We start from the raw sequence: 61,424 nt of genomic DNA, 5'->3' as shown, positions 1-61,424 counted from the left end.
TCTGCTTTAACTTCTACCAAAAAAAGTGACCTGAAGTACCCTGATGTTAACCAATCAATTTATTTCTAGGGCCCTGTTTACTGATTCGCATTTAACAAAACCCACTGTTTTGTACTTGTATTGCCGAGTAGAAGTTATCACTGTATCTACAGAGGGAGAGCTGCCCCAACTCATAAAGCACAAAAAAAACCCGATTACGTCTATAATGAAATTGGTTGTAATTTTGTCTTGTCAAACATGTTCACAGCAAGCAATAGCCAGTGGAGTCTCTCAGAATAAGCTTTCCATCTCAAGATACTCAACTTCATCACCGTTGAACAGTGTTTTTGCTAAGAAAAGTAAATGTATGTTTTCCAAGAGTTAGGATGTGGATTATTTTTATTTATTTTATTTTTTGCGACAGAGTTTCACTGATGTTGCCCTGGCTGGAGTGCAGTGGGGTGATCTCGGCTCACTGCAACTTCCACCTCCCAGGTACAAATGATTCTCCTTCCTCAGCCTCCCAAGTAGCTGGGATTACAGGTGCCCGCCACCATGCCCAGCTAACTTTTGCATTTTTAGTAGAAACAGGGTTTCACCATGTTGATCAGGCTGGTCTCAAACTCCAGAACTCGTGATTTGCCCGTCTCGACCTCCCAAAGTGCTGGGATCATAGGCGTGAGCCACCGCACCCAGCCCAGATGTGGACATATTTAAGAAGTCATTATTCTGCCTCATACAGGTCACTTTCATAAACATTACCCACAACAAAAATATGTTTTGCCTTCCTACCATGTCTCACTTTTCTGTCTGCACAAACCACAGTGAAACATACTAGCTCTGCTCTAAAGGGGCTGGATGACCGTAGGCCACTCCTTTGACCTCCCTCAGCCTCTTTCCTTATCTGCCGTGTAAGGCTGACTCTTACTGCATCAGAAAATGACAGTGGAAGAATAAATTAACATGTGTAAGACATTAGTCACAGAGTCTGGTGCCTGAGGAGCCCTGGGTAAACATTCCTTTCAGTCCTTTCCTTTCACCATCCCATTTTTCTTGCCCTCAACCATCTTCTCCTTCAACTCCTTTCTCTTCAGTAACTTACTCAGTCTAACCTGCCAATTAAAGAAGCCACACTACCCATTCTCTCATGATTCTGATGGTGTGTTCTTGTGATAGTCTGCTATCTACTCAAGGCAATGGGTATTATTTATATGAAGAGGTCTCTTTGCAACAAGAAATCCTTCTTTTGTTCACACAAAACTTATACATGTTTTCTCTTAACTTATACACACCAGTTTCAATTCTCCCCTGTTATTTCATATATTCACTTCATTATTTTATTCTTCAGTCTTTCTCCTTACACCTTAAAAATTAGGATAGCACAAAAACAAAAATAATGGCCTGGGCCAGAAGAGGGTATTTCTTTAGCAAGATGAATGCTTTAATTTTTCAAGATGAATGCTATCTGCAAGCCAGCTCTTGTCTGGGTTTGGCTTACATCAAAGCCATTCCACTCTAGGACACATTCTTAGATTCCCAGGAGATAATGATTGTCACGGAAACCACACCCACTCTGAGCATTCCTACTGTTGGGTAAAGGAATGTTTACAGAATGTTGTGCATGAGTTACTCCACCTAAATTCTTCTACTCCCGGGAGTTAAGTTTCCCCACTAACCAGCTTCATGTACAGCTGGCCTGACTAGACCATGACTGGAAAGTACCTCCCCACTCTGGATGGCCAGGGTGGCAGCTTTATCTATTGCCATGTTTATAATAGCTCACACAATGATGCAGCACTCACTATGCAACAGGCACATCCTAAGTGCTTTTCATGTAGCTACAGTCATGACAAAAAATCCTAAGTGTCACCATCCCCACTCTTACAGATTAAGAAAAAAAAACTGTGGCAGAGAAGTATGTGCCCACTGTCACCTAACTCCATAATTTAACCTCATCCTCCACTTCATCTGGTAAGAGGACATGCTAAGATTTACAAGGTCTCCTGAATGACATGCACCTTCAAAAATGATTTTTGTCCCATTTCCTTTCAGGATTTCACAGCCAGCATTTTGTTTTCTGTCTCTTCCCTCACTTATGCACTTGTTCCCTAACACTACACTCACAACTGCACAGCCCTGCATAAAAGTTGGCTTTAAGAAACCTCAATCTTTTTTGGAAAAAAGAAAGGCCAGGTTCCAAGTCTCACAAAAGATCATTTTTTATTCTATTGTCAACTATTTGCATGGCCATTCTCTGGACATAAGCAAGTGCACTAGAAACAGAAAGTGTAACGAGAAGAAAGTAGGAGGAGGGTGAGTTTCCAGATAGACACACAGGGAAAAGATTCCAAATCCAGAAAAATTCATAAAATGTACCCAGGGAGTGTGGCTTTGAGCAATGACAGCCCCACCTGCCACGTTCCACAGCTGTTGGCCTCTTACTTCCTTCTCAACCGGCCCTTCCTGGTTTTGCTTTCTTAGACCAGTACAAACAACCTGGGAGCTGGGGTCAGATCAGAGACACAGCACTGAGTGGTATGGTTGGGAAAGGCAGAAAAGGAAGGAGAGTGTTTGACTTATGAAGACACGACTCACCGAGGTACACATCACCTAGGCAGGCAATACAGTACTGAAGGGTTTTGCAGGACTCATGGTTGTTTTCCAGAATGAAAGACTGAGGCAAGATTCTTGACCAATTGAGTTTTATTGAGCAAGAACTTGACGGTGCAACCTGGGAAAACATGAGTTTCAAAAAACCCCTGTGGCTTGTGTTCTCTCTGAAGAGGTTTCTGGAGACTTAGTATTTATACATTTAATTAAAAGAGAGAAGGCAGGTAGGAAGAGATGGGGTAGGCAGAACAATTGATCTAATCTTGTCTTTCTTCTGTACCTCAGAAAATAAATATTATCAGAATGAGAGTAAAAATACTTCAGTTTTAGGAGCTAGATTTTGATTGCTCACCTAAAGTTACAATTGACATGTATTTCTTTTACAAAGAAATATACATCTTGAGAGTTTGAAGCCAAGAAAAAACAATTTATTCAGGCAATCATCCGGAGATGCCTGAGATCTTTGGCTTTCCTGTTTACCCCATTCTTTTTCTCTTCTTTCTTTTTTTTTTTTTAAGAGACACAATCTTGCTCTGTCACACAGACTAGAGTATACTCACTTAAGCCTTCAACTCCTGGGCTGAAGTGGTCCTCCCACCTTAGCCTTCCCAGTGTCTGAGACTACAGACATGCACCACTGCACCTGGCTAATTTGATATATTTTGTTTAGTAAGGACGTAGTCTCCCTTTGTTGCTTAGGCTGGTCTTAAACTCCTGGTTTCAAGTGATCCGTCTGCCTTGGACTCTCAAAGTGCTGGGATTGCAGGTCTGTGCCAGCACACCTGGCCCCACAATTCTTCAAAAGCTCTCAGAGAAAGCATTGTAGAAGACCCCTGTGGCTGTATGTTTCATCTGATCCTACATGACTAGGAAGGCTCATTCTTAAGAAGTCATGTCCCATGGAAAATGGGATGAGGACAAATCAGAAAAGGGCAAAGGGAAGTCACAGCAACAAAGGGACAGTATAATCCTGGAACCTTATTAAAGTCACAAAAATTCTGCTTCAATTAGAGCAATTTGTTTGGCAAACATCGATCTAACACTTTCAGTTGTATGTTGGCTCACTTGTAATGTCTGGAGCAGTCTATAGACTAGGTATTCTAGAGTTTCTGAAGCATCATCCAATTGCAATGTCAATCTGACACAAGTCTCTGAATTGCAGTCTGAATCCAGTGTTCATGTGTACCTTTTGTGTAGTCTACTCATCAGCAGACACAAAGGGTGTTTATATATAAGTTGCTATGATTTCTCCAGAAGTTTACATAACTCATCTAGTTTCAGCTTGCAAGGTTTAATCTGCCCATCTGACAAAAGGCTAATATCCAGATTCTACAAGAAACTTAAACACATTTACAAGAAAAAAAAAACCATCAAAAAGTAGGTGAAGCACATGAACAGACACCTCTCAAAACAAGACATTTATGTGACCAACAAACATGAAAAAAAGCTCATTATCACTGGTCATTAGGGACATGCAAATCAAAACCACAATAAGATACCATCTCACACCAGTTAGAATGGTGATCATTAAAAGGTCAGCAAACAACAGACGCTGCAGAGAATGTGGAGAAATAGCAATGCTTTTACACTGTTGACAGGAGTGTAAATTAGTTCAACCATTGTGGAAGACAGTGTGGCGATTCCTCAAGAATCTAGAATAAGAAATAATATTTGACCCAGTAATCCCATTACTGGGTATATACCCAAAGGATTATAGATCATTCTACTATAAAGACACATGCACAGATATGTTTATTGTGGCACTATTCACAATAGCAAAGACTTGGAACCAACCCAAATGCCTATCAATGACAGACTAGATAAAGAAAATGTGGTACATCTACACCATGGAATTCGATGCAGCCATAATAAAGGATGAGCTCATGTCCTTTTCAGGGACATGGATGAAGCTGGAAACCACCATTCTCAGCAAACTAACACAGGAACAGAAAACCAAACACTGCATGTTCTCACTCATAAGTGGGAGTTGGACAATGAGAACACATGGACAGAGGGAGGGGAACATTGTACACTGGAGCCTGTAGGGGGGTGGGGACTAGGGGAGGGATAGCATTAGGAGAAACACCTAAAGTACATGATGGGTTAATGGGTGCAACAAAACACCATGGCACGTGTACACCTATGTAACAAACCTGCAGGTTCTGCGTATGCATCCCAGAACTTAAAAGTGTAATTTTAAAAAATGATACAAAATTGAAAAGCACAGCTTAAATTTATAATATGCCAAAATGGAGGAAAAATGGAAGAAAATTCTGAGAACATTAGTTTTGAAACTTCTGGCCAGGAAAAAATGTACGATTCAGTCCAAATTGTAGGTAAATAACAAAATTTTTTTTAAAAATGAACACATCTAAAATTTAATAACTGTTGTTCTGTTGTTTTCCTCTGAAAATAATTTTCCCCATCCTGTTCCCCATTTTATGAAATAGAAATCATTTGGGACCAATGTAATTCCAAACTAAGTTTTAGTTTTATACCTGGATTGTTTACATAAAGTGCAGCAAGAATGTAGATTCAAGGCCTCTATGGATACATTTTATATATATATACACATATATCTATATATATATTCTACCATGTAGAATGGCACTAAAGTATATTAATGGCCACAAATCTGTACAAGCCTGCAGCAGCCTCAATTCTTGTTTCTTCAGAAGAAAGAATTCAACTACAGGTCATAAGACAGAAGAAGAGACTGAGGCAAGTTTTACAGCAAGATTGAAAGTTTATTTAATGGCTTTAGAGCAGAAATTAAAGAAAGTAAAGTACACTGAAAACACGGCAAAACAGGCGACGAGATTTCAAGTGTGTGGTTTGACCTTTGACTTAGGCTTTTGTATGTTGGATAATTCTGGGGTCTGCATCTCTTCTCCCCTGATTCTTCCCTTAAAGTGGGCTGTCTGCATGTGCAGTGGACCACCAGCACTTAAGAAGGGAGACTGCATAGTGTGTTTCCTAGAGTACAGTTGGAAAATGCAGACCGGAATAAAAGTTATGTATGTAAATAAAATTGGTCTAGTTATAAAATCCTGTTACAAATTTCTATCATTTTTGTGTTACCTTGGCATCTATTTTTAATCTTCCCTGAACACACCCAAATTCCTTTTCTTTCTCTCTCTCTCTCTCTCTGCTTTGAGATATAAATTTACTACCTACTTTCTCTAAAACTCAGCAAGTCCTTCCTCAGATTAATGCTAACTTTTTCTATTTACAAAAGCACCATTTAAATCCAACTGTTTTTTTTTCAATAGTGAGTTTTATGGGTTCCATGCAGAAAGTTCTAAAATTAAAAATCTAAAGTATTTCTGTCTCCCTCTATCTTTATGTGCACATGTATATGTTCTATGTGGTATCACATATATGTATAAGTCAGTACCTATGTTTCTATATTGTTTATACATGGTATCAAATTAATATAAAAATAAATGAGTACTCATCAATTAAGAAAATAATCTCAAATGCTTTCCAACACATGTGATATTAGTAATCTTCAATAACAGAAGAACGCCTCAAATGAGCATGCATACCTATCTGCAGCCTCCTTAAAAATATTATCAGCCAAGAATTTTATATTCAGCAAAACTAAAGTTCATAAATAAAGGAATGATAACAGTCTTTTTCAGACAAACAAATGCTGAGAGAATTTGCCACTACCAAGCCAGCATTACAATAACTGCTAAAACGAGCTCCAAACATTGAAACAAATCCTGGAAATACATCAACACAGAACCTCTTTAATCACGAATCTCACAGGACCTATAAAACAAAAATACAATCAATAAATGAATGAAACCAAGGTATTCAGGCAGCAAATACCAGGATGAATGGAACAGGACCTCACGTTTCAATACTAACATTGAATGTAAGTGGTCTAAATGCACCACTTAAAAGATACAGAACTGCAGAATTGATAATAATGCACCAAGCAAGTATCTGCTGCCCTCAAGAGACTCCTGTAACCATAAAGGGTCATATAAACTTAAGGTAAAAGGGTAGAAGAAGATATCCCATGCAAATGGCCACAGAAGAGAGCAGGAGTAACTATTCTCCTAACAGAAAAAAACTAACTTTAAAGCAACAGCAGTTAAAAAAGACAAAGAGAGACATTATATAACAATAAAAGGACTTTTCCAACAGAAAAATATCACAATCCTAAATACATATGCACCTAACACTGGAGCTCCCAAATTTATATAACTATTACTACTAGACCTAAGAAATGAGATAGACAGTAACACAATAATAGTGAGGGACTTCAGTACTCCACTGACAGCACTAGACAGGTCGTCAAGACAGAAACAATGGATTTAAACTATGCCCTAGAGCAAATCGACTTAAGAAATATTTACAGAATGTTCAACCTGACAACCCAGAATGTACATTCTATTCATCAGCACATGGAACTTTCTTCAAGATAGACCATATGATAGGCCACAAAACAAGTCTCAATAAATTTAAGAAAATTGAAATTATATGAAGTATTCTCTCAGACAACAGTAGAATAAAACTGGAAATCAACTCCAAAAGGAACCTTAAAAACCATGAAAACACACAGAAATTAAATAACTTGCTCCTGAATGATCATTGGGTCAAATAAGAAATCAAGAAGGAAATTTAAAAATTCTTTGAACTGAATAATGATGCATTCTATCAAAACATCTGGAATTATGCAAAGACTGTGCGAAAAGTTCATAGCCTTAAATGCCTACATCAAAATGACTGAAAGAGCACAAATAGACAATCTAAGGTTACATTTCTAGAAATTCAAGAAACAAGAACACACCAAACCCAAACCCAACAGAAGAACGAAATTAATGAAGATCAGAGCAGAATAAAATGAAGTTGAAACAAAATAGTACCAAATATAAATTAAATGTAAAGCAGGCTTTTTGGAAAAATAAATAAAATTGATAGACCATTGGCAATATTAACCAAGAAAAGAAGAGAGAAGAGCCAAATAACCTCATATAGAAATGAAATGGGAGCTATTACCACCAACGCCACAGAAATACAAAAGATCATTCAAAGGTACTACAAACACATTTATGTGCATAAACTAGAAAACCTAGAGGGGATGAATAAATTCCTGGAAATATAAAACCCTCCTAGATTAAATTAGAGAGAGTTAGAAACCCTGAACAGGCCAACAAAAAGCAGCAAGATTGAAAGGATAATTTAAAAATTAACAACAAAACAAAACAAATTCCAGGACTATTCCACATGCTAGAGAAAGATGGAATTCTCCCTAAATCATTCTATGAAGCCAGTATCACTGTAATACCAAACCCAGAAAAGGATACAACAAAGAAAACTACAGATCAATATCCCTGATGCACACAGATGCAGAAATTCTTAACAAAATACTAGCTAACTGAATCCAACAGCACATCAAAAACATAATCCACCATGATCAAGTAGGTTTCATAATAGGGATGCAAGAATGGTTCTACATACACAAGTCAATAAATCTGGTACACCACATAAACAGAATTTTAAAATCACATGATCCTCTCAATAGACACTGAAAAGGTACTTGACAACATCCAGCATCGTTTATTATTAAAACTCTCAGAAAAATTGACACAAAAACCCACAGCCAACATAACACTGAATGAGAAAAAGTTGAAAGCATCACTCTCAGCAGGGGAACAAGACAAGGATGGTCGCTCTCAACACTTTTATTCAACAGAGTACTGAAAGTCCTAGCCAAATCAAACAAGGGAAGTAAATAAAGGGCATCCAAATTGGTAAAGAGGAAGTAAAACAGTCGCTGTTTGCTGATAATATAATTGTATACCTAGAAGACCCTAAAGACCCCTCCAAATGACCAAGCAGAGAATCAAATCAAGAATTGAACAACTTTTATAACAGCAGTTATGAAGAAATAATAACTAGGAATATATCTAAACAAGGAGGTGAAAGACCTCAAGAAAAACTACAAAACACTGCTGAAAGAAATGATACATGATGCAAAATATGAAAATGCACCCCTTGCTCATCGATGAATAGAATCATTGTTGTGAAAATGACCACACTGACAAAAGCAATCTACAAATTCAATGCAATACCCATTAAAATGCCACCATCATTCTTCACAGAACTAGAGAAAACAATTCAAAAATTCTTATGGAACCAAACAAGACCCAGCATACCCAAAGTAAGACTAAGCAAAAGAACAAATCTGGTGGTGTCATCACCTGACTTCAAACAATACTCTAAGTCCATAGTCACCAAAACAGCATGGTGCTGGTATAAAAATAGGCACATAGACCAATAGAACAGAATACAGATCCCAGAAAAAAACCTAAATACTTACAGCCAACTTATCTTTGACAAAGCAAACAAAAATATAAATTGGGTAAAGAACACCTTATTCAACAAATGGTGCTGAAATAATTGGCAAGGCGAATGTAGGAGAATCAAACTAGATCCCCATTTTTCACCTTACACAAAAATCAACTCAAGATGAATCAAGGACTTAAATCTAAGACCTGAAACTATAAAAATTCTAGAAAATGACATTGGAAAAATCCTTCTGGACTTTGGCTTAGGCAAAATGTTCATGACCAAGAGCCCAAAAGCAAATGCAACAAAAGCAAAAATAAATAAGTGAGACTAATTAAACTAAAAAGCTTCTGAACAACAAAGCAACAGTCAGCAGACTAAACATATAACCCACAGAGTGAAAGGAAATCTTCATAATCTATACATGTGAAAGATAACCAACATACAGAAACTACAAGAAACTCAAAACAAATGGACAAACAACGGCCCCGATAAAAAGTGGGCTAAGTACATGAATAAACAATTCTCAAAACAAGATAAACAAATGGCTAACAAACATATGAAAAAACGCTCAGTTTCACTAATGATCAGAGAAATGCAAATCAAAACCACAATGTGATACCATCTTACTCCTGCAAGAATGTTCATAATCAAAAAATGAAAAAATAATACTTGTTGGCCAGGCATGATGGCTTACACTTGTAATCCCAACACTTTGGGAGGCCAAGATTGGCGGATCACTTAAGGTCAGGGGTGTGAAACCAGCGTGTAAAACATGGTGAAATTCTGTCTCTACTACAAATACAAAAAAATTACCCAGGTGAGGTGGCATATGCCTGTAATCCCAGCTACTCCAGAGGCTGAGGCAGAAGAATGGCTGGAACCTGGGAGGCAGAAGTTACAGTAAGCCAAGATCATGCCACTGCACTCCAACCTGGGTGAAAGAGCAAGACTCCATCCATCTCAAAAATAAATAAATAAAAATAATAGATGTTGATATGGAAGCAGTGAAAAGGAAAAACGTCTACCCTGCTGGTGGGAATGTAAACTATAAATGAGTGGATAAAGATATTGTGGTATATATATATGATTGAATACTACTCAGCCATAAAAGGAAGAAATTAATGGCATTCGCAGCAACCTGGAAGAAACTGGAGACTATTATTCTAAGTGAAGTAACCCAGGAATGAAAACCAAACACTGGATGTTCTCATTCATCAGTGGGAGCTAAGCTATGAGGATGCAAAGGCATAACAATGATACAATAGACTTAGGGAAAAGGGTGGGAAAGGGGTGAAGGATAAAAGACTACAAATTGAGTTCAGTGTATACGGCTCGGGTGATGGGTGCACCAAAATCTCACAAATCACCGCAGGAGAACTTATGTAATTAAATATCAAATCCCCAAAAACCTATGGAAATAAAAGATTTAAAAATAAAATCAAATAAAATGATAAAACTTTAAAAACATAGTTCCTGAAAAATTCTTCTAAAATGTAAAAAAAAATTAAAAAACAAAAGGTCCTGAACGTCATATACCAGAAACTCTACTATGTTGCCTCTTAATGCATATATTTGAACCCACTGGCTCAACTTCTGAGAACTTATCGGGAAGCTGCTGATCACCTGTTTCAGGTGTTTTCTATCTATTGTGAGACTATATCTCTCTGGCACTACCTGCAACCAATTATTTCTTTAGAGAGATGTTAACAACCACCTGACTCGACCATCACCTGGTGATGACCACTAGACATTTCTAGTGTGGGGAGGTGTAAGGATCTCTCCTGCCCGCCTCATATCTGACCAGCTACCTACTGTAACACTTTCAGGTTTCTTTTTTTTTTTTTTTTTAGACGGAGTCTCACTCTATCACCTAGGCTGGAGTGTAGTGGCGCGATCTCAGCTCACTGCAACATCCGCCTCCCGAGTTCACACCATTTTCCTGCCTCAGCTTCCAGAGTAGCTGGGACTACAGGCGCCTGCCACCACGCCTGGCTGATTTTTTGTATTTTTAGTAGAGACGGGGTTTCACCGTGTTAGCCAGGATGGTCTAGATCTCGTGATCCAGCCCGCCTCGGCCTCCCAAAGTGCTGGGATTACAGGCGTGAGCCACTGTGCCCGGCCTCAGATTTCTTATTGTCAGATTTTAGGTAGGACAAACAGCTGATTTTTCTGGCCTTTGATTTTTTTTTTTTTTAACCAAAAGTATCCTCCCAAATGAAACTATTAAGCATTAACCACAATTATGGCTTAGCTAAGCATGTATGAGACATCTCCAAAGAGGTGAAGGAGCAACTCAAAAACTCAAAAATCACACAAATATCAAAACAAATAAGGCTGCTTCCCTCATCCGAAATAAAATCGAGGATGCAGCAGTAAAAGCATAAAATTTTTAACTATTCAATGACAAGGTAAAGTGGCTTTTATTCTTATTTTCTCAGAGGATCTAAGGCAAGCAGTTTGAGCTTACAAAAAAAGTTTAACTTTGTTTTAGATCAGATTGTTGTAATTTAGTCAAAAGAGATTTTAAGGCTAGCCATAACACTATTAGGTGTCTTTCCTTGACATTCAATCCTCTGATCAACCGTTTGGAATAAGAGAGCTCTAAAATATTTTTTAACTTAGAAGTCTCAATTTAAAGACTCCATCTTCTGGCCAAGGACTATTAGAATTTCCAGTGGTGTATTGATTCTAAGTGACTCAATCCAACAGCCTCTTCAGTGAAAAACCAATCCCAGTGATCTTTTCCTCCACCCCAACAAAATAAAATATGTACTCTCAGGAATAGGCTTAGGAAAGCAAAAGACTCTTGTTGCCACAGCCCTATTCAAGCAACAAGACTTGGGATGACAGAAGTACATGATGGATGGGACTTCTTATGACAAGCCCTCCTGGGAGCTTCTAACTTGGTAACAAATCAAGCCCTCAAGGATATGTGACAAGGTGAGATAAAACTTTATCCAGTACCTCCCTTTATGAACAACACTGAAGGAAAGAGGTAAAGGAAAAGACTATTTCTGGGAGGAAATGGATTAAGCAATCAAAATATTCATACCCCAGCATCACTTAAAAGTACACCAGAATTACTACACCAAGACTAGACCAACACATATCTTCTCCCATTAATCAAAATTTGGTGGAGGAAACAGTGATTTTTACCATCCAATTGGAAAGAATGCACAGAGAGAAGCCAGGAAACTTGAGACTAATACATTTTTATCCTTTAGCTGGCTGATTATTTTTCTGCATTTCTGTATGTCCAAAATGATGTTATGGCAGCAAAACAGGTTTTAGTGGTAATACAGGTCATGGGAGAAAGAAAGGAAGTTCAGTTAGCAAAGCTGGTCTTGTGTCAGTGAAACCTTGCAGGTAGCAGCCCTCAGAGAAAATCAATGCTAAATTTTTTTACCTTTAAGGTATCAGATTCAGTCCATTTCTCCCAGATCCAGATAAGGGAAGACATGCCTGCATTAATAATGATTCTCTATTATGTAGATCTTTTTCCACAAAAGGCAACTGTGCAGGGCCATTTCTATTTGCTGGCCCTCTGGGAGACACAACAAAATTTGTCAAAGAAATATGTCGTGGGTTAAAAATATTTTTATTTTCTTCAACTAACAGGTGTTTCTAGAGGTGGAATTGGATGTTCTCCAGTTACAGAACTTTAGCCAATTTAAAGGCCTGTTTCACCAAAATGTAGAGCTCCTGATAGATTTGGATTTGACCAAGTGAAAGGGTTTTGGACATTAGACAGGGTGAAGAGTTGGTCAAATCCAAAGGAAGAATGATAAAAACCAAAACCACAAATAGCGATTGCACTATTTACATACTGTTAAACACTGTAAGCATAAGGAGAGGTTAGAATGAAGTAGTAAAAAGCCTTATCCTGCAGCTAGCAAATTCTAAAACAAAACCCTAAACCAGCTCCTCAGTTGAGCAGGGAGCTAGCTGTAGTCTGATCTCCATTGTCACAGGAGCAGGAAACTCATGTTCCTTTTAGGAAGTGAGCAAGGCTCCATGAGGAGAGGAGTTCCATGAAAAAACAAAACTCAGATCTCAAACAAAAAAAATCTAAGACAGCAGGGACCTCAAGAGAAAGTAGGATCCAATTCCCTGAAAGTCACACGATTGGTCAGAAGTAAAGCTCTATAGTTGGTACTGAGCATGAACAATAGAAGAAGCACTGCAGGTCAAAGGTTCTAAACTCCATTAAGAGGACCCCTTCATGGTTGGCAAAATGTAAACTAAATTGAGTGCCCAATTCAAGTTTCTGAATCAATTGAAGTTTATTGGACCAGTGCTTGAGGGCATACCCTGGAAAAACACAAATTGTAGAAACCCTCTGTGGCTTGTTATGTCTTTGAGAAGGTTTTCAGGAGGCCTGGCATTTATACATGTTCTTAAAGCAGGGAAGACAGGTAGGAAGAGACAAGTAGGGGGAAGAATATTTGGTCTCATCTTGTCTTTATTCTGTACGTAGAAAGAAAAAGCATTATCAGTGTAAAATCTAACAGACTTTAGTTTTAGGAGCGAGACAGATTGCACACCTAAAGTTACAAAAGCTGGGACCTTGTTTTATGGAGAATATACATCTTAAGATGAAGATGAAAATGAAGAGGAAAAAACCTGCTATGCACCGGGAACCTTTATGTTTGCACTTCATATAATGCTCACAATGACCCTTTAATCAGTTACTATTATCCCTCTATCCCAAAACATCAATGAACTTGTCCCTTATCTCAGAGCCCATTAAAGGTGGAACCAGGACTCAGACTCACATATTTCTGAATCTAAAACTCATGCTTCCAGCAAAAGAAACAATCAACAGAGTGAATAGACAAGCTAAAAAATGAGAGAGCATATTTAGAAACTATGTATTTCACAAAGGTCTGATATCCAGCATCTATACGAAACTTAAATAAATTTACAAGAAAAAAACGGTAAAAAGTGGGCAAAGGACATGGAGAGACACTTTTTAAAACAAGTTATACATGTGGCCAAGGGCACATAAAAAAGCTCAGTATCACTGATCATTAGAGAAACATAAATCAAAACCACAATAAGACACTATCTCACACCAATCAGAATGACTAGTATCAAAAAATAAAAGATAACATGCTGGCAAAGCTGCAGAGAAAAAGGAATGCTTATACACTGTTTGTGGCAGTGTCAATTCGTTCAACCATTGTGAAAAGCAGTGTGACAATTCCTCAGAGCTAAAAACAGAACTACCATTTGACCCAGCAATCTCATTATTGGTTATATACCCAGAGGAATATAAACCATTCTACCCTAAAGACACATGCACACAAATTTTCATTGCAGCATTATTTGCTATAGAAAAGACATGGAATCAACTTAAATGCCAATCAATGGAACCTGAATTTTTTTAATGTGGTACATACACGCCATGGAACACTATGCGTCCATAAAAAAAAGAATGAGATCTTGTCTATTACAGGAACATAAATGAAGCTAGAGGATAACTTCCTTAGCAAACTAATGCAGACCAGAAAATGAAATATTGCATGTATAAGTGGGCACTAAATAATGAGAACACATGGACACGATGGGAGCAACACACACCAGGGCCTACTTCAGGGTGGAGGGTGGGAGGCAAAACAACAGAAGAAAAAAATAATTATTGAGTGTTAGGCTTAGTACCTAATTGATGATATAATCTGTACATCAAACCCCCGTGACACGGGTTTACCTACATAACAGACCTACACCTGTACCCTGAAACTAAAATAAGCATTTTTTAAAGCCACAATGAATTTCAAACATCAACAGTTTAATCTCTAATCCTTCTCCAATCAAGATTTTAAGATTTGTTTTGAAAAGAAAACTTTTAATGAGCAGAATGAATTAGTTTCTTTTTTCTAAAAGAATAATAAACTAAAACTCATATTTCACTCTACACAATTGTACCTACCAGAATTCAAAGAAAGGAAAGTTGGCTGCCTCTAACAGAAATAACCATGCAGACATCAATGAAGAGACAGGGTCTGAAATGGGCCTTAGGACAAAAACAATTAAGGAGCTTGATTGTCTGAGTCCCATCGGCAGACCCTGACCCAGTGACGGAAAAACAAATATACTCAGACACAAATATCCAGTGAAAGAGCGGGCTGGGCTGCCAAGCCACTCACCAATACCAAGAAAGTTCAGGAAAATAGTTAGCAGCACTGGCCCCAATCAGCCAGCTAAGTTTGCTTTTATTTAGTACAGATTAAATGACAAACATCTTGAGTAAACACCGCTAGAGGGTAATTGATATTACCGACCTCCCGAGTAGAGAGCAATCATGCACCTGCAGATAATCAAAGGTTGTTTTTAAGACCACCTGAGTAAACTCCTCTACAATCCTATGTAGCTACACCTTTGAAGAGAATTCACCTGCCTTCAGCCAAATATTTTACTGAAGCTATGCAAACCCCTCGCCTTCCAAGAAGGTTTGTGACTATTTCCTATAACTATCTTTATAATTTTTCCTCTAAAATCTTTCCCACCACCCTGACTGAACTCCCACATCGCCCCCTTTTCTGTTTTTTGTATCAGGCTTTGTTCATTGAAGAGCGCAGGTGTGTGCAGCAATAGGTTTGTCAGTTGAGATGGTCATTGCTCTTATTCTGGCTTTGCATCCTAGAATTAGCAAATCACATGAGACAAACATAATTAGCAACATACTTTTCCAATCAAGGAGTGACCTGTAGTGTTACTTGGCACCTCAGTTCACTGTATGCCATTACTGAGAAACCCCCTTGGGGGTAAGCTTATCCTTTCTAGCCAAACAGTGCCATCCTTTGAGGCTGCGAAGGGAGTGTCTGCCCAGGTGACAGGGCGAAAGAAAGGCGGATCTAAGATATGAGCCCAATAGAGTGTAGCAGGTACAGGTTGCAGACAAAGCAAGAGCATAAAAACGATCAATACCCTACACTAGTTGCAATGTACAACAGAGAGCATAGCCAGGAACAAATAATCTGGAGTAAACGGTGTCTGTGTCCAGAGCAGGATTCATTCAGCCTCCTGAGTTGTCTTCTTCAGCATCCCCCAAGTAATGTCTGGGGCTTGTGTCCTCTGTGGACGCCATATCTTCCTGGGCTGCGGGTCCTGTAGGGTCTCTCCTAGGCTGGCTCAAGCTTTTCATCCTTTGATGAGGACGTAGTCTCCAGGCTGATGCTGGTGTACTGGAAATTCTAGGCGTGGTGCCTGTGCTAAGAGATCCTTTATAATCTTTGTTAAAGAGCAGGTTAGTGCTTGAAGAAAAACCTGTTGTGCTTTATTTTAATGTCCAGTTTACAGAAAAACTGGAGGATACTTCTTTAGCCAATATGTTTACACACAGAATTTCTTTTACAATTAATGTTTTAAAACTCATTTACACCTTCAAAATAAAAATTATACATTTCTTGCATAAATTCCTTTTTATAATATTTTTCATGGCTTTCACAATCTTTGACATGCCTTAACTTTCTGACTTTGTTTTATAACCTTCCTTATTAAAGGTACATTCTTATAATTTTCTTAATATTTCTTTCTCTTCTTCCTACTTTATCACTGTATGTCTTACTTTATGTGTCTCTTTCTCATCTGTCTCTTCTAGTCTTTCTCTTAATCATTCTTTCCCTTTTAGAGGCAAAACTGCTTCGAATTGCTTTTTACTTAAAGGAATCCTGATGATACAAGGATCATAACCTAACAACTGATTGCATCGTCTGTGGCCCAAATACATGACTTTACTTATTAACTGGATATAGGGAGATAGTGTTTTTGTCCTGGTATGTGAGTAAAAATTCATTTCTAGAAAGCACAGTCCCAGGGTCATCGGTCCTGTTAACCTTGTAGGGGAGTGTTTGGTGGGAAAAACAGACAACTGAACAGAACAGAGCAGAGCTATGCCATCTAGTTGCCTGTGAAAAATGGCTTGTTCTATTTCCTCAATCTCCCTTTTTGCTGCAGGGGTTAAATATTTGAGAGAATCTAAGGTTGTATTGCCCTTTAAGATAGAAAACAGGTTTTGCAACTGATAAGTCGTTATGCCCAAGACAGGGCAAAGTCAGTTTAAATCGCCCAGAAATTTCTGATAATCATTTGAGGTATGTAAGTTGCTAGTATTTAATTAAACGTTTTGAGGTCTTACTGACGGGGAAGTTAATACGTACCTCAGATATTTCCAAGGAGAGGACATTTGTACTTCTTCAGGTGCTATGATTAAACCTCTTAACTGTTTTTTGTTTGTTTTTGTTTTTGAGACAGAGTCTTGCTCTCTCACCAGGCTGCAGTGCAGTGGTATGATCTTGGCTCACCGCAACCTCTGCCTCCCGGGTTCAAGTGATTCCCCTGCTTCAGCACCCCGAGTAGCTGAAACTAGAGGTGCATGCCACCATGCCCGGCTAATTTTTGTATTTTAGTAGAGGCAGGATTTCACCATGTTGGCCAGGATGGTCTCCATCTCCTGACCTCGTGATCCGCCTCAGCCTCCTAAAGTGCTGGAATTTCAGGCGTGAGCCACCGTGCCTGGCCAACTGTGTATTTTTTATGATGGAGGCATATAAACTTAAAAATGCTGGCTCTCTTGGGGCTGCCAGTAATATATCATCCATAAAATAAATAATCTTGCAATTAGAAAATTATTTTCTACTGGGGAGCAAAGCCTGCTCTATGTGTTACTAACACATGGTAGGACTATTCAGCATTCCCTGAGGAAGCACTTTCCAATGAAATCAGCAAGCTGACCTTTCATTATTAATAGCTGGTAATATAAACACAAATTTTTGTCTGTTCTGTTCTATGAGAGGAATAGTATAAAAACTGTCTTTTAAGTCAATCACAATTATAGGCCAATCTTGAGGAATCGCCACGGGGGAAGGGGTCCCATAGGCTGTAGATTAACATTAATAGCACGGAAGTCATGCAAAAGTTTCCATTTGCCAGACTTTTGGGAATGACGAAATGGGTGAATTCCAAGGGCTGTTAGATGGTTCTATATGACCAGCTTTTAATTGTTCCCCAACTAATTCATGGGCTCTTTGTAATTTCTCTCCCTTCAGAGGTCACTGTTCTACCCAAATAAGATTTTGAGAGAGCCACATCAGGGGTAGTGGAGGAAAAACAGTGGCAATGACTATAATTTAATATAACTTAAATTTTAACAGAGAATTATAATTTGGGATGTTCCTTGTATACAAGGAACACATGAGATTTTACCATGGGCCACCTGGGAGCAGCAGGGCAGCGAGGCAGGTCCTGGGCAGGGGTCCCACTGTGCTGGCATAGGCAGCGTTTTTTGTCTGCACCCATCCCTCCTCCCACCGCTGGGCGGAGGCTGCCTGCCTGGATGGACCTTGTCAGCTTGGGCATTGCTGGTTTTTCTCCCACTGAGCCTTTTCTTACGCCTGCCGCCTGGTTGGCTGCACAGCTTCAGCTTCTAATGCCTTTTCTTATCTCTTTATAAACATACACCTGGTTGCCTTTTTGATTTTGCATCACTAGGCAGGCTAAAAGCTCCCCTTCCAATGCCGCTTGCTTAAGACAGGGTCCCATAGCTGTAGTGTATGCCTTGTCTTTTTTCTTATTTATTGGAGGAGGGGGCTCAGGCAAAACCTCCGTTTCGTCTTTGTTATTTTGGCCAGGTAATAGTGGGCCTGAGGGACTCAGGGGTGGTAAAGTAGGTGATGGTTCTTTCTCCTCCCCCTTTTTAGGCTCTTCTGTATATAATGGGACCAGAGTCACCCTCACTAAAGCCCATAGCATTAAAGATTATACTGGGACCCGTTGCTCTTGCGCATGAGGTGAGGGGATCGAGACCATCCTGGCTAACACGGTGAAACCCCATCTCTACTGAAAATACAAAAAAATTAGCTAGGTGTGGTGGCAGGTGCCGGTAGTCCCAGCAACTCAGGGAGCTGAGGGAAGAGAATGGCGTGAACCCAGGAACGGAGCTTGCAGTGAGCCGAGATCGCGCCCCTGCACTCCAGACTGGGTGACAGAGCGAGACTCTGTCTCAAAAACAAAAAGAAAAAAAGAAGGAAAGAAAGAAAACAACAACAACAACAAAAAGATTTCTTCCCACTTGATCCCAAAGCTCTAAGTCTAGCTTACCTTCTTTCAGGAACCATGGGTTAAGTGATACAATTTGCATTAGGTCCCTTAATTGAGCCTGCAAAACCGAGGCTCCAGTGGCTTTAAGCAGCTGTTTGAATACTTTTAGATACTGCTTCTGTGGTGCTGATAACTGTTGTCCTGAGATAAAACCCTACCCTGAACAATTTCCTCGAACTTGGAGATCCCAAGCGGGCACCGATGACCTACTGACCTACTGACTTATCGACTTACTGGCTTACCAACCGCACAGTCTTCACCTTCATTTTCGAGGGTTCTGCTGTGATTATTTGCAGCTATACCTCAGACCTGGGCACCAACTTGCCAGGTCCTCACATGGGGCACCAACTGTCTGGGTCTGACTGGCAGACCCTGACCCAGCAATGGATGAACAAATACACTCAGACACAAATATCCAGTGAAAGAGCAGTCTAGGTGGCCAAGTCACTCCCCAATACCAAGAAGGGTTCAGTAAAGAGTTAACAGCAGCAGCCTTGATCAGCCAGTGAAGTTGCATTTATTTAGTACAGATTAAGTGACAAAATCTTGAGTAAACACAATTAGAAGGTCATTGACATTGCTGACTTCTAGGAGAGTAGTTCCCCCAGCAGAAGATTAAATGTTGGTTTTAGGACGGCCTGAGTAAACAAGCTATTTAGATAAACACCTCTACATTCCTGTATATCTATGCCCTAAGCTTTTAAGATAATTCAGCTACCTTCAGCCAAACATTTTACTGAAGCCATGCAAACCCCCAGACTTCCAGGAAGGTTTGTGATTATTTCCTATAATTATCTTTACAATTTTTCTTCTAAAATATTTCCCACAACCTTGACTGAAGTGCCACAGCTGAGAAGACAGGGAAGGGCATTATATAAGCAAGAAAAAATTAGAACAAATTTGGCCATAAGAAAGTAAAATGGCCCCAGAGCAAGATGGCCGAATAGGAACAGCTCCAGCCTCCAGCTCCCAGAGCAAGTGACACAAAAGACAGGTGATTTCTGCATTTTCAACTGAGTTACTGGGTTCATCTCACTGGGGAGTTGCAGGCAATTGGTGCTGGTCAGCTGGTGCAGCCCAACCAGTGAGGGCTGAAGAAGTTCGAGGCATCACCTCACCTGGGAAGTGCTAGGGAGAAGGGAATCCCTTTAGAAACTGAGACGCACAACACCTGAAAAATCAGGTAACTCCCACCCTAATACTGTATTTTACCAAGGGTCTTAGCAAACGGCACACCAGGAGATTATATCCTACCTGGTGGGAGGGTCCCACACCCATGGAGCCTCCCTCATTGCTAGCACAGAAGTCTGAGATCTAACTGCAAGTCAGCAGCGAGGCTGGGGGAGGAGCACCCGCCATTGCTGAAACTTAAGTAGGTAAACAAAGCCTCTGGGAAGCTTGAACTGGGTGGAGCCCACCGCAGCTCAAGGAGGCCTGCCTGTCTCTGTAGACTCCACCTCTGCGGACAGGGCATAGCTTAAAAAAAAGGCAGCAGAAACATCTGCAGATGTTAATGACTCTGTCTGACAGCTTTGAAGAGAGCAGTGGCTCTCCCAGCACAGAGGTTGAGATCTGAGAATGGACAAACTGCCTGCTCAAGTGGGTCCCTAACCCCAGAGTAGCCTCACTGGAGGACATCCCCCACTAGGTGCAGACCAACACCTCACACCTCACATGGCGGGATACAGCCCTGAGACAAAGCTTCCAGAGCAAGAATCAGACAGCAGCACTCGCTGTTCAGCAATATTCTATCTTCTGCAGCCTCCGCTGCTGATACCCAGGCAAACAGGGTCTGAATGGACCTCAGGCAAACTCCAGCAGATCTGCAGCTGAGGGTCCTGACTGTTAGAAGGAAAACTAACAAACAGAAAGGACACCCACACCAAAACCTCATCAGTACCTCATCATCATCAAAGACCAAAGGCAGATAAAACCACAAAGATGGGGAAAAAGCAGTGCAGAAAAGCTGGAAATTCAAAAAATCAGAGTGCATCTCCCCCTCCAAAGGAATGCATCTCATTGCCAGCAATGGACAAAACCTGGACGGAGAATGACTTTGACCAGTTGAGAGAAGAAGGCTACAGTCGATCGAACTTCTCAGAGCTAAAGGAGGAACTACATAACCAGCGCAAAGAAACTAAGAACCTTGAAAAAACAATGGATGAACGGATAACTAGAATAATCAATGCAGAGAAGACCTTAAAAGAACTGATAGAGATGGCTGGGCGTGGTGGCTCAAGCCTGTAATCCCAGCACTTTGGGAGGCCGAGACGGGCGGATCACGAGGTCAGGAGATCGAGACCATCCTGGCTAACATGGTGAAACCCCGTCTCTATTAAGAAATACAAAAAACTAGCCGGGCGAGGTGGCGGGCGTCTGTAGTCCCAGCTACTCGGGAGGCTGAGGCCGGAGAATGGCGTGAACCCGGGAGGCGGAGCTTGCAGTGAGCTGAGATCCGGCCACTGCACTCCAGCCTGGGTGACAGAGCGAGACTCCGTCTAAAAAAAAAAAAAAAAAAAAAAAAAGAACTGATAGAGATGAAAACCATAACACAAGAAATACATGACAAATGCACAAGCTTCAGTAACCGACTAGATCAACTGGAAGAAAGAATATCAGCGATTGGAGATCAAAGGAATGAAATGAAGTGAGAAGAGAAGAGTGGAGAAAAAAGAGTAAAAAGAAATGAACAAGCCTACAAGAAGTATGGGATTATGTGAAAAGACCAAATCTACGTCTGATTGGTGTGCCTGAAAGTGACGGGGAAAATGGAACCAAGGTGGAAAACACTGCAAGATATCATCCAGGAGAACTTCCCCAACCTAGTAAGGCAGGCCAACATTCAACTTCAGGAAATACAGAGAATGCCACAAAGATACTCCTCGAGAAGAGCAACTCCAAGACACATAATTGTCTGATTCCCCAAAGTTGAAATGAAGGAAAAAATGTTAAGGGAAGCCAGAGAGAAAGGTCGGGTTATACACAAAGGGAAGCCTATCAGACTAACAGTGGATCACTCAGCAGAAACTCTCTAAGTCAGAAGAGAGTGGGGCCAATATTCAACATTCTAAAAGAAAGGAATTTTCATTCCAGAATTTCATATCCAGCCAAACTATGTTTCATAAGTGAAGGAGAAATAAAATCCTTTACAGACAAGCAAATGCTTAGAGATTTTGTCACCACCAGGCCTGCCTTACAAGAGATCCTGAAGGAAGCACTAAACATGGAAAGGAACAGCTGGTACCAGCCATTGCGAAAACATGCCAAAATGTAAAGACCATCGATGCTAGGAAGAAACTGCGTCAACTAAGGAGCAAAATAATCAGCTACTATCACAATGACAGGATCAAGTTCACACATAGCATTATTGACCTTAAATGTAAATGGATTAAATGGTCCAATTAAAAGACACAGACTGGCAAATTGGATAAAGAGTCAAGACGCATCAGTTTGCTGTATTCAGGAGACTCATATCACATGCAGAGACACAAATAGGCTCAAAATACAGGAATGGAGGAAGATCTACCAAGCAAATGGAGAACAAAAAAAGCAGGATTGCAATCCTAGTCTCTGATAAAACAGACTTTAAACCATCAAAGATCAAAAGAGACAAAGAAGGCCATTACATAATGGCTTCCAATCAATAGAAAAAGAGGGAATCCCCCCTAACTCATTTTACGAGGCCAACATCATCCTGATACCAAAACCTGGCAGAGACACAACAAAAAAAGAGAATATTAGACTAATATCCCTTATGAACATCGATGCAAAAATCCTCAATAAAATACTTGCAAACAGAATCCAGCAGCACATCAAAAAGCTTATCCACAATGATCAAGTGGGCTTCATCCCTGGGATGCAAGACTGGTTCAACATACACAAATCAATAAACATAATCCAACATATAAACAGAACCAAAGACAAAAAGCACATGATTATCTTAATAGATGCAGGAAAGGCCTTTGACAAAATTCAACAGCCCTTCATGCTAAAAGCTCCCAATAATTCAGTTTTGATGGAATGTATCTCAAAATAATAAGAGCTATTTATGACAAACCCACAGCCAATATCATACTGAATGGGCAAATACTGGAAGCATTCCCTTTGAAAACTGGCACAAAACAGGGATACCCTCTCTCACCACTCCTATTCAACATAGTGTTGGAAGTTCTGGCTAGGGCAATCAGGCAAGAGAAAGAAATAAACGGTATTCAGTTAGGAAAAGAAGAAGTCAAATTGTCCCTCTTTGCAGATGACATGATTGTATATTTACAAAATCCCATCATCTCAGCCCAAAATCTCCTTAAGCTGATAAGCAACTTTGGCAGTCTCAGGATACAAAATCAATGTGCAAAAATCACAAGCATTCTTATACACCAGTAACAGACAAACAGAGAGCCAAATCATGAATGAACTTCCATTCACAATTGCTTCAAAGAGAATAAAATACCTAGGAATCGAACTTACAAGGGATGTAAAGGACCTCTTCAAGGAGAACTACAAACCACTACTCAGTGAAATCAAAGAGGGTACAAACAAATGGAAGAACATACCATGCTGACGGAAAGGAAGAATCAATATCGTGAAAATGGCCATATTGCCCAAGGTAATTTATAGATTCAATGCCATCCCCATCAAGCTACCAATGACTTTCTTCACAGAATTGGAAAAAACTGCTTTAAAGTTCATATGGAACCAAAAAAGAGCCTGCATTGCCAAGACAATCCTAAGTCAAAAAAAAAAAGCTGGAGGCATCATGCTACCTGACTTCAGACTGTATTACAAGGCTACAGTAACCAAAACAGCATGGTACTGGTACCAAAACAGAGATGTAGACCAATGGAACAGAACACAGCCCTCAGAAATAATACCACACATCTACAGCCATCTGATCTTCAACAAACCTGACAAAAACAAGAAGGGGGAAAGGATTCCTATTTAACAAATGGTGCTGGGAAAATTGGCTAGCCATAAGTAGAAAGCTGAAACTGGATCCTTTCCCTACTCCTTATACGAAAATTAATTCAAGATGGATTAGAGACTTAAATGTTAGACCTAAAACCATAAAAACCCTAGAAGAAAACCTAGGTAATACCATTCAGGACATAGACATGGGCAAGGACTTCATGTCTAAAACACCAAAAGCAACAACAACAAAAGCCAAAATTGACATATGGGATTTAATTAAACTAAAGAGCTTCTGTACAGCAAAAGAAACTACCATCAGAGTGAACAGGCAACCTACAGAATGGGAGAAAATTTTTGCAATCTACTCATCCGACAAAGGGCTAATATGCAGAACCTACAAAGAACTCAAAAATTTATGAGAAGAAAGCAAATAACCCCATCAAAAAGTGGGCAAAGGATATGAACAGACACTTCTCAAAAGAAGACATGCATACAGCCAACAGGCACATGAAAAAATGCTCATCATCCGTGGCCATCAGAGAAATGCAAATCAAAACCACAGTGAGATACCATCTCACACCAGTTAGAATGGCAATCATTAAAAAGTCAGGAAACAACAGGTGCTGGAGAGGATGTGGAGAAATAGGAACACTTTTACACAGTTGGTGGGATTGTAAACTGGGTCAAACATTGTGGAAAACAGTATGGCGATTCCTCAAGGATCTAGAACTAGAAATACCATATGACCCAGCCATCCCATTACTGGGTATATACCCAAAGGATTATAAATCATGCTGCTATAAAGACACATTCACACATAAGTTTATTGCGGCACTATTCACGATAGTAAAGACTTGGAATCTACCCAAATGTCCATCAGTGACAGACTGGACTAAGAAAATGTGGCACATATACACCATGGAATACTATGCAGCCATAAAAAAGGATGAATTCATGTCCTTTGTAGGGACATGGATGCAGCTGGAAACGATCATTGTCAGCAAACTATCACAAGAACAGAAAACCAAACACCACATGTTCTCACTCATAGGTGGGAATTGAACAATGAGATCACTTGGACTCTGGAAGGGGAACATCACACACCGGGGTCTATTACGGGAAGGGAGGAGGGATGGCATTGGGAGTTATAACTGATGTAAATGACAAGTTCATGGGTGCTGACGAGTTGATGGGTGCAGCCCACCAACATGGCACAAGTATACATATGTAACAAACCTGCACGTTGTGCACATGTACCCTAGAATTTAAAGCATAATTTTAAAAAAGAAGAAGAAAGAAAGAAAGAAAAAGAAGAAAGAAAGTAAAATGTTGGTCAGGTTTTTCAACACAGATCAAAATAAAAGGAGATTAGGCCCATGCTATGAGGACATTGAATGGCAGACCACATAATGGGAACATCATCCTACAGATAAGAGGAGTCACTGGAAAGCTTTGAGAAGGTCACAAACATGACAAACAGCATTTCTGGGAAGATTACTCTGACCAGTATTAGGCAAGATAAGTTGGGAAATGATCTTCAACTTTGGAAACTTAATAGAAATATCTAAATGGTCTATGTTTCTTTTCTTTCCTTTTCATGTTTAATTTTGAAATAATTTCAGACTTTCAAAAATGTTCCAAAATTAGGCAAAGTCCTCATATGCTTTTCATTCAACTTCCCCAAATATTAACATTAAAAATATGCACCTAATAATCAAAATCAATAAATGATTATTAACACTATAAAATGAATGCCTGTACAGACCTTATCCAAATCCCCTCTATCTTCTGACTAAGGTCCTTTTTCTGAACCAGGATCCAATCTAGTATCACGTATTGCTCTTCATTGTACTGTTCTCTCATCTCCTTTATTCTGGGAAAGTTAGGATTTACCTTTAAGAGTTTCACATATTTGAAGAGTATTGGTTACTTATTTTGTAGAATGACTCTCAGTTTGGACTTTTCTAATATTTTCTCACGATTAACCTCAGATTATACACTTTGTACAAGAATACCACAAGGATGGTGCTGCACCTTCTCCATCCATTATATTAGAATGGCCTAAGATGTCGTTATCTCTGATTACTGGGGATGTTAACATTGATCACTGGGCTAAAGTTCCTCCACTGCAAAATAACCCTTTTCCTTGAAAGCATTTGACTGATGTATGGGCCATACCACACATCAGTCAAATCAGATATGCTTGAGGGATGGCACAGGCATTGGTAGGCTTTAAATGCCCTACAAGTAACTCTAATCAGTATCCAGAATTGCAAAACTATGGCTTAGACAGTGAAGATTAGAATCCTGAAAATCAGCTAGGAGACCATTCCTAAGGCTTCTCTTAAAATATATATATATATAATTCTAAACAAAAGCAAATACATCTGGATTTTGGCATGGACATATGGTAGAGAAATAGAGGAAAAACAGAAATCACCTGATGGGGAAAGAGATGAGTGAGTAGACTGCAGTCCAATTAAACAAACAAACAAACAAAAAAGGCAGAATCAGGTGTGATGACACTTGCTTGTAATTCCAGCATTTAGGGATTGAAAGTGGACAGATCACTTGAGCCCAAAAGTTTCAGACCAGCCTGGGATTTCACCAGCTGGGTGAAACCCCATCGCTACAGAAAGAAACACAAAAACTTAGCTAGGCATGGTAGCACGTGCCTGTGATTCCAGCTACTCAGGAGGCTGAGGCAGGAGGATCACTTGAGCTCACAAGGTTGAGGCTGCAGTCAATTATGATCTTGCCACTGTACTTCAGCCTGGGCATGAGACTGAGACACTCTCTCTTTAAATTAAAAAAAAAAAAAAAAACAGTAAAAGTAATGTTCTAACATCAGATCTAGTACAAAAACTGCATATCATTCTGTGATGTTTAGATGCTATAATTAAAATACAATGTGGAGGTGTTTCCATATGAATAGCTGAAAGATTCTGTACTTTTTATGTAGCTGCATCATATTCTATTGTGTAGATATAAGGTAACCTCTTTAAATAGCATTGTGCTGGTGAAAGTCTAGGTTATTCCCCATATTTTGCTGTTAAACAAACAATACAGTGAATAACCCTGATTAGGTGTCATTTTTTATGACTGGAATTGTAATAAATTTTTCCCAGTAAAGTTTGGGAGGCAAAAAAAATGTATTTTTTAAATTTTCACATGCATTAAGAAATTTTACTCTACAAGGTTTGTACATATTTTTATGTTCCAAAAAAAGTAGGGGAGGGTAATATCACCTCAGTTGCTCTCACACAAAGGTCCTGGGTGACAGGACCTTTAGGGACACAGGCACAGGGCCATATCTCTGGTGCCCACACAGGGCAGGGGCATCTGGATCCTGGGAAGCTCCTGGAAAGATGAGGGTGCCCTCTAGAGGACACGCTGCTAAGGATCAGAAAGGGGCCAAGGAAATCAAGAGACTACAGCAGGTCTTAAACTAAGGGCAAGTTCAAGAGGAGGGCATTAAGGTTCCAGGAGCAAGCTGAGGTGAGAAAGTGGTAGAGACTGATTAAAGGAGAAAGTAAAAACCTCCAGGGAAGCTAGGAGAGGCATATCAGGGCTCTCCACTCCTCCTCAGCATTGAACTTTGTAGTGGTCATGCTGGTGGGGCTCTGTGAGCTCTAGAATGTTCAGCACTCTCTGGGGACTCTACCCATTCAAGGCCAGCAGGACTCCCTCCCCCAGCTCTGACAACTAGCAATGTCTCCAGACTTTGCCAAATGCTTTTCCCAATGAAAAAATTGCCCCTGGAAGAAGCATTAATCTTCACTAATCTATAAAATAAATCACCACTAAAATTCATCACCTCTTGGTAGAAGAATTACAAATGTGAGAGGGGTAAAATGGAGGTCTTCAATATCTACTGAAATGACTTTCACTTATTCAGAAATTTGATGTCCCAGAAGGCATGTTTAGAGGTGATGCCGCATGGCTGCCTGCACCTCACAGCAAAAAGTGTATGGGTTTTCCAAGGGTCTGTAACCGTGAACCGGAAAGTTCTGTAACTACGAAAGGGAAAGACACCCACTGGGTTACATTAAAAAGTAGGATGTAGGGAATTCTGTAGATATTGGAAGGAAAAAATACACAACATAAACCCAAACCCCATTCTGATTCTCTCACTATCTTAGGGCTATCTTGGCTATCTATGAATGGTAGCATAGGGATTTTTGTATATTTTCCAAATTGTATACTGTTGGATCATTTTTAAAATAGGAATAAATCCCAAACTGGACCAAGTAACTGTACACTGCTGGAGTCTCACTTTTGGCCAGGAGAGCTGACAACATCCTGCTCCCCCTGGCCTGGACACTGTCTGGCTCAGGGACTTAAATGCTCTCTTATTATGGAGAAAGAGGATGTTTTGAATATTCTCACCATTCACACATTCACCTCTCACACCTGTCGACCTCTCAAACCTCTTGCCCACTCTTGGATTTCATTCTAAATTTACTGAGCTCTATTCATGTCCCTTGTGCATTCCAATATGTGGTGGGTCCAGCTGGTGGCTTCTGCCCACGATTTTGTAAAAAAAAAAAAAGACTCTCAAAATGACTTTCCCTGACACCTCCTTGAACTGACCTCCACCTGCAGCCCCATGATCATACCAGCAGCATTTGGACACTTTTTCTGGTAATCAGATGCTTTCCATCTCTCATTAGGAAATGTGACTGTCTCCACCCTGCATAAAGATTTCCCAGTAGAAGTGAACACAGAGATACTGCCTGTGTGTTCCCAAAGAAAACGATTTCTCTAAGAACATGTGAAAGCTGCAATTACAGAAAAGAGCACCTAAAACACACTTTACGTAGATGATTCTCACCATTCCTTTAAGAGATACATTGTAAAACATGACATTAATAATTATTCGAGAAGAATAAAGCAAGCATACTGTTTTCTTAAATTAATTTTAATAAGGTGGTTCCTCCCATGTGCCCAGGCTGGGCCTCTGAACAAAATTCTCCATCTTCAGTGGCAATGTCTGAGAGGATGACATGGACTTAGGCCTGATATGCAGCCATTCCTGTCTACCCTGACTCTGATGCAGGACAGTATCAGTTCAGGGCCCAGATCTCCTGCTGAAGAGCTGAGAGAGAAAATGGAATATCCAAAGCCTCTTACCTTTTTCCAGTCCACTGCAATGGGTAACAGTGTAGTCCATTTGCCCCTGAGGACACTCACCTGCTGGTCTTTGGCTTCTAAGAGTCAGACCTCATTGGCTTCTCTGTGTCCTGGCTGCTTTCACTCTGCTGAGCCCTGCTCTTTCCCATGGGGGTCACTCTCCTGTCAGGCATGTCCTCCAGCTCCAGCTGACAGGTCAGCCAACCCAGAACCAAGAGAAGGAACAAAGATTTCAATATCTAGTATGTCCAGCAGAGATGTAACCTGTACAAAAAAATAAAGTAGAGATGCACACAACTCCCTTGACAACATTTTGTCCCAAAGCAATGTCTTCTGTGCCCCTCATTAAGAAGCTCACTGTCCCTCACCACATGGGCAAGTGCTTCCAGGGTCTCATAATTCCTAACGGGAGACAACACACATTTTAACACAGAACCTCAGCAATGGAAGTGGTGATAATTTACCTACTTTGATAAAGTTCCTGAAAAGATCTCTAGACTACAAAATTTTCCTCCGAAAGAAGACAGAAAACGCTTTCCCAATTGCAAAACATTGGCCTCCTTGCTTTTCAAAAAAGTACCCTTGAAAGAGTCAAAGCAATTTTGCCAAAATAAATTGCAGAAATTGAACTTTCTTTTTTGAAATCTCACAAAACATTACAACTATTAAAAACAGAAGCTGCTGGCATAAGAATACAAATAGAAACCAAAGGGATAGAATTGAGAGTCCAGAAATAAACCCTCACCCTTATAGTTCATTGCTCTTACATAAGGGTGTTAAGATAATTTAATGGAGGAACAATCCTCCTCTCAAATATCGGTGCAGAAAGAACTAGATAACCATATGCAAAACAATAAACTTACAGAACTATACTTCCAACCATATCAAGCAATTATCTAAAAATGGATGAGTGAGTTAATTATAAGTTCTATAACCATAAAAAATCTTAGAAAAAGATATAGGGGTAAAACTTAATGACCTCAAATGTGCCATGGATTCTCAGGTATGACTCAAATGCATGAGAAACAAAAAGGAAAAATAGATAAATTGGGCTAAAGATGTAAGCCTTTTATGCATCAAAAGTATTATCAAGAAAATAAAAAGAGCAAACCCAGAATGGGACATAATAGTTGCAAATCACTCAGACAACGGTTTCATGCCCAGAATATATAAAGAATGGCTACAACTCAATAACACAAAGACAAACCCCCCAATTTATATAAATGGGCAAAGGACTCAAATAGACATTTCTACAAAGAAGATATGCAAATCATCAAGAGGGACATGAAAAGAAACTCAACATCACTAGTTATTAGGAAAATACAAATTCAATGTCACAATGAGATACCACACTACACCTACAAATATGGCTACCATTATTTTAAAATGTTAAATAACAAGTGAAAGCATTATGTAGAATTTGGAATCCTCATACATTGCTGGTGAGGTTATAAGAAGGTACAGCCACCAGGAGAAACAGTTGTGCTGTTCCTCAAGAAGCTAATCATAGAATTCTCATGTGAAACAGCATCCATTCCTGGATATGTACCCAAAGACTCAAACAGGTACTTACATAGGAATGCTGATTGCAGCATTACTCACAAAAGATAAAACATGAAAACAATCCAAGTGTTCATCAACACATGAATAAACAAATGTGGTCACACATACAACTGAATGTTAATCTGCCATAAAGAGGAATGAAGCTCTGATATCCGCTGGAACATGCATGGACTTTGGAAATCTTATGCTAAGTGAAATATGTCAGAAACAAAATAACATATATGTATAATTCCATTTATATGAAACATCAAGAATAGGCAAATTCATAGAGACAGAGTAGAGGTGATCAAGGTCTAGGGTGGAAAATACAGGGAGTTATTATTTTTTAAAAGATACAAAGTTTCAGTTTAAAATGATAAAAATTTTCTAGGAAAAATAGTGGTGATGGTAACTGAACACTCTGCATGTAGTTAATTCCAATTGAGTGCACATTTTAAAGTGATTAAAATAGCAAATTATTCACAGAACTGTGAAAAATCAATTTCTATTATTTAATTCACCCAGGCTAAGGTGTTTGTTATGGCAGCTGAAGCCCATGAATACATCATCTGACCCAGTGTTTTCAATGAATCGTATCAGTTTTTCAATCAAGTTAACTGGAAGCTGTGGGGAAAAGAAAGATCAGACTGTTACTGTGTCTATATAGAAAGAAGTAGACATAAGAGACTCCATTTTGTTCTGTATTTGAGACGCTGTTAATCTGTGACCCTATCTCCAACCTTGTCCTTGCAAGAGACATGTGCTGTGGTGACTCAAGGTTTAAGGGATTTGGGGCTATGCAGGATGTGCTTTGTTAAACAAGTGCCTGAAGGCAGTATGCTGGTTAAAAGTCATCACCATTCTCTTAATCTCAAGTACCCAGGGACACGTACACTGCCAAAGGTTGCAGGAACCTCTGCCTAGGAAAGCTAGGTATTGTCCAAGGTTTCTCCCCATGTGATAGTCTGAAATATGGCTTCGTGGGAAGAGAAAGACCTGATCGTCCCCCAGCCTGACACCCGTGAAGGGTCTGCGCTGAGGAAGACTAGTGTTAAGAGGGAAGAAGGCCTCTTGGCGGTTGTTGGCGCTTGAGATAGAGAAAAGCATCTGTCTCCTGCCCATCCCTGGGCAATGGAACATCTCGGTGTAAAACCCGATTGTATGTTCTGTTTACTGAGAAAGGAGAAAACGGCCTTAGGGCGAAAGGTGGGACTTGCTAGCGCAATGCTGCTCTTTATGCACTAAAAAGGTTTATGGAGATGTTTACATATGCATATCAAGGCACAGAAGTTTTCCTTAAACTTATGTCACTGAGATCTTTATTCACACGTCTTACTGCTGACCTTCTCCCTACAATAATCCTATTATCCTGCTACATCCCTTTTTCTAAGATGGTAAAGATAATAATCAATAAATACTGAGGGAACTCAGAGACCAGTGCCACCGCGGGTCCTCTGTATGCTGAGTGCCAGTCCCCTGGGCCCACTTTTTCTTTCTCTATACTTCATCTCTGTGTCTCATTTCTTTTCTCAAGTCTCTCATTCCACCTAACGAGAAACGCCCACAGGTGTGGAGGGGCAGGCCACCCCTTCAGAAGCTCCTGTGCCCAGCAGAACCAGAGGTCCCAAAACAAGAGCTCCAGCAGGGGCTCAACCAGCACAGGTCCCATAGGGCAGCCTCGATGTCAGGCTATGGATGGCATGTGAGGCTACAGTGATACAACCGCAACATGAAACTGTAAGTCCCTGCTCCCCTTCCATTGATCCTCCCGCCCTGCTGCTCCCTCTTCTGCTCCAAAGCCCATGTGCAGTGCTCAGCCCCAGACATCACTACCCCCAGGGCATACACAGTGCCGCCTAGAAACACAAACTCACAGAAGGTGACAAAAATCTGCCTTTGGGACATCCGATTGTGAAAACGGGAGAACAGTGAACGTAGAGTCACAGAGACTGGGACTCACGGGGCTGGAACGTGATGGAGCTGTAAAATAACATATGGGTGACCTCATGTGAAATGTGCAGATCCTTGTGGAATAAAACACGCAGCCTGGCCTGGGACTTCGGCCACGCACACTTCCCTTCCAGTCCACCAGGGGGCGGCAGAGGCACTCCCAGCCTGGAGACTTCCCAGGGGATGCCGACCTCCCTCAGCAGAACCCAAAGCCGAGAAGGGTCCACCCTCACCAGGGTCACCTCGGCCCAAGTCCTCAGGGCCCTCCATGCTCCCAACACGGACTCTGTCAGCTCCTCCCTGACCTGGCGGCCGCCAACCTGACACCACTCCCTCTGCCGGCAGCTCCTGCCCCACACACCTGCTCCTTCCCTGGGATCAGCTAAAAAGACATCTCCCAGGGCAGCGATGATGCACGTGACGCCACATTGGGCGCTTTCCCCTCATTACCTCCCTCCATCCTCATCAACTCTTTCTGTCACTGCTCCCTAAATGCCCGCCCGTGCTCCAACTGTCCTGTTCTCTGGGGCATCCCAGGCCAACCCTAGCGCTGCTACAGAACAGCGGCTGCCTGAGGACCCACAGTCTCCCTGGGAATCAATCAGGCACCCTGTGACCTGTCTGCCCGCTGCACCTCGTGGGGCGCAGAGCGCGTGTGATGGTCACGCACAGGCGCCATCCAGGATGTGGCCACCTACCCCCGGCTGTCCCTTGGGAAGACAGACCTCTCCTGTATCCCTGCTGGGAGAAGGAGGTATTATTGCTCTTTGCTCCCAGTACACAACTCACACCCAGCCACCCTCTCAGGGGTGAGCAACGTCCCTCCAAACAGGATCTCTGGCGACTGCCTGTTCCTTCTCTACAGAGAGCAGCTTGGCTATGTCAAAACCCTCAGGACAGACTCCTAGGTATGTCAGCACATGGAGGACTGAGCCCATCACGACCACGGAGTAAGTCGGGATTAATCTCTCCAGCTCTGAACCCCTGCTCTGTCCCAGGCTCCCCTTCCTGCGTCTCAACGAGCCATGTTCCACGGGGTTCCTGGGTAACTCCCCACTTCCTCCTGCACCACCATGGGGAAGGTGTAGTAATTACAGGACACTCAGATGGGCAGAGACGAGAGGACACCAAAAATGGTCAGGAAGAAAGGAGAAACCCTGAGCCCCAGCTCAGCCACCAGTCCCCAGGGAGCAATAGAGTGACTAAGAACTGTCCTTTGACCATGGAACTCACACCCCCACTGAGCAACCAGCACAGGCCTCTCCTCCCAAGAGACATGAAAGATTCACCCTGCACACCTCCAGGAAGGACACTTTCCTCTGGGACACCCAGGTCCTGAATATCCATCCTTGGAAGCTGCAGCCAAGCTAGACACGATTAGAGAAAGGAAGGGTTCCTGTCACCAGCCAACACACAACTCACCCACAGCACAATGGGGTGTCCCTGTGACAGGGACCTGGTGCAGCTCCAGCCTCCTGCACTGAAGGGGAGAGCCAGATGGGGAGGAAAGAAGGCAAAGGGCGTGAATGTGCACCCGACCCAGACCCATGGGGACAGCAGGAGGCTGAGGCCCAGGACTGTGCTTGCCCAACCTACAGGGTATGTGTGTGACTGTGTGTGTCTCTTTTGTGTGTGTGTTTGTGTTTCTGCACATAGTGTGTGTTGAGGTTTGGTGACAGAATCACTGCTGAAACAGACAGAGGCCTCCACAATTCCCAGGGACCTGAGACACAGACAAAAGGAAAAAGAGAAGGAGGGACAAGGAGGCAGGACTGAGAGGGGAAGGGACAGAGAAGTGTCCTGGGCACAGACCCCGCCCATGAGCCTGAGAAGTGCTCCTGACCCGAGAAGAGGCTCAGCACAGAAGGAGGAAGGACAGCACAGCTGACAGCCGTGCTCAGAAAGTTTCTGGATCTCAGGCTCATGTCCAGAGAGAACAAGCAGGCAGCACAGGCCATGGGGCCCCTCTCAGCGCCTGCCTGCACACTGCACATCACCTGGAAGGAGCTTCTACTCACAGGTGAGGAGAGAACTTCCTGGGAGAGGACAGGAGGAGGAAGCAGAATGATTGGATGAGGTTTCCTGGAGAGGATGGGGTTCTAAGAAATAAAAGAAACCAGCACTTTGGGAGGCTGAGGTGGGCAGATCATGACATCAGGAGTTCAAGACCAGTCTGGTCAACACAGTGAAGCCCTGTCTCTATGAAAAATACAAAAAATTAACCAGCTGTGGTGGTGTACTCCTGTAATCCTAGCTACTTGGAAGGCTTAGGCAAGAGACTTGCATGAACCTGGGAGGCAGAGGTTGCACTGAGCCAAGATCTTGACACTTCATGCCAGCCTGGGTGACAGTATAAGACTCCACCTCAAAAAAAAAAAAAAAAGAAGAAAGAAAAAACAAAAAACAGAAAAGAAGGCTCTGTTGGAGCCTGGATAGGGGAAAATACACCAGAGAGGGACATGGGTCAAAACAGGAAAATCACATTGAACCAGAATTGGTAAGAGGTAGGAAAATCTCAAGCGTTCTGTTTTCCTGGTTAATCATCACTGGACACCACATTTTGAAAAATGACAATAATAACTATTATCAGATGACACTTCAAATGAAAATATAAGTGGGGCATGAAACACTGTCCTCAGCAAAAAACCTCAACAATTGGGGAAAGAATAAAAGAAACAACCCAGGCATGGAGGGCCCTGGGAACTCTCACATCTACAAAAGTCTGCAGCCTGTCCCAGGCACTGGGGTGCAACCAAGATCATAAAAGTCCCTGTCCTCATGGAGCTCACGCTGTCATGGGAAGGAAGACAGACATGCAAAGAGATCTAGAATGTGAGGTCAGGTGTTGACAAGAGCTCCAGAGGGAGCAGAGCAGGGAAAGGTCAGAAAGGGAAGACCCAGGGTCTCTGAAGGACGTATCAGGAAAGAAGTCTAAGGATGCCCTGATGTGAGCAGGACCTGAGGGTGGTGTGCAGGGAGCTGTGAAGATCCCTGGGGAAGAGGATTCCAAACAGAAAAATCCCAAGGTCAGAAGGGTTGAAGGAACGGGGGTCATGCTGCTGACCTTCACCCAGTAGGACAGTAGGACACACACACACACACACACACACACACACACAAACACACACACAAAAGGGGTGTGTGTGTGTGTGTCCTACTGTCCTACTGGGGTGTGTGTGTGTGTTTGTATGTGTGTGTGTATCTTCAAGGCTGATGATTGAAGAGATCTTCTCAGGACCCAGGGCCCAATGTTTTCACCCCCATACATAGGTCTCAATATTGACTGATGCTCTCTCCACCTCCTAGCATCACTTTTAATCTTCTGGAACCCACCCACCACTGCTCAAGTCACAATTGAAGCCCAGCCAACCAAAGTTTCCGAGGGGAAGGATGTTCTTCTACTTGTCCACAATTTGCCCCAGAATCTTACTGGCTACATCTGGTACAAAGGGCAAAAAACGGACCTCCACCTTTACGTTACATCATATGTAAAAGACACTGAAACAGTTATAGCTGGGCCTGCATACAGTGGACGAGAAACAGTATATTCCAATGCATCCCTGCTGATCCAGAATGTCACCCAGAAGGACACAGGATCCTACACCATAGAAATCACAAAGCAAGGTGATAGGACTGAAGGAGAAACTGGACATTACACCTTATATCGTGAGTGATTCCACATGATCCCTGGGTGTTGGGGGGTGGGGGTCACTTCTACTTTGCACACACAGGATAGTCAGGCCTGGACTGTGCCTGTGTCCCTCTCTGCATTATGTCCCATGTTAGGGTTTTGGTATTTAGTGCAGGACACACACAGAGGAGACAAACTACAACAGATCAGAATTCCTTTCCTGCCTCCAGACCCTGCAGACACTTGCTGCACAGGAAGGACAGTCTGATGGGGGGTGCTCAGCAGGAGGAGATCAGTCTCAGCCAAGCACCTCATGCCCTCTTCATAAACTTGACCCTGAGAAAGACCCTGGAGAACTGAGCAGAGCTTTGCCTAAGGGGCAAAGATACTCTCAAAGAAGCTCAGCTCTAGAAGCTTCAACCCCAGACCCCTGTCCCTTAATCCTTACTCCAGAAAAAGCTGAGGAGCCTGTGCCAGGGCTGGGTTGTGGCAGGGCTTACTGGGACCAAGGATTTACCAGTTGTCTGAGGACTGTGTCTCCTGGAGCTGCTCACTGCCAGGGCTCAGCTCTCAGAGCCTCATCTGGGCAAGGACAGAGCTTTCTTCACCTGAGACTCAGAGTGAAGAGGACAGAAAGACAAGCTTTGTAGGCCATCAGCCAACTGCCTTGCAAGGCTAAGGACACTCCATAGAAACTCTAATGTCCCCAGAAGCAGAAACAGAAGAGAGAAAATGTACCTGGCAGCAGCTTTTCCACAGGGATCTGACCTAAAGGTGCTCTCTCATGAAAGTGAATAATAATAAATGCTGTTTGTGTGAACACCTCCACTGTGCCAAGCATTAGGTCCCGTGACTGAATAATTCACAATGTATTCACAGATAGCATGAAAAGCCACAGTCCATTTGCCATTTAGCTTATTTGACTGAGAGAAAACTGAGGCACAGGAAGGCACAGTCACTAAACCAGTCACACAAACACAAAAGGCAGATCAGGGTCACATGAGGTCTGTCTGCAGCCACAGGCCCATCCTCTCCTCCACCAGAAGTGAGGGCTTATTGGGTTCCAAGGACCCCATAGTCAATTATTGTCTCAAATCGTCTCTTCTTAGGCATCCAAACCTCAGAGGAGTGAGAGCAAATGTCAGCTGATTAGTCTGTACTCCAGAATTAAATCACCTGCCTCAACTGTCAGAGTCAGTGCAAAAAATGTCCAGGCCTCCCCCTCAGATCTTAACCCCTATCACTGAACCTGAAATCCTGTTTCACAAAGTGTCCATGTCACTGGCATGACAGGATAAAGGAGAGAATCTTTTTTTCTTTCCCCACTCACACCTCGCACCAGCACAGGCCCAGTGAGAGACACACACTCAGGAGCTCTCGCATAACAAATGAAGGAATGGAATGAAGAAATGAATGGTCCATAGCTGCTTTACAGAGTGGACCTCAGATGCAGCATCCTAGGAGGTCTAGCCACACCTGTTTCTTGTCCTTCAGAGGCTGACACTCATGTTTCATCCCCCCACTACCTCTTGCCCCTAAAGACACCCCATCTCATGTAACTCTGAAGCTCTTTGGGCACGGGAGGGTTTTCAGGGCTCCCTGGTCCTGGACTGTGGAACTGGGGTCACCTGGTCCCTGGGGCCTCTGAAGTCACTGTAGCCCCCATTGTTCACTGCCAGGCTGTCTCTGCCTCTCTCTGCTTCTCTGTGTTCCTCATCTTCCTCCCACTTCATTCTAACTGGCAAGCCCTGTCCTGCACAGCTTCTTCCTCCACTCCTAGGCCTTCCCCAAACACTCCCTCTAACTAGGCTGACTGTTCTATTATTACTCAAATCAGCCTCCCTAGTGGATCAGGGGTTAGAGATTTTCAAGGATAGTTTCAGGGGCACAGGACTAAAAAAAGGGTACTGCTGATTGTTTGGGGGATGGAATCATGGGGGTGGAGGGAAATGATCTGTTTGTGCTTGAATTCACCTCTAGGTGGGGACCACGGGACTGGCTGAACCATTAGTCATGGGTATGAATGAGGTCAGCCGGTTGCCAGAATGCAAAGAATGAGAAAAATCTCAAAAGACCAATCTCAGGTTCTACAATAGTGATGTTATCTATAGGAGCAATTAGTTACAAGTTTTGTAAACTCTGGCCAAATGACATTTGAGGAGTAAGGGATTATAGAAACTATGCCTACATTTTAGCAGAATTCAGTTTCCTCCTGTAATCTTACTCTCATGGTCTTTCACCAGTTTTACAAAGGCAATCCCTGGGCAAAAGAAGGGTATTAGTGTTATGGAGGAACTATTATCATTCTTGCTTCAAAGTTAAACCATAAACTACATTCCACTCATGATTAGCCTGGCCTATGTCCAGGAATGAGTGAGGACAGCCAGCCTGAGACTAGATGCCAGATGGAGTCAGCCATGCTAGTTTGCTATCACTGTTGTAATCTTTGCACTGACTCACCAGGGTGTCAGAGGCTGGAGAGGTCTGCAGTCTCCAAAGCCCATGGACTGATTTCACCCATTTCACTCGTGACTCCATCCTCAACCTACTGTGGAGCTCACATTCTCCAGCCACTTCCTAGAGACTTCTGGTTTCCTGTCAGGCATATAACAAACTTGAAATTTGTCACTCGGTTCTAACAGTAAGTAAAAAGCTGAACAAACTCAAAAGTCAACAACTCATTAAAATCCCTCAGAGATGGCCAGTCACAGTGGCTCACGCCTGTAATCCCTGCACTTTGGAAGGCTGAGGTGGGCGGATCACGAGGTCAGGAGATTGAAACCATCCTGGCTAACATGGTGAAACCCCGTCTCTACTAAAAATACAAACAAATTAGCCAGGCGTGGTGACGGGCACCTGTAGTCCCAGCTACTCGGGAGACTGAGGAAGGAGAATGGCGTGAACCCAGGAGGCAGAGCTTGCTTGAGCCATGATCGTGCCACTGCACTCCAGCCTGGGCAACAGAACAAGACTCCGTCTCAGATAAAAAAAAGAAAAAAAAGGGCTGTTAGAGAAATGTAGAATGCTTTAGATGATTACTGGTGGATTGCACACAGCTGAGGAAAAAATCTTTTAGTTTCAGGATGTGTCAATAGAAACTTCCAAAAATGAAACAGGAAAGTTCAAAAAGAGTGTGGGGAAAAAAAGTTGAACAACAAATTCAACTTCATATTTAACATTCTTTATTGACAATAGCAATTTTTCAATTTTGTAGTTGCGGGACAACTACCAAGGCTGTAACATACACATAATGGGAATACTGGTGGTTTCGGGGACCTGTTGAAGTTGGCCAGGTGTGTGCTATCTGATGATTTTACTGCCTGTGCCACATACGATTGTTTCCTCATGATGATGCCATTTTCACAAGTTGGGATTCTTCGTGTGGGCGACACATGAGCCGTTGGCATCTCACTTAGACTCTTCCTAATTCACACAAACTTAACCTCTAGTTGTATTTCCTGAGGTTAAGAGAAAATGAAGAAAGCATTTCACATACCTGTTTTGGGCTCCTCCCCATTTTTCCAAACTACACAGAAATTAGAAACAGGGAGCTCTTTTTATATTTACTAACATAACACACATCCCTTCTTTTAATTCGGCATCATTCCTCCCTTTATGTAATAGACACACTGGCCAGTTCTGTCCTTTTAACGGGACTCTCTCTACTTAAGGACTTGCTAATTTCAAATCACCTTTGGCATCTTTCTTTGAGCATAATGTGATCCTGCTGGAATTCACCCCACACCTAAACCTTAATTGGGTATCAAGAGAAATACTACTACCAGCAATTGATCTTAGATGTTTGGACCATCAGTAAAAATTTCCACTTATGACAACATTTTAATGTTTCCTCCAAACTTTTTAATGTTTTGTTACTAGAGTCAAAACATAACATGAGGTCTAAACTCCTGACATTTTATGGGAAAATTACAGTATCACAAATTGAGCATCCCAAATCCAGAAATCCAAAATCTGAAATGCTCCAAAATCCAACACTTCTGACCACTGATGTGGTGCTAAAAAGAAGTGCTCACTGGAGCATTTTGGATTTTAAATTTTTCAGATTTGGGATGCTAAACCATTACATCTACTGCAAATATTCCAAAATAAAAAGAAAGTTAGAAATCCAAAACACTTGGTTTTAAGCTTTCTGCATAAGGAACACTTTATCTGCATGAACTATAGGCATGAAGCTGTACAGGAGATCTCTAGAACCTCCTCATCCTGCATAACTGAAACTGCACACCCACAGAACAATGCCCTATTCCCCCGACCCCAGCTCCTGGAAACTACTGTTCTACTCTCTTACTCACTCTGGAATCCACGGCTATTTGGTACATAGAATAGTCAAACTCATATAATCAGAGAGTAGAATGTCTAATGAAAGAAAGTACCTGCAAGACTTCTTCCCAAATATTGGTCTAATAGTCACCAAACACATAGGGTCCATGAGGGCCAGACTTCCATCATCAGTTCATGTTCGCCCTCTCCATCAGTCAGTTCTGCATTTGCAAACATCCACATGTATTTCTAGAAAGATCCACATGGTCCTCACCTGCCCTCTACAGGGGGAAGGGAACATCATGGACCCAAAACAGGGAACATGGTCTTGGTCCAAAGTTATCAGCTCTTGCCTGTCCCCTTCACTCTTTGTAGGTCATTCCTTGGACTCTGCTCTATCTTTAGAGGTCACTGGCTAAAGTCAGTCACTATGAGACAGCTGGGAAAACTGCCCCACCTTGTGGCTCCACTACCTGATGACTGAACTGACCTCCAAGCTTGACTCTGGTCTCCCCGGTGTTATTTCTACTGAAGTACGCAGTCCCAGGCCAGGCTTCACAGTACTCAAAGGGCTTAAGGACAATGGGAAGTTCCATCATCTATATCTAGGATGTCCTTGGAAAGGGAAGCTGCAGAGAAAACATACCTTGGGGGGCAAAGTAAGACTGAAACTAAGACGATTCCAGCACCACATGCTCCAGGTGAGGACCACAGGGTGGCCAGGCAGGCAGTTGGAGAGGGAGGGACTCAGAGTCACCAGGGGCTGTGACTGCTGGTCCTGTGTCTTGCCATGACCCAATGCTGCTGCTCAATACACACTTGAGAAAGTCTGTGCTTCTCACACATAAAGCAGGTAGCCTCACAATCTCTGAGCCCTCAGATTGCCACGCATCTGGCTTGTAACACACACACACCTGCCATGGGCTTTTAAGGAGTGGGGTGTGCTGAGAGGTGGGAAATGCCATCTCCGATTTAAAAATGTCTTTGGAGGAATCAAAGGTGCCACACAGGGCAATCTTCTCTCTGTTATCTGCATAGTGGAGACTCCCAAGCCCTACATCTCCAGCAGCAACTTAAGCCCCAGGGAGGCCATGGAGACTGTCATCTTATCCTGTGATCCTGACACTCGGGACGTAAGCTACCTGTGGTGGATAAACGGTCAGAGCCTTCCTATCAGTCACAAGTTGCAGCTGTCCAAAACCAACAGGACCCTCATTATATTTGGTGTCACAAACGATACTGCAGGACCCTATGAATGTGAAATGAAGAACCCAGTGAGTTCCAGCCGCAGTGACCCAGTCACCCTGAATCTCCTCCGTGAGTATTTTCTGTTCCTCTGTGTGTCAGGCTGCCATCCCAAATACACACGGCCAGAGGCCAGGCCTCTCAGTCCCTCTCAGGTGCAAGTATAGAGACCTTTACCCCGGACATCAAAACTGGCCATGACTACTAAGAGTAGGCTTAGGCTTGATCAACAATGGGAGAGAAGAGGCTGCTCCTGTCATGGGAGACTCAGGGTCCACAGCTTATGATGGGAGAAACAGGGGAATGTCTCAGGCTCCAGATCAGTGAACACAGCAGGGATTTGGCTGGGACTTCAGTGTTGTGACTTAGCTCATAGGGTCACTGTGTCCCTTCCACAGACCAGGATTTACCCTTCCCTCTGACAACATCAGCTGTGCCTTTATTCTCTTTGCTCCAGATGGCCTGGATGCCCCCACCTTTTCTTATTCATACACCTATTACCATACAGGGGAAGTCCCCAATCTCTCCTGTCTCACAGACTCTCTGGCAGAGCATTCTTGGCTAATTGATGGGAAGTTCCAGCAATCAGCACAAGTGTTCTTTATCCCCCAAATCACTAAAACATATACAGGGGTCTATGTCTGTTTCATCCATAACTCAGTCACTGGTGGAACAAATCTCATAATCAAGAGGATCATAGTCCCTGGTAAGTGGATCCCTGGAGCACTGGCAATATGTTTTCCAGTGAAGTCTATCTGGCTATTCTGGCTGTCAGAAAAGAGCCATCTTCCCTCTGCAAAGGGAGAGGGAAAATCAAAAACCCAGGACAGGGAATATGTTTCTGCTCCAAAACCACCGGCTCTTCCTGTTGCTTTGCTCTTTCTAGATCATTCTTTAGACTACATACTAACAATGAACAATGTGAAAGGAAATTAAGAAAAGAATTTCAATTTACGTTAACATCAAAAGGAATAAAATATTTTGGAATAAGTTTAACCCAAAAGTCAAAGGGTTATACCCTGAAAACTCCAAAACATTACTGAAAGAAAGATGACATCAATATATGGAAATACATTTCATTTTCATGGATTGGAAGAATCAATACTGTTAGGAAGACAATATTACCCAAAGTGAGTTGCAGATTCAATGCAACCCCTACCAGAATCCCAGTAACATTTTTTGCAGAATTGCAAAAATCTGTCCTAAATCTCACCTGACAGGCTCTTATTAATGACTGCCATGACAAAGACACTGAGAAAAAGATGCAACCATGAAAAGGTGGAAAGATTTGATGACGTAGAAAATAGCAATCAGCCTTTCTCACATCCCAAAGCCTTCAAAAATATACTAGTGCAGCATGGCCAGTATGGAATTGACCAAAAACTAATCACCAAGCTAGAAATGTGGTGTGAGAAAAAAAAAGGGCAAGAATATATTTGGCTTATCACCTCCCATTTTTGCGTACTAATCTGATGCTGAAAAGAAATGCTCACTGGAACATTTTAGATTTTGAATCTTTCAGATTTGGGATGCTCAACTAGTAAGTATATGACAAATATTTCAGAATCAAAAATATCACTTTTTGTCCTAAGTCTTATGCATAAGAAATACTCAATCTGTGTGAACTGTAGGCATCAAACTGTACAGCAGATCTCTAGAACCTCCCCATATTGCATAACTGAAACTGCACACACATGAACAACCTCTAATTCTCCCCACTCCCAGTTTCTGAAAGCCAGCAGTCTCTTCTCAGATTCACTCTGGAATCCACTTCCATGAAGTCCCTAGAGTAGTCAAACTCATGGAATCAGAGAGTAGAGTGTCCAATGGAAGAAAATATTTGCAAAACTTCTCCCCAAATTTGTCTCATATCCATCAAACACACATGGTCCATGAGGACCAGATTTCCAGCAGTTCATTGCCACCCTTTCCACCAGTCAGTTCTGCATTTTCAAATATCCACATGTATTTCTGGAAAGATCCACATAGTCCTCACCTGTCCTCTGCAGAAGGAGGGGAAACTTAAGGAACCCAGAACAGGGAACATGGTTCTGCTCCAAAGCCACCAGCTCTTGCCTGTCCCCTTCACTCTTTCTAGATCATTCCTTGCACTCTGCTCTATCTTTGGAGGTCACTGGCTCAAGTAAGTCATCATGAAACACCTGTAGAAAACTGCCCCACCTTGTGCCTCCACTGCCTGATGACTGAACTGACCTCCAGGGTTGACTCTGGTCTCCCCTGTCTTATTTCTGCTGAAACATCCAGTCCCAGGCCAGGCTGCTTAGTATCTTCAGGGTTTCAGGACAATGGGAAGTCCCATTATTACTCATCTCTAGAATGTCCTTGGAAATGGAAGCTGCAGAGAAATCACATCTAGCAGGGCAAAGTAGAATGGAATTTGGAAGAGATCCAGCAGTTACACATTCCAGGTAAGGAACCCAAGGTGAGTCAGCCAGTCAGTTGATTAGAGAGGGACTGGGAGGGGTACCAGGGGCTGTGACTCCCACTGACATGTCTGTCCATGACCCAACACTACAGCTCAATTCACACTTGAGAAAGTCTGTGATTCCCTAAGACAGAACAGGTGGCCTCACAGTCTTTGAGCCCTTAGGTCATCATGCATCTGTCTCGTGACACACGCGCCAGCTGTTGACTTTCAAGGACTCAGGAGGGCTGAGAGGTGGGAGATGCCAACTCTGATTGAAGGATGTCTGTGGAGGAATCAAAGGTGCCACACAAGACAATCTTCTCTCTGTTATCCACACAGCGGAGCTGCCCAAGCCCTACATCACCAGCAACAACTTCAACCCCATGGAGAATAAGAATGTTGTAGTCTTAACCTGTGAACCTAAGACTCAGAACTATACCTATGTGTGGTGGGTAAATGATCAGAGCCTCCCGGTCAGTTCCAGGCTAAAGCAACCCGGTGAAAACAGGATCCTCATTCTAGCCAATGTCACAAGAAATGACACAGGACCCTATGAATGTGAAATACGGGACCGATTTGGTAGCATCTTCAGTGACCCAGTCACCCTGGATGTTCTCTGTGAGTACCTTTGGTTCCTCTGTGGCCAGGTCATGAGCTTAAATACAAACAACCAGAGGCCAGGCATCTCAGTCTCTCTCAGGTCCAAGTACAGACACTTTTATTTCTGGACACCTGAGCTGGCCATGACTCCCTGCCCTGGGAAAACCTGGGTAGGCACAGCCTTAACCAAGAATATAAGGGGAGGGGATGCTCCTGTCATGGGAGACTTGGGGTCTACAGCCTGTGATGGGTCTAAGCCTGAGAACCTTAGGCCTCATCTCAGTGAACAGAGAGGGGGTTTGGCTGGGACTTGAGGGTGTGTCTTGGCTCAGAGGGACACTGCATCCCTTTAAGAGACCAGGAGCATCCCCTTCCCTCGGATGACATCACCAGTGGCTTTATTCTCTTTACTCCAGATGGTCCAGACTTCCCCCGCATTTTCCCTCCGTGCACCTATTACCATTCAGGAGAAAACCTCACCCTGTACTGCTTCGCGGACTCTAACCCACCGGCAGAGTATTCTTGGACGATTGATGGGAAGCTTCAGCAATCAGGACATAAGCTCTCTATCCTCCAAATTACTACAGAGCATAGCGGGCTCTATGGTTGCTCTGCTCGTAACTCAGCCACTGGCAGGGAAGTTTCCACATTCAAGAAAATCGAAGTCTCTGGTAAGTGGATCCTGCATCATTGGCAATAGGGTTTTAGGTGGAGTCTATCTGGCTTTCAGAGAAGAGTCAGGAAAACATTTTTATTCCCAGCCTGTGTCCCATGGGCAGAAGCAAATCCTAAATTCTCCTCCTGAACCCTCCCAATTTGTTTCTACAGACTATCTTCTCCTTGTTTTACTGTTTTCTCATGGTTGACCTTGTGTCCAGCCTGAGAAAGGTAGGGAGGGGGCTTTGTCAGCCCTGAGCCCTACGTGGTGGAAGAGGCTTCACAGAGGGACAAGAAGGAGAGTCCTCAAGATCAAGTTGCTTCTCGCTGTCACCGACACATCCCTTTCTGCCACATCTTTGTTTTCTTTTACCTACTCCCTGAGCTAAAAGGAACACCTGAGGCTTTGAAACAAGCTCACATTTTTCCTCCAAATAAGAGGAGGAAGGCCCTTGCATGAGGGAGGAGCAACTCAGACTGCTCCCTGCTTTGCTCCGGGCTCCTCTGGTGACGCCCTGCCTGACTCCACCTGGGTTGGAACCAGCATGATGGAGAAAGAGCCCTGGTGGCCTGTCCTGAATTCGGCTAAATCAAGCTGCCAGTTGAAGTGAAGCCTAGGCTGCAGGGAAATAAGAACAGAGGGAGCCTTGGGGCAGACTCTTGAGCTGTGTCCTGGCTCTGAAATCACCGGCTGTATGAGGTTGTGGGCATAGCACGTGGGACACAGCACAGAGGACAGTGAGTGATGCACACTTGGAGAAATAGGGAGATTCACCTCTGGGGCTCTGCATGGCAGGAAAGGGGCAATGCCAAAAAGTGTATATTTATACAGAGGGTAAGACTACTGAACACTTCATATGTATCTAATATAAGACTTATCATTAACTATTTCTAAGCGTGCAATTTAGTGTTGTGTAACCATCACACTATCCATTTCCAGAACTTCTTCCTTTTACCATATTAAACCTCTGTACCCAATAAACATAACTCTCACTCCTTCTCCCCATAACCCTTAGAACCCAGCATTCTACTTTCTGTCTCTATGTAACTGGCTATTCTATCTTTTATAAATGGAATTATATATTTATTGTCCTTTTGTGTCTGACTTATTTCAGTTAGCATAATATCTTGAAGGTTCATCCTTTTTGCACGATGTATTGGAATTTTATTCCTTTTTATGGTTGAATAATATTTCGATGTATAGACATACCTCATTTGCTTACCCACTTATCTTTCAATGGACTTTTCCGTTGTTTCCATTTTTTGACTATTGTGGATAATGCTTCTCTGAACATCAATGTGCAAATATTTGTTCAAATTTCCTTCAATTCTATACGGAGCATGTCCAGAAGTGGAATTGCTGGATCAAATGGTAATTTATTGTTTAATTTTTTGAGAAACAGCCACACCATCTTTTACAGTGGCTATAACATTTCCCATTCCCACCAGCAATGCACTAGAGCTCCAATTTTTCCACCTATTTGAAAACACTTGTTGCTTTGTGTTGCTGTCATTGTTGTTTATCAAAGCCATCCTAAAATGTGTGAGGTGGTGTCACATAGTGGTTTTGATTTGCATATCTCTAAGTATTCGTGACACTGAGGAACTTTGCATGGACTTATTATATATTTGTATATCCTCCTTGGAGAAAACTATTTTAATCCTTTGTTCATTTTTTAATTGGGTTATTGAATGTTTGCTGTTTTTGACTTGTAGTTTTCATGTATTCTGGAAATTAATTTCTTATCACACTTATAATTTGCAAATATTTTTCTCATTTCATGGGTTGCCTTTTTGCTCTCTTGATGTTATTCGGTATATAAAAGGTTTTGATTTTTATGAAATCCAATTTATCCATTTTATTTGTTGCCTATGCTTTTGTTGTTACAACCAAGAAATCATTGTGAAATCCAATATCATGAAGATTTTCTCCTATGTTTTCTTCTAAGAGTTGTATAGTTTTTGCTCTTACATTTAGATCTTTGATCTATTGTGGGTTAATTTTTGTATATGGTGTTAGGTAAAGGTTCCACTCATTCTTGCCCTTGGATATCCAGCTTGCCCAATATCATTTCGTCAGAACACTGTCCTTTCCCCCATTGAATGATCTTGGCACACTCGATGAAAATCATTCGGCCATATATGCAAGTATTTCTTTCTGGGCTCTCTGTTCTATTTCATTAATTTCTATGTCCTCCTCTATGCCAGTACCACACTGTATTCATTACTGGGGCTTTGTAGTAAATGCTGAAATTCGGAAGTGTGAGTCCTCCAGCTTCATTCTTCCTCTTCAAAGTTGTTTGTCTATTTAGAGTCATGAGATTGAATATAAATTTTAGGACAGATTTTTCTTTTACTGCAAAAATGACACTGAGATTCTGATAGGTATTGTATTGAATCTGCAGCTCACTTTGGGTAGCATTGTCCTCCTGAAAATATTGAGTCTTCTAATTCATGAAAATAAAATGTCTTTCAATTTACTGATGTCATCTTTAATTTCTTTCAGTAATATTTTGTGGATTTCAGGTATAATCATTTCACCTCTTTGGTTAAACTTATTCCTAAATATTTTATTCTTTTTGATATTAATAGAAATTAAATTTTTGTCTTAATTTCCCTTCAGATTGTTCATAGTTGGTGTATTGAAATATGACTTATGTTTGAATGTTGATTTTGTATTGTGCAACATTACTGAATTCATTTGTTAATTCTAATAGGTTTGTTCCATCTTTAGGATTTTCTACATATAAGTTCAAGTTATCTGCAAACAGAAATAACTTAACTCCTTTCTTCCAAATTGAATATCTTTTTTTAAATACTTGCCTAATTTTTCTGACTAGACCTTTCAATACTACGTTGAATAGAAGTGTCAAAAGCAGCACCCTTGTCTTGTTCCTGCTCATACAGGGAAACCTTTCAGTCTTTCTCCGTTGCATATGATGTTAGCATTGGGTTTTTCACATATTGTCTTTATGTTGTGGTGGTTTCCTTCTATTCTTAGTTAGAATGTTTTTATTATGAAAAAATACTGAATTTCATCAAATGCTTTTATTGATTCAATCTCATTACTGATTATAGTTCTATTCATATTTTTGTGTTTTTCTAGGAATTTGTCTATTTCATCGAGGTTATCCAATTTATTGGCATACAATTACTTATAGTACTTTCATAATCATTATTTTATTAGAATTGGTAGTAATTGCTTCATTTTCTTTTTGTTTTTTTGTTTTTTGTTTTTTGTTTTTGTTTTGTTTTGTTTTTTGGAACAGAGGCTCTCACTCTGTAGGCCAGTTCAGGCTGAAATACAGTGGTGTGATTATGGCTCACTGCAGCCTCAACCTCCTGCCTCAAGCAATTCTCCTCCTTCTTAAGCCTCCCAAGATACTAGGACTATAGATGCATGCCACCATGCCCAGCTCGTTGGGTTTTTTTTTTGTTTGTTTTGTTTTGTTTTGTTTTTTGTAGAGACAGGGTCTCCCCAGGTTACCTATGCTGGTCCAAACACCAGGCCTCAAGAAATCCTCCCATTGTGACCTCCCAAAGTGCTAGGATTAAAGCATGACGCACCATGGTCAGACTGCATTTTCATGTCTGATTTTAGTAATTTTCTTCTCTCTTTTTTTCTTAGTCAGTCTAGTTAATGGTCGTCAGTTTTGTTGATTTCATTTTGAAGAATCAACTTTTGGTTTCATTAATTTCCTCTATTCTTTTTCCATTCTCCATTTTATTTTTGTCCACTCTAATCCTTATTGTTTCCTTCATTCACTGTGCTTGGGTTTAGTTTGTTTTTCTTTCATATCCTGAAGTATTAATGTAGGTTGTTGATCTGATATCTTTCTTCTTTTTTAATGTAAGAGTTTACAGTTATAAATTTCTTGCACAAGACTCTTAACTTCTCTGAGTCTCTGATTCCTCACCTGAAAATTGCAATGAGAGAGCTTGCTTCATACCATTCTTTTAAAGGTTTAAGGCAGTCAGTGAAACAAGATGACACACACAGACAAACCAATGTCAGCTGCTATATTACTTCCATCGTCATTAGCCTTGAGGTCAAATGGTCCTAGAATCAAATGTCAGATCCACCTATTACTAGCCATATGACACCAGGAAAGTTTTCACACTACTCTAAGCTTCTGTCTTTTCATTGGCAAAATGGAAATAATGTCTACCTAACAGGATTATTGTGTGAATTAAATGAGGTACAAGTAAAGTATTTAGCACACGGCCTGGCACACAGGACATGCCCCTCAACAGTACCTAACTGTTTCCATATATATATAGAAAAAGAGGTAACACATAAAACACTAGGACATGGTGACTGACTGCTTGTGGGAAAGAAAGGAAAAAAGCTAAGTGCAAAGAATCAAGCCTGATATGTTAGTTTTTACCAACTGACATGAATCCAGGATGGGATTAGACATACAAGATAATTTATCAGGGAAGGCACTTGTGAGGGAATGTGGGGCAGGCAGGAAGGTAGTATGGGAGAACCCACAGACAGCTATGCAAAGCTGACTCCTCTGAAAAAGAAACAGAAAGAAATTTTAGGTTACAATGCAGTTCTAAGAGGCTTTTTGCAAGGCTGATAGGGAGTCCTCCAACCAGCCACTCATTAGAGTTAAAGAGAGCCTCAGAGAACTAGGCTTGCTTTCACACTCTTGCTGGAAGCCTGTGGGAAGGAAGATTTCTGTACAAAGGAGGTGGTGAATTTGAAATGCACTGACTTGGGCCTTCTGTCAATCAGGTCCCTTTCATCCATATAGATATAAAACTCTTAGTTCCAATGAATGAGACCTGGCAGGGTCTCATTCATGGCTGCCACAACAGAGACACTGAGAAAAAGATGCAACCATGAAAAGGTGGAAAGGCAGAAAGTTCTAACGACATAGAAAGTAGCAATCAGCCTTTCTCACATCTGAAAGTTTTCTGAACTATCTGAGTGCAGTAGAGAAATGACAGAGGACTGATCACCAACCTAGAAACATGGTGAGCAGGGGAAAAAAACTGCAAGAATATAATCATCTCCCATCAACTTTCCAACAGAAATGATGTATTCCTTTAAGAAACAATTATAGAGTACCTAATGTTACATCCTTGTTCCTGAGGCTCCCCCCTGTAAAATAACATCACCTCCATTCCATCTTCTCTTTTCTTTCCATGACAGCTCCTTCAGGAATAGGACATCTATCCTGGGCTTAATCCGATATAGCAGCCATGACGTCATTTCTGTATTTCAGGAAGACTGGTAGGTATGATGGCCTTTCTCTTGTCCTTTTTTGTGCAGGGCCGACTGCCTGCTCCCTGTACCCCACTGTCTTTTAGACATAGTTATCTCCAGCCTCTGCTCGTTTGTTTCTCAGATTCAAATGAGAAACACAGTATCACATTGTGAAACCCTCTTCATTATTTTTCACATCTCTCAATAGTGTAATTCTCTCCATTCCCACAAAGCTCAACCACTTCTCAAAGTGTTGCTTGACTTCTTGTCTCCAGACTTTGAAACGTTCCTTGCAAATGACTGCCTCATTACCTTTCTAAAATCTAGTTAATTCACTTAATCAAGAATCTCCAGGAGTCTACTCTAGCCTATTTGGTAAGTTCACATTTCTTCTAATTTTACTAATCCTTCTCACTTCCTTTACCTCTACTTCCTAGTATAATTCCTCCATCCTAATTAGAACTGTCTTCCTACACCACCCTACCCTTTCACCCATATAGATATAAAACTCTTAGTTCCAATGCTATGCCTAAAAACAGGGTGAACTCCTCTCCACCATCTGCACTACAGACTTAACCACACCCTTCATCACAAGCAATCTCTGACCTCGTGGAGAACAAAGAAATTAGGATTAACCTGTGAACCCGAGACTCACAGCACAACCTATGTATGGTTGAGACCTTTTCCTGATGACCAATTCATGTGTTCCAAAAAGATACAGAAATGAAGAAGGCAAGGTCCCTACCCCAGGGAACATAAAGCCTAGGACAGGAAATGAGACCTGAAAATAATCATGATACCAAAATAGAAAAAAGTGAAGGCCACAAGAAATCAGAGAAATATGATGGGAAATAAAACCACACATTGGAATCACTGGAAAACATTTTAAAAGTGGATACTCAACCCCCACCCATGAGTTCCAGTTTGAAGGTCTAGAGAGGGACCCAGGCATTGGTAATTTTTAAGTCTTCCCTGACACTACAAACATGCAACAAGGATGGAGAACTCTTGTTGTAATAGGTAGAACTTAAAGCTAAATCAATGATTTTCAGCTAGAAGTACTGGAATTACTTAAGGACCTTTTCCAACATACATACGACTATACTTTTTTGGCCCTAAGTATTAATAGGCTACACCAAGAACTCAGTAATCCAGTTGGGAAACAGAAGCTAAATGGAAAAGCCACCTTATCTGATATGTTAAAATATATATAAAGCATTTTCAAATGAGTGATAAGTGATGCTAAACTTCTCTAAATAATATTTATGGGAATGTTAATACTATGAGTATTCTACGCTGGGCGAGGTGGCTCACACCTGTAATCCCAGCACTTTGGGAGGCCAAGGCGGGTAGATCATGAAGTCAGGAGATCAAGACTATCTCGGCTAACAAAGTGAAACCCTATCTCTACTACAAATATAAAAACAAAATTAGCCGGGCGTGGTGGCAGGCGCCTATAGTCCCAGCTACGCTTCAGGCTGAGGCAGGATAATGGCATGAACCCGGGAGTCGGAGCGTGCAGTGAGCTGAGATCGTGCCACTGCACTCCAGGCTAGGCGACAGAGCAAGACTCTGTCTCAAAAGCAAAAATAAAATATAATAATAAAAATAAAAATAAATTTAAAAATGAGTATTCTAAAAAAAACTATATGAAATTTCTGGAAATCGAGTATGTTATCAGTCATAGTGTCATATGCACAGAAGTAACTAGATTACTAGATTTCTATGTGAGCTGTGTCTTTACCATAATAAACCTAATAAAAATCTCATTAGATTTTTCACCATAGTCATTTTAAATCTTTGTCATTCCAGGAGAGCTGCTTTGATTCTTCTTTGAAGTATTTACAATCAGCTACAGTCCAAAATTGTTTTTTCTTCCAGAAGATATATGGAAAAGACTCTGATGACAACTCTTGAATACAAGTTTCTGATAACTTCAAGATCATACCACTGGACTCTCTGAGAACTTTCAAAATTTTAATGAACAGGCTGATACCTTCATGAAATTCAAGACAAAGAAGAAAAAAAACCTCAATTTTATTGGACTGAATCATCAAAAGGATAATGTTTTCATAATTTTTTATTTGAAAATGTACTGATTCTTTGAATGTTTTACTCTCCAGATTTATGAAATTTCTCTTTGAAGCTATTTATAATTTACAGCAATTTGGTAAAGTATACTTTTGTAAACAAAAATTGAAACATTTTCTTTTGCTCCCTGAGTGCCCCAGAATTGGGAACCTATGCATGAATATTCATATGCTTATGGTAATAAAGCTATTTGCACAAGTTCAGTAAGAATCTACCCTCTTTATAACAGGACACATATGAAAACATTGATTATATTACCAAGGCTTTGACTGGGAAGTTCTATTTGAGAATACACATAGAATAAACCCATAGGGAATGCAGGCAAAGTCTAAAGTTGGCCTTGGTTTGGCTTCCTAGCCTCAAGAGGTTTTTAAAAGTTTGATCTGAGATTCTAATAAAACTTCTACCAAGCAAACTTTAAAAAGAGCCTCTATGGTCCATTACTACTCTTGCTGCACTTAGGTAAATAATCTAGGCAAGTTTGGTGAGACTCAACCTATTTGCAAATAAATTCATCCTACTGGAATTATCTTTGGTAAAATAGACTCCTATATAGAGAAAAATTATGTTGAAAAGAAAAACTATAGTACACCTGTTACGATATTGAATCACTGTTCATTATCTTTGAGTATTTATAATCCACTGGTAGAATGGACTGGACCTTGAATTCTTTTAGTTCTTCCAATTCAATTTTCTCCAATGAAATCATTAAGAACAAGAGCAGCTCTACTCTTGAAGCCATATAAATTGGAGGTGGACAACTCAATGTAAATTTCATGGGAAAATGCTCCTGTCAGAGGTGTGGACCATTCAGAGCTCACCAAATGTTCAACGCCATGACTTAGAGACACTTAAACTGCAAACCACGACAACAAGTTGATGACTTTACACTGTGGATAGCTTTCCTCAAGATGTCAGAACAAGACTCAATTATGATGAGATTCTTACCTCTCTTAATTTGTCCTTGCTTATGCCTGTCTCCTTTACTTCCTAGAATAATGCTGTACTTAGGATTTCATAAGAAGTAGTTTTTGAGAGTAAGTTAATAGTGTCAGATATATCACATCAACCACACTTTTTTTTTTTAAAGATGCAGTTTCTCTCTTGTTTCCCATGCTGGAGTGCAATGGCACAATCTTGGCTCACCACAACCTCCGCCTCCTGGGTTCAAGTGATTCTCTTGCTTCAGCCTCCCTAGTAGTTGGGATTACAGGCATGCGCCACCACACCCGGATAATTTTGTATTTTTAATAGAGACAGGGTTTCTACATGTTGGACAGGCTGGTCTCGAACTCCCAACCTCAGGTGATCCACACACCTTGGCTTCCCCAAGTGCTGGGATTACAGGCGTGAGCCACCACAACTGGCCCACACATTTTTACATAACAAGAGATCCTTTAGTCCACCCAAAGGCTGACATTAGCTGCATCTTTAACACAACATTTTCTTCAAATGTATGGAGTTTTTTTCAGGCTTCCACTTCTATACTTGCCTATTCTTCTCACACCCTGTTTTAATTTAACATAGGCATGCAATGCTAGAAAATAGAATTGCTCTCTACCAGCTTAATGGGGGAGCCTGTACAGTTTCTGACACTTCTTGTTGCACATGGATAAATACATCGGGTATTATAGATACTCAGTTGTAAAAATCAACAAATGTGTTGCCTGGTTAAAATGACTAGACTCTTCTGGCTTCTTCTTTGATCTATTCTATTGTAGTTGGTTTGTATCTTGCCTAAGGTGCATATTCCAAACTCTTGATATTTTCATCCTGACAGTCATACTGGTAGTCTCTCTCATGTGGTGCAATCTACGAACATTTTTATTTGTGTGCAAATATTTGTGTGCAGCCATTCTTCAAGTATCAAATTGTTTCTCTTGGGCTGCAATTTAAAAACTCAAAGAAATGTGTCGTTTATGAGCCGGGGACAGTGGCTCACATCTGTAATCCCAGCAATTTGGGGGGCAAAGGCGGGCGGATCACAAGGTTAGGAGTTCGAGATCAGCCTGGTCCATATGGTGAAACCCTGTCTCTACTAAAAATATAAAAATTAGCCAGGAGTGGTGGCGCCCACCTGCAGTCCTGTAGGGAGACCCCCTGAAACCTTTGCTATGGAATAAAAGATGAAATGCTCCTGATTATTGTAAATAATCCCTGAGCTAAAGGAGGAAGTACGAACCCAGCACAAAAAAACTAAAAACCTTGAAAAAAGACTTGACGAATGACTAACTAGAATAACAAAATTGCATGCAGGATTGTGTAAAGACAATGCCAGGTTGGGCTGCCACAATGAGCGAACAGCGCGTGATATGCTTCCCCCTGCAGAGAGCCTATAAATGGACCTGTAGTCAGGAAGGTTTCACATCACCAAGACTCCTATCCCAGAAAAGCAGATGCTCATAGCTCTAGGAATGGAATGCAACCCTTGTGGAGACCCTATAAATGGACACATGAGGGGCGCCTGTTCATACGGATAAGATAAGGTTATAAACACCCTTATCTTGCCATGGCTCTTACAGGTCTCTTTAGGGTTAAGGCATACTCCCTTCTGAGAATTTTTTGGTGTAACCATTTCTCTAGCTTCACTTCCTGTTTCTATTGATTGTTTGCAACCAGCTTTTCCTGCAACTGTTACTGCTGATTAGTATCTTGCTAATCATATGATATGGATAGACTGTGTTTCTGTTTTAAGGCTCTGTTAGAAATTGCTGATGCACATACTATGTTGCAAATTCTTATCTCTGTATTCTGTACTTCTGCATACCGATGTTATGCTAAAGAATTACTTCATCCCCATGTGACCATCTCACCTCAGAATCAAACGACCCTAAATCCCTCACTAACCTACCCCTGCCCTCACTAAACTTAATAATAAATGCTGGTATATCCAGTGCATTGGCGGCATCACAGGACCATAAGGCAATGACACCGCTGGACCCAGCTTTCACTATCTTCTGTGCGTCTTTTATTTCTTGACCTGCCAATCTGCCTGGGAACAAAGAAAGAGCCCTGTTGCATTGTGGGTTGCTGGCCAGATCCCACAATACAATCCCAGCGACTTGGGATGCTGAGGCAGGAGAATCACTTGAACCCAGAAGGTGGAGGCTGTGGTGAGCCGAGATCATGCCACTGAACTCCAGTCTGGGCCACAGAGCAAGACTCCATCTTAAAAAATAAAAAAGGTGGGGGTATGGTGCCAAGATGGCCGAGTAGGAACACCACCAGCCTCCATATTCCAGCATGAGCAACACAGCAGACGGGTGATTTCTGCATTTCCAACTGAGGTACGGGGTTCATCTCACTGGGGCATGTCAGACAGTAGGTACAGGATAGTGAGTGCAGCCCAGCGAGTGAGAGCTGAAGCAGGGCGAGGCATTACCTCACCCAGGAAGCACAAGGAGTAAGGGAATTCCCATTCCTAGCCAAGGGAAACCGTGGCACACAACACCTGGAAAATCAGGTCACTCTCACCATAATACTGCACTTTACCAGGAGTCTTAGCAAATGACACACCAGGAGATTGTATCCCGCCCCTGGCTCAGACTGTCCCAGGCCCACAGAGCCTCCCTCATTGCTAGGACAGCAGTCTGAGATCTAACTGCAAGACAGCAGTGAGACTAGGGGAGGGGTGCCTGCAATTGCTGAGGCTTAAGTAGGTAAACAAAGCAGCCAGGAACCTTGAAGTGGGTGGAGCCCACCACAGCTCAAGGAGGCCTGCCTGCCTCTGTAGACTCCACCTCTGGAGTTTTTTGGGCATAGCCAAACAAAAGGCAGCAGAATCCTCTGCCGATGTAAATGTCCCTGTCTGACAGCTTTGAAGAGAGTAGGGGCTCTCCCAGCATGGAGTTTGGGATCTGAGAACGGACACACCGCCTGCTCAAGTGGGTCCCTGACCCCTGAGTAGCTAAACTGGGAGACATACAAACTAGGGGCAGACTGACACCTCACACCTCACACAGCTGGGTACACCTCTGAGATGAAGTTTCCAGAGGAATGATCAGACAGCAACATTGGCTGTTCAGCAACATTCACTCTTCTGCAGTCTCTGCTGCTGATATCCAGGGAAAAAGGGTCGGAGTGGACCTCAAGCAAACTCCAACAGACCTGCAGCTGAGGGTCCCAACTGTTAGAAGGAAAGCTAACAAACAGAAAGGACCAAAACCAAAACCCCCTCTGTATGTCACCATCATCAAAGATCAAAGGTACATAAAACCACAAAGATGGGGAAAGAGCAGTGCAGAAAAGTTAAAAATTCTAAAAATCAGAGTGCCTCTCCCCCTCCAAAGGAACACAGCTCCTCGCCAGCAACGGAACAAAACTGGACAGACAATGACTTTGACAAGTTGAGAGAAGAAGGCTTCAGACAATCAAACTTCCCTGAGCTAAAGGAGGAAGTACGAACCCAGCGCAAAGAAACTAAAAACCTTGAAAAAAGATTTGACAAATGACTAACTAGAATAACCAATGTAGAGAAGTCCTTAAACGACCTGATAGAAATGAAAACTATGAAAAGAGAACTACGTGATAAATGCACAAGCTTCAGTAACCAACTCGATCAACTGGAAGAAAGGGTATCAGTGATTGAAGATCAAATGAATGAAATGAAGTGAGAAGAGAAGTTTAGAGAAAAAAGAGTAAAAAGAAATGAACAAAGCCTCCAAAAAACATGGGAGTATGTGAAACGACTAAATCTACATCTGATTTGTGTACCTGAAAGTGATGGGGAGAATGGAACCAAGTGGGAAAACACTCCGCAGGATATTATCCAGGAGAACATCCTAGCAAGACAAGCCTAGCAAGGCAGAACAACCTAGCAAGGCAGGCCAACATTCAAATTCACGAAATACAGAGAATGCCACAAAGATACTCCTCGAGAAGAGCAACTACAAGACACATAATTGTCAGATTCACCAAAGTTGAAATGAAGGAAAAAATGTTAAGGGCAGCCAGATAGAAAGATCGGCTTACCCATGAAGGGAAGCCATCAGACTAACAGTGGATCTGTCGGCAGAAAATCTACAAGCCAGAAGAGACTGGGGGCCAATATTCAACACTCTTAAAGAAAAGAATTTTCATCCCAGAATTTCATATCTAGCCAAACTAAGCTTCAAAAGTAAAGGAGAAAAAATCCTTTACAGACAAGCAAATGCTGAGAGATTTTGTCACCACCAGGCCAGCCCTACAAGAGATCCTGAAGGAAGCACTAAACATGGAAAGGAAAAACTGGTACCAGCCACTGCAAAAGCATGCCAAAATGTAAAGACCATCGATGCTAGAAAGAAACTGGAACAACTGAGCAAAATAACCAGCTAGCATCATAATGACAGGATCAAGTTCACACATAACAATATTAACCTTAAATGTAAATGGGCTAAATGCTCCCATTAAAAGACACAGACTGACAGATTGGATAAAGAGTCAAGACCCATCAGCGTGCTATATTCAGGAGACCCATCTCACATACAGAGACACACATAGGCTCAAAATAAAGGGAAGGAGGAAGATCTACCAAGCAAATGGAAAGCAAAAAAAAAAGCAGGGGTTGCAATCCTAGTCTCTGATAAAACAGACTTTAAACCAACAAAGATCAAAAGAGACAAAGAAGGCCATTACATAATGGTAAAGGGATCAATTCAACAAGAAGAGCTAACTATCCTAAATATATATGCACCCAATACAGGAGCACCCAGATGCATAAAGCACGCCCTTAGAGACTTGCAAAGAGACTTAGACTCCCACACAATAATAATGAGAGATTTTAATCACCCCACTGTGAACATTAGACAGATCAATGAGACAGAAAGTTAACAAGGATATCTAGGAATTGAACTCAACTCTGCACCAAGTGGACCTAATAGACATCGACAGAACTCTCCACCCCAAATCAACAGAATATACATTCTTCTCAGCACCACATCACACTCATTTGAAAATTGACCACATAGTTGGAAGTAAAGCATTCCTCAGCACATGTAAAAGAACAGAAATTATAACAAACTGTCTCTCAGACCACAGTGCAATCAAACTAGAACTCAGGATTAAGAAACTCACTCAAAACCACAAAACTACATGGAAACTGAATAACCTGCTCCTGAATGACTACTGGGTACATAACGAAATGAAGGCAGAAATAAAGATGTTCTTTGAAACCAAGGAGAACAAAGATACAACATACCAGAATCTCTGGGACACATTTAAAGCCGTGTGAGAGGGAAATTTATAGCACTAAATGCCCATAAGAGAAAGCAGGAAAGATCCAAAATTTATGCCCTAACATCACATCACAATTAAAAGAACTAGAGAAACAAGAGCAAACTCATTCAAAGCTAGCAGAAAGCAAGAAATAACTAAGATCAGAGCAGAACTGAAGGAGATAGAGACACAAAAAATCCCTTCAAAAAATCAATGAATCTAGGAGTTGGTTTTATGAAAAGATCAACAAAATTGATTGACTGCTAGCAAGACTAATAAAGGAGAAAAGAGAAGAATCAAATAGACACAATAAAAAATGATAAGGGGGATATCACCACCAATCTCACAGAAATACAAACGACCATCAGAGAATACAATAAACACCTCTACGCAAATAAACTAGAAAAACAAGAAGAAATGGATAAATTCCTGGACACATACACTCTCCCAAGAGTAAACCATGAAGAAGTTGAATCCCTGAATAGACCAATAACAGGCTCTGAAATTGAGGCAATAATTCGTAGCCTACTAACAAAACAAGCACAGGACCAGACGAATTCACAGCTGAATTCTACCAGAGGTACAAGGAGGAGCTGGTACCATTACTTCTGAAACTATTCTAATCAATAGAAAAAGAGGGAATCCTCCCCAACTCAATTTATGAGGCCAACATCATCCTGATACCAAAGCCTGGCAGAGACACAACAAAAAAAGAGAATTTTTGAGCAACATTCCTGATGAACATTGATGCAAAAATCCTCAATAAAATACTGGCAAACGAAATTCAGCAGCACATCAAAAACCTTATCCACCATGATCAAGTGGGCTTCATCCGGGGATGCAAGGCTCGTTCAACAGATGCAAATCAATAAATGTAATCCAGCATATAAACGGAACCAAAGACAAAAACCACATGATTATCTCAATAGATGCAAAAAGGCCTTTGACAAAATTCAACAGCCCTTCATGCTAAAAACGCTCAATAAATTCGGTATTGATGGAACGTATCTCAACATAATAAGAGCTATTTATGACAAACCCACAGCCAATATCATATTGAATGGGCAGAAACTGGAAGCATTCCCCTTGAAAACTGGAACAAGACAGGGATGCCCTCTCTCACCACTCCTATTAAACATAGGGTTGGAATTTCTGGTCAGGGCAATCAGGCAAGAGAAAGAAATAAAGGGTATTCAATTTTGGAGAAGAGGAAGTCAAATTGTCCCTGTTTGCAGATGACATGATTGTATATTTAGAAAACTCCATCGTCTCAGCCCAAAATCTCCTTAAGCTGATAAGCAATTTCAGCAGATTCTCAGGTTACAAAATCAATGTGCCAAAATCACAAGCATTCTTATACACCAATAACAGACAAACAGAGAGCCAAATCATGAATGAACAACCACTCACAATTGATTCAAAGAGAATAAAATACCTAGGAATTCAACTTACAACGGACGTGAAGGACCTCTTCAAGGAGAACTACAAACCACGGCTCAATGAAATAAAAGAGGACACAAACAAATGAAAGAACATTCCATGCTCACGGATTGGAAGAATCAATACCATGATAATGGCCATACTTCCCAAGGTAATTTATAGATTCAATGCCATCCCCATTAAGATATCAATGACTTTCTTCACAGAATTGGAAAAAAAAAAAAACTACTTTAAAGTTCATATGGAACCAAAAAAGAGCCTGCATTGCAAAGACTATCCTAAGGCAAAAGAACAAAGCTGGAGTCATCATGCTACCTGACTTCAAACTATACCACAAGGCTACAGTAACCAAAACAGCACAATAGCAAATACGTAGAACTAACCCAAATGTCCATCAATGACAGACTGGATTAAGAAAATGTGGCCCCAATGAGATACCATCTCACACCAGTTAGAATGGCGATCATTAAAAAGTCAGGAAACAACAGGTGCTGGAGGGGATGTGGAGAAATAGGAACACTTTTACACTGTTGGTGGGATTGTAAACTAGTTCAACCATTATGGAAAACAGTATGGCGATTCCTCAAGGATCTAGAACTAGATGTACCATATGACCCAGCCATCCCATTACTGGGGATATACCCAAAGGATTATAAATCATGCTGCTATAAAGACACATGCACACGTATGTTTATTGCAGCACTATTCACAATAGCAAAGACTTGGAATCAACCCAAATGTCCATCAGTGACAGATTGGATTAAGAAAATGTGGCACATATACACCATGGAATACTATGCAGCCATAAAAAAGGATGAGTTTGCGTCCTTTGTAGGGACATGGATGCAGCTGGAAACCATCATTCTTAGCAAACTATCACAAGAACAGAAAACCAAACACCGCATGTTCTCACTCATAGGTGGGAACTGAACAATGAGATCACTTGGACTCAGGAAGGGGAACATCACACACCGGGGCCTATCATGGGGAGGGGGGAGGGGGGAGGGATTGCATTGGGAGTTATACCTGATGTAAATGACGAGTTGATGGGTGCAGCAGACCAACATGGCACAAGTATACATATGTAACAAACCTGCATGTTATGC

General features: G+C 41.5%; 1 protein-coding gene across 6 annotated transcripts; it reads left to right on the top strand.

The window, feature by feature from the left end:
* The first annotated feature begins 34,346 nt into the window (after positions 1 to 34,346).
* On the top strand, positions 34,347 to 53,107 carry LOC101022583 (putative pregnancy-specific beta-1-glycoprotein 7). Of its 6 annotated transcripts, none has more exons than XR_643249.4 (7): positions 34,351 to 34,552; positions 35,839 to 36,198; positions 41,483 to 41,761; positions 44,457 to 44,735; positions 45,134 to 45,388; positions 50,539 to 50,623; positions 52,474 to 53,107. XR_643249.4 is itself a non-coding variant. In XM_017954952.3 (7 exons), the coding sequence occupies exons 1-6, from the start codon at positions 34,456 to 34,458 to the stop codon at positions 50,571 to 50,573; spliced, it is 1,305 nt and encodes a 434-aa protein (XP_017810441.1). In that variant the 5' UTR covers positions 34,351 to 34,455; the 3' UTR covers positions 50,574 to 50,619; positions 52,474 to 53,107. The 6 variants fall into 6 exon arrangements, 4 of the variants coding, with proteins under 4 accessions (XP_021789463.1, XP_017810441.1, XP_009198017.1 ...); XR_643248.4 differs by having other exon boundaries at positions 52,405 to 53,107; XM_017954952.3 differs by having other exon boundaries at positions 50,539 to 50,619.
* Positions 53,108 to 61,424: the final 8,317 nt, after the last annotated feature.

Source organism: Papio anubis, unplaced genomic scaffold (genome assembly GCF_008728515.1).
Source record: "Papio anubis isolate 15944 unplaced genomic scaffold, Panubis1.0 scaffold152, whole genome shotgun sequence".
NCBI lineage: Eukaryota > Metazoa > Chordata > Mammalia > Primates > Cercopithecidae > Papio > Papio anubis.
The sequence above is the reverse complement of the archived record's forward strand: the minus strand, read 5'-3'. Positions and strand labels throughout refer to the sequence as shown.

Coding starts and splice junctions, on each gene's coding strand:
- LOC101022583 (XM_021933771.2), top strand. CDS start 34,456: ATGTCCAGAGAGAACAAGCAGGCAGCACAGGCCATGGGGCCCCTCTCA. Junction 34,553..35,838: donor GAAGGAGCTTCTACTCACAG/GTGAGGAGAGAA, acceptor TCCACCTCCTAG/CATCACTTTTAATCTTCTGG. Junction 45,389..48,839: donor CAAGAAAATCGAAGTCTCTG/GTAAGTGGATCC, acceptor TGTTTTTTGTAG/AGACAGGGTCTCCCCAGGTT.